Genomic DNA, 71,280 nt, shown 5'->3' with positions numbered 1-71,280 from the left:
GAGTGACACAGCCAGATATAGGGAGGTGATTGCCAACAGGTGAGTGGAGGGGTAACGAGGAAACAGGCATCAGGTGGAGTTGGCAGAGCTCCGGGTACGCTTACACTGCAGAGCGGGTGTGGAGCGGGGAGACGTTGAGCCTTGGCCAAGGTTACACTGCAGAGCGGGTGTGGAGCGGCGAGACGTAACAGTACCCCCCCCCCTCTACGGGAGCCACCTGGCGACTGACCTGGCGCCCCCGGGTGGGCACGGTAGAAGTCGGCGAGGAGAGAGGGATCCATAATGAGCTTCCGCGAAATCCAACTGCGCTCCTCAGGTCCATAACCTGCCCAGTCCGCGAGATACTGGAACCCGCGGCCGCAGCGCCGAACTTTAAGCAGCCGGCGGACCTTCCATTGAGGATGACCATCTACAAATTCCGGAGGCGGAGGCTCAGGAACCGGGGGCATAAGAGGACTGCTGGAGACGGGCTTAACTCGAGAGACGTGGAAGACAGGATGAATGTGCATGGAGGAAGGCAGCTTCAGCCGAACAGCTGCCGGGCTCAGGACTTTCTGGACTTCAAAAGGACCAATGAAGCGGGGCGAGAGTTTCTTGTCGGTTGTCTGGAGGGGAACGTCCTTCGTGGACAGCCAGACCCTCTGTCCCTTCTTGTACTCCGGCGCAGGGGTACGTCGCCGGTCAGCCCCTCTGCGAGCGCGCTCCCTAGCCTTGAGCAGTGCTGTCCGGATGGTCCTCCAGACACGCTGACAGCGTCGCAAGTGGAGCTGTACGGAGGGAACGGCCACTTCATCCTGCTGTGGGTCGAACAGGGGAGGTTGATACCCCAGGGATGCCTCGAATGGAGAAAGTCCAGATGCAGAGCTGACCAGGGAATTGGTGGCGTACTCTACCCACGGTAGGTAGTCACTCCAGGTGGAGGGCTTGCTGTTACATACACAACGCAACGCTGTCTCCATGCTCTGGTTTGCCCTCTCGGTCTGACCATTTGTTTGGGGGTGGTAGCCCGAAGACAGACTTACTGTGGCTCCGATGCCTTTACAAAATGCACGCCACACTTGTGAGGTGAACTGAGGACCTCTATCGGAGACTACATCTGATGGCAGGCCATGAAGCCGGAAGACATGTTGCATCAAGAGGTCCGCGGTCTCAGCAGCCGAAGGAAGTTTGGGAAGGGCTATCAGATGGACGCCCTTGCTGAAACGGTCTATGACGGTGAGAACCAGTGTTTCCCCGAGAAGGTGGTAGTCCGGAAACGAAATCCAAAGCCACGTGAGATCAGGGGCGGCTAGGAATAGGGAGTGGCTGCAACAGACCAGATGGCGCCTGGTGAGAGGCCTTGCTGCGGGCGCAAACAGTGCAGGCCGCTACAAAGCTCTTGACATCCTCCCGCATAGTTGGCCACCAGAAGCGCCGAGCGATGAACGACTGGGTACGACTAACTCCTGGGTGACAGGAGAAACGACTGCTATGACCCCACTGAAGAACTCGAGACCGAACAGCATCTGGGACGAAGAGGCGACGGGGTGGCACGTTACTCGGAGCGGGTTGAGCACGTTGGGCAGTGCGAACAGCCGACTCAAGACCAAAAGTGACCACACCGACCACTCTAGCCGCAGGGAGGATGGGTTCAGGCTCTTCAAACGCGCCTTCCTTCGGGTGTAGCCGAGACAGGATGTCAGCCTTTACGTTGCGTGTCCCAGGACGGTAAGTCAGAACATAGTTGAAACGACTAAGGAAGCCAGCCCACCGAGCCTGACGACTGTTGAGACGTTTGGCTGCCCTCAGGTGAGTCAAGTTCTTGTGGTCCGTCCAGATGAGAAACGGGTGCTCAGCGCCCTCGAGCCAGTGGCGCCATTCCTCCAGAGCAGCCACTACAGCCAGTAACTCCCGGTTTCCAACGTCATAATTCTGCTCGGCCGGCAGAAATCGGCGGGAGAAAAAGGCGCAAGGATGGAGTTTCTGGTCCTCAGCCGACCGCTGGGAGAGCACCCCCCCTACGCCTGAATCCGAGGCATCAACCTCTACCACGAATTGTCTCTTGGGGTCAGGATGGAGCAGCACTGGGGCCGAGGTGAACCTTGTCTTGAGGACTTGGAAAGCAGAGCTGGCAGCAGGAGACCAGATGAAGGGTTTGGCTGGGGAGGTCAACGCAGTAAGCGGTTCTGCCAGCTGGCTGTAGTTGCGAATGAATCTCCGGTAGAAATTTGCGAACCCTAGAAAACTCTGCAGCTCCTTACGGTTGGTAGGTTCCGGCCAGTCCACCACTGTCTGGACCTTGCGGGGATCTGCTCTGGTCCGTCCCTTCTCTACGATGAATCCCAAGTAATCCACAGAGGGGGAGTGAAACAGGCACTTCTCCGCCTTGACGTAGAGTTGGTTCTGGAGGAGGCGCTCCAGTACCCTGCGAACATGCTGGACGTGTTCCTCAAGAGACTGGGAGAAAATGAGGATGTCGTCCAGGTAAACTACGACAAACACATCCAACATGTCACGGAGTACGTCGTTCATAAACGCCTGAAACACTGCTGGTGCGTTTGTGAGTCCGAACGGCATCACCAAGTACTCATAGTGGCCTCGGGGTGTTTTGAAGGCGGTCTTCCACTCATCGCCTTCCCTGATTCGCACGAGGTGGTAAGCGCTCCTCAGGTCTAGCTTGGTGAAGATGGTCGCCTGTGAGAGAGGCTCAAAAGTCGAACTCATAAGTGGAAGCGGGTACTTGTTCTTAATGGTGATTGCGTTCAGTTGCCGGTAGTCAATACAAGGTCGAAGTCCCCCGTCCTTCTTCTTCACAAAAAAGAACCCTGCAGCAACAGAGGAAGACGAGGGCTTGATGAGACCTGCAGCAAGGGACTCGGTGATGTACTCATCCATGGCCGCCTTCTCAGGGAGTGACAAGTTGTAGAGGCGGCTACTGGGAAGAGTAGCCCCAGGACGGAGATCAATGGCGCAATCATACGGGCGGTGAGGCAGGAGTGACTTAGCACGGGTCTTGCTAAATACCTCACCAAGGTCATGATACACAGGGGGCACGGAGGAGAGATCAGGAGGCAGGGGAGTAGGCGAGCTCAAAGGCGTAGCACTAGGAGCTGCACGAAGGCATTGGGCATGGCAAGTAGAGCCCCATCCAAGGACTGTGCCTGTGGATCAAGAGATGTGGGGTTCATGGTGTCTGAGCCAGGGGCGTCCCAAGATAACTGGATTAAGCGGGGAACGTATGATGTAAAATTGCATTGTCTCTGTGTGGTTACCTGCAACGGTGAGAGTAACGGGGACGGTCCGCTGTGTGATACAGGCTAATCTCCGGTCATCCAAGGCAAACGCATCAATGGGGGTCCCAAGAGACTCAAGGGGAATGTCTGCCTGCGAGGCAAAGTCAAGGTCCATAAAACTATCATCTGCTCCGGAATCAATCAGGGCTCCAAGGGAAAGTCTCTGGCCCGCCCAGACTAAAGCAATAGGAACAAGATGGCCGCGAGATTCGGACCCACGGGAGAAGGAAAGGCGGCTTACTAGGATCTCCCTTGGTCCTGGTAAGCCTAATCTTTTGGCCGTGAGGGACAGTCGCGGAGTCGGTGCCCCTTAAGACCACAGTACAGGCAAAGACCTGCCTTGAATCGGCTCTCCCGTTCAGCAGGAGTAAGTCTAGCACGTCCTACCTCCATCCGCTCTTCTACATCCCCAGGTGACGTTGTCGCGAAAGAGTCAGAGGAGGGATTGGCCGGGGAAACGGGAACAGCGGTTCGGTCTGACGCAGAGGTAGTTCTGGGATTGAAGGAAGTTCCACGCAAGGCCTTCTCACGCTTTCTCTCCCGGATACGTCCATCAATGCGGATAGCGAGAGCAATGAGGTCATCCAGAGATGAGGGTTCTTCTCGGGTAGCAAGTTGATCCTTCACCGCCTCGCTCAATCCTCTACGAAAAGTGGCACGCAGGGCCTGGTCATTCCATCCGCTCTCAGCGGCAGCCAGGCGGAAGTCGACGGAGTAATCTGTGACGCTGGCGCCGCCCTGCTGGATGTTATTCAGTCGTGAGTCAGAATCCCGACCGCTTACCGGATGGTGGAAAACCTTACGTAGCTCTGCGACAAAGTCTCTATAAGAGTTACAGTAGCTGGCCCCCATGGACCAAGAAGACGTAGCCCACTGCGCTGCTCGACCACTGAGCAGGTTGGTCACGTAAGCGATCTTAACAGCATCACTGGAGAACACGGTGGGCTGGTGTGTGAAAACAAGCTCACACTGCATAATGAAGGTAGAGCAAGTTTCAAAGTTACCGTCAAATGGGCGTGGACTGGTAATGATGGTTCCACGGGGTAAATAAACAGGAACCGGAGGATCTACTGGAGCGGCGGCCACAGGGGGCGCACTTGCTGGCGGTACAGGCTGGTTCAGCTGCTGGTTGGCAAGAGCTGCTGAAATGGTCTGCAGTTGTTGCATGATCTCTGCCTGCTGACTCGCCATCGCCGCCTGCTGGACAGCTAAAGCTTCCACAGAAGCTTGCAGGGGTTGAACTTGAGACTGGAGACCCTGCACAGCAACCGAAGCCTCTTGTAATTGCTGGGAATGGGCGTTGGTAATCTGAATTTGTTTTACTAGGGCTGCTTGCACCGGATTGGCTGTGGGTGTGCCGTCTGTGCTGGCTGGGGTCGTCATGGCCAGTTCGTACTGTTAGGGTTTGCACCCGACCCCAAGAGCACAAACACAGAAGGCACAATATAGCGGGACCAACAGGCTAATTTATTGAAGAGAAAACTCAGGAAGTCCACTCTCACCAGGAAACGCGAAGTCCACCTTTAAGCTGGGAACCGTGGAGTCGCCCTTTAATCCGGGAACAGTGGAGTCGGCCCTTAATCCAGGCAGGAGGGGGGGGGGGGTAAACAGGAGGATACCAAAGGAGAACGGAAAATCACAGCAACGCTGGAGTGAAGAAATCCTCTTCGTAAACGGAAAGCAGCGCACAGGGGAAGGGGAGCAACGAGGAAGGTCCAACAGAGAAATCTCCAGGGAAGATCCAGGTAAGTAAACAAACTTCGATGAGCAGGACAAGCACAAGCACTCTCCCAGGGAACGGCACGAACTGGCAACAAGCTGAGAGTGACACAGCCAGATATAGGGAGGTGATTGCCAACAGGTGAGTGGAGGGGTAACGAGGAAACAGGCATCAGGTGGAGTTGACAGAGCTCCGGGTACGCTTACACTGCAGAGCGGGTGTGGAGCGGGGAGACGTTGAGCCTTGGCCAAGGTTACACTGCAGAGCGGGTGTGGAGCGGCGAGACGTAACACTTCCTCCTCTGTTGAGGGATGGTTTTTCCAGTTTCACATAGATGGCTTCCTTCACCCCTCTTTCAAATCATCTATCTTCTCTGTCCAAAATGTGTACCTTGCTGTCCTCGAAGGAGTGTTTCTTCTCCTTTAGGTGTAGATAGACTGCTGAGTCTTGTCCTGAGGAGTTTGGCCTTCTGTGTTGGGCCATCCGTTTGTGTAGTGGTTGCTTGGTTTCTCCTATGTATAGGTCAGTGCAATCCTCGCTGCATTGTACAGCATACACCAGATTGCTTTTTTGGGTGTGTGGTACACGGTCTTTGGGATGAACCAGTCTTTGTCGGAGTGTGTTGCTGGGTTTGAAGTATACCGGGATGCGGTGTTTGTTGAAAATTCTCCTGAGTTTCTCGGAGACCCCAGAAACATACGGGATGACTGTGTTATTTCTTCTGTTCCTTTTCTCCTCGTCACTCACCTGGTTGGTCTTTTTGGAACGTGTTGCAGTTTTCACAAAGGTCCAACTGGGGGAGCTGCAGGTTTTTAAAGCTCCCCTCCGGTGTTTGTGTTCTTCTCGTTGGGCCTGAGTGCTGCTGGGCACATTGTCAGCTCTGTGTTGCAGAGTTCTGATGACGCTCAGTTTGTGTTCCATTGACTTCGTGGACAAGGTTTCTTGAGTTTCCTGGGTCTCCTGGGTCATCTCTACCCAGGAGACTCAAGAAGCCTTGCCTCCAAGAACAACAGTCGGTCACTAACGGCTCCAATGACTCTCATGACCACTGAATAATGAAGTCGAAACCAACACCCCCAACGACCGTCGCTGCTAAACAAATGCAAATCAATAGCTCCGATGGCGATGGGCACGGCTGGACATCGGAGTACAGGAGAGCCACGCATATCAATAGCTCAGATAACGACGGGCGCGGCCAAACATTGGTACACAAAAGAGCCACTCATAACTATGGCTCTGTTAGCGACAGGCGTTGGTAAACATCGGAACACAAAGAGCCATGGACATCTATAGCTCTGAGTCTCATCACCAGCCAGTCAGACTAGCTTGGTCTAGTCAGAAAGGCACGAACTGAGGAAGCCTCTTGGATGAGAGGCGAAACGTCTTCACGGATATATACCAAGTCCAGCTGCACTTCCTTCAACTCCCTTGGATACCCTACAGATACAATTGGCCATTTCTGTGGGTGGGAAGCCGGATATGGGTATGTGTCCTGGTCACTGCACCAGCGCATCCTCTGGTCGGACAAGTTTGCCTCTGTTCGAGGCAAACATTTGACGTTGTAGGTTCAACTCAGCAAGCGAAGTCTGTGTTCTGCGTAGCAAGTCGATGGTTTCAGCATTGGTCCGCATAGAACAAAGGCCGTCATTGACATAGAAGTGACGCTCTACAAAGTTGACTATGTCGGCTCCATATTCTTGCACACTCTCTCTGATAACTCTTCTAAGCCCATGGAGAGCTATGGCAGAGACGGGCTGTTGCTAAAAACATGAACCTTCATCCTGTAGTCTATGATTTCTTTTGTCACATCAGTGTCCTTGTACCACAAGGATCTCAGGTAGTTCCTGTGGTATTCTTGCACTAAGAAACAATGAAACAAAATGAAGTATGGTCCCCCAGTGGCGGCCCTTCCGCCGCCTCCGAAGTCTGGTCCCCCAGCGGTGGCCCCTCCGCCACCTCCAAAGTTTGTTTCCCCAGCAGCGGCCGTCCCGCTGCCTCCAAAGTCTGTTTCCCCAGCGGCGGCCATCCCGCCACCTCCGAAGACTGTTTCCCCAGCGGTGGCCCCTCCGCCACCTCCAATGTCTGGTCCCCCAGGACGGCCCTTCCCCCTCCTCCGAAATCTGTTTCCCCAGTGGCGGCCCTTCCACCGCCTCCGAAGTCTGTTTCCCCAGCGGCGCCTCCGAAGTCTGTTTCCTGAGCGGCCGTCGAGCCACCTCCAATGTCTGTTTCCCGAGCGGCTGTCCCGCTGCCTCCGAAGTCCATTTTCCGAGCGGCAGTCCTGCCGTGGCGGTACTGTCGGCGTCGCCAGCCTCCGGGTCATCCATCTGCCCATCTGCCGGAGATGCTCTGTCCTTTGGTCCTGAGTCCTGGTCGCCCTCCCGATCGGTTCCAGCCCTCGGGCCGTCCGCCTGAGATCCCTGACCCCATTTGTCCTCCCCCTGGGCCCTCCGTCCGTCCGTCCTGCTGGGTACTCTTGGTCCTGTGGTTTTGGGACGTCTGGAATCCGCCCCTTGGGGGGGGGGTCCTGTCATGGGTGTGTGATCTGGGTCATTGGCGCTCTCCCATCCCCTGATTGGCGTTTTAATTCACCTGCGCCCGTGTGCCTGAATGACCCTGAGTGCCCAGCTTCACTCACCTCCTCTTTCTCCGATTGGCTGTCCGGTTTCTGCCCTGTCCTGCGCACCTGCGCCCAATCTCCCTCCCTTTTCTCCTATTGGCTGTCCGGTTCCTGCCCTGTCCTACGCACCCTCACCCAATCTTCCCGATTGGCCTCCCCTGGGTATATATGTCCCTTGGTTGCTCTGCTCTTTGTCGGTTTGTCTCACACTCTTCCTGAGAGACATACAGAGACTCTTGATCGCCAGAGTGCCTTGTCTGTCGTGAGCTTTCCCCGCTGTTTATACCTGCTGTGTTGAAGTTGCCATTCCGATTCCCATGTAGCTGAGGACCGCAGCCGAAGCTTCTGTTCCTGTCTACTCCTGCACCTGTTCCTGTGGTTAGACCTTCAGCCTCTGTTTGATCTGCCTTCCTCCCTTTTCCCTTTTTGGATTTAGTTTGCGTGTTTCTGACTCATTTTCCTCTGCCCAACTGTAAGCCTGTCATTTGTGTTTTGAGTATTAAAGCCCCTCATTTAACCTGTCTGTCTGCCGAGTCTGCATTTGGGTCCTCCACTTGTCTGCCCCATTCTCATTCGTGACAGAAAAATAAAGTCAGAGCGCACCTGGCAGATGGCCTTCCCTTCTCAGCCGCACTGCTCTGCACCCTGCTGCACTACCGGGCAACACCACACTCCACTATTGACAGGGTCTTGGTTCGCCAGCCCAGCTGGAACCACAAACTGTTTCCTTTTGATCCACGCCGATGCAGATCAGCTGGGGCCAACCACCTTCCGCCTGTCCGATGGATCAAGGTGGCACACACACCGGCTTCGGAAGGTGGGACCGCCCCCCATCACAGACCCAGGGACTGATGAGGACTTGGGCTCTGTGGTTGGGGACCTCGATTTCCCTGATGATTAGCTTCAGGCTCCAGCTGGGTGCCCACCTGAGCCAGCAGAACCTCTGGCTGAACCAGAAGTCTGTCTGGCCTGAGTCCGGGTCAGGCCAAGTTACCTCAAAGACTGTCACAGACTTTTTGACTTCCTTTACTAGTGTTTAGAGCATAGTCTGTCACGTGGCAGAATAATCCAAATGGCTGAGTTCAAGTACAAGCACAACCGTGTTGTTCCTGTGGTTTCTTATGGAGGGGAGGGGGGGAATGTTGTGTATGGGCCACACCAGTCGTAGCTGTAGTTGCCGCAGTAAGCGCGACAGTTTTACGACAGTCTGCCAAAAATAGTTTTGGTTGTAAAAGACGTAAAGAGAGTGGCTAAAGTTGTGATGAGCAGCGAACAATAAAGGTGGAATGTTCGAACTGAGGTTGTGCTCCGCAAGTTATAACACTGGCGACGACGATGGAGTTTCCGTTCCCACCTCTCTCCATTCCTTGCCCTGCCCGGTGAGCCGCCAGTTCCATGGACCCTCTGGCATGAATCGTTTGAAACATTTATAGCAACCATCGGATTAACGGATGTTAGCGACGAGCGGAAGAGAGCCATGCTCAGCCACAACCTGAGCAGCAAGGGACAGTGGATTTTTCGGACTCGGACCTGCCTCTACCATAGGTCCACCATTACGTAGCCGACCTGAGGGGCCTGGCCAGCCTGTGTAAGTTTGAGGCATTCGAGGATGAAGTGATAAGGAACCAGCTAGCTGAACACACTAATAACCCAACACTCAGGGAGAAACTTCTTATGTCCCCCTGATGATTTAACCCAGGCAAAGGCTGTGGAAATAGTTTTCCAACTTGAATCTGTGGCTGATTTAGTGTCACGACTAGCACCCTCCAGCACCTCCCTCTTCCAGCCCATGCTACTGTTTTTTAAGACAATTTTTTGGGCATCTCTGGAAGCTCCGTCTCGATCTTTGGTCGTTTCCTCTCCAATGATTCCAGCAGCAATATACTAACACCACAAGCCTACTCACAGCCTGCCTAATGGTCGATTATTCTGATTTGTCAGCCTTTTTACTTTTCTCTGCCTCCCTTCGTCTGAATGAGCAGAGGAGTTCAGACCCCCAGAGTCAAAGCGAATTCACTTTCGCAGCGGCCTCACCCAAATTCCGCTGTGGGAAGATGGCGGCGCGAATTCACATTTGCGGCGACCTCACCCAGTACCGTCGATGCAGTGTCTTTGTCCACGTCTGCGTCTAAATTTTTGTCTTCGTTTGTTGGCTGGGAGAGCTGGCGCTCGATCGGCTGCGAGCGCTTGGTCTGCTGCGCTGTGGGCCCAGGGACCGCAGCCTTGCCCGGAACTGCACCCGAGACACCGAGGGCAGTCTGAAAGGACGCGGAGGCGGGGCAGGCTGCCAGCCCATGCAGACCGGCAGTTCTGATAACACCAAGGGCGATCTGGCGGCGGCCTCACCTGGCGTTGACTGGTGTTTTTGATGTCGTCCTGTGGAGTGCGGGGAGGTGTGTCAAGTGTGTCTGGCTGGGAGAGCTGGCGCTGGATCGGCTGGGAGGGCTTGGTCTTCTTCGTCCGGTTGCCATAGGGATCACGGCCCCTGCGTGGAGCTTCGCCCGAGGAGGAAACACGGAGGGAGGTCTGACAGGAGGCGTAATCGGGGCAGGCTAGGCTAACTGCTAGCTCATGCAGACCGGCGGTTCCGACAGTCATCCTGGCTGGCGTGTGTTCCCTTGAACTGTGATTTTTATTTTTATTTTCTTTGGATATATGTTTTCATTTGATTATATGTGTTCTTGTAGTTCTTGAATGTGCTTTTGTCTGTATGTTGCGCTGCTGTGGGCAGGGGGAAACGGCATTTCGTTTCACATCATGTGCGCAAATACATGAGGTGAAATGACTGTTCCTCTGTTGGATGGATACATGAGGTGAAATGACAGCGTTCCTCTGTCCACCTCTGTTGGAGGCTACTACACGGCATGAACAAGGGGGCGGAGCGTAGCCTGCTGTCTCGGCGACAGCGGCGCCTTTCAAGGCGACTTTATGGGAGCAAAATTCCCAAGAGCTGATCAGCGTAAAGTCGTAGTTAGTAAATATGGCCACTGTAGTCCCAGTCAGACCGCTCTGCGATAGCAATCCTGCAACACCGGGAGAGCAATCTATAAAGGTTAGTTAACCACTTTGAACAGAAGCTCGATTAATTGCATCAGAATCTGGTTATTGGTCAATAATTTACTTGTTTTTTTGAGACTACACATGTTCGTTTTGCTAAGCAAACGGAGAGATGGCTAGCCAACGGCTATGCTAGCTCAATGAATGACAACTCGTGCTAACGGTAGCTTAACTCCATTGTTTCCAAGTGATGTGCTATACGGTTAGCCCTGTAAAGTTAGCTGTTTACCCCCACCGAGGTTTTACAGACGGTAATTTGCTGTGCTTCCCAAAATAAAATTCAAGAAACCGTAAAGAATAAATGCCATAAAAGCTTCTCCCTGGGCTAATCTGCCAAGTTAAACATGACAGCCAATGCCGATGCACATTGCTTGATTTTCATACAGTGGCTGTCTTTTTTTTTAACGACTCGCGCCTTTTCAGGAGTTTACCGATGTTTCATGTTTTTATTTTCTTGGTTGCACGGTATTAGCAAAAGTTATCCTTGCCAACGCGGCTGTAAACTATTTTTGCCTGCTGTTCACATTGTCGATGCCCCGTTGTCAGTGATTGCGAGCCACATGGTAACTCTGCTCTTTCACATTCATTACTTGATTGCATCTACTCCAGCTGATTTTTATGTTTTTATAAAAATGTCATTATAAATAGCCCTGTACATATTTGCTATACGGATGGACAAACGTGTATGAGTAGGAGATCCATCTATGTTAAGTTATTTCAGCCATAGAATTAATTTACTAGTGCTATGGAAAACATACTGGTACTTAAAATGTGTGGGTACCCACAAGACACGGGCCAAGCCCCTCGGCTCTTTTAACTGATATTTCAATAAGAACGTCAAGGTACTCCAATCTAAACTGCTGACAACCTCAGTTTTATGTCCGACTTTGCAGCCTTGCACAAGAGGTTACCATTTAGGAGGTATCTCTGCTGTCGCGTTTCATAACTATCTTTGCTGATTTGTGCATCTGATTTGTTCAATAGATTGCTGATATCACCGTTGTATGTCAGTTATGTACACTGTTTTTGACACAGGGTGTTCAAGGAGCCTAGGATAGAGTTATAGGCTTATTGCCTATGAGCCAGGATCTTGCTCAAATGCACCTATATTCTGAGGCGAGACAAAATGTTCTCGTGGTTTTTGAAAATTATGTACAAACTTTTAGTTTTATATTGGGTGGATGTTGATTCCAGAGACACTTCTGCAGGATTATATCAATGAGGAGGTGCAACGCATTGGGTTTCAAAATTTAAAAGATTGTGTAGAAGATAAGAAAACATTTTCCTGTGTTCTGCCAGAGGATGCAAGGGGGGTTGTTTTGTGTCAGTTGTACTCTGATGCTATTTCTTACTCTTACACATGCTCTTTGGGATTAATATTGTTGTATTTATTATTACTGTTACTGATTTGACTTCAACAGGAGGATGTAATAGAGGAGGTGTCCAATGATGGCAGCCAGCCTCCGAAGAGGAGGAGAATGGGTTCTGGAGACAGCTCTCGAAGCTGTGACACTTCCAGCCAGGAGCCTGGGTGGGTTGGCTTCGTGCCTTGTCATCCAGTGTTAAAATAATTTGAACATCGTGCTCCTGTGAATGATTAACTTTGCGATAGCTTTAATGATGGTGAATTCCAGAATTTGCCAAATCCCCAGCCAGCCTAATTGTGTTATAAGACAAATGCACTTAAATAATAGAATTTAACTATTAAAAGGTGTTTTCTCTTCTTACTTGGTTACCTCTAAAATGGGAACACATTAAGATTCAAGACTCAAAAGGTTTGTTTGTTACAGACTTCCAAGTATAAGTACAATGAGCAGCGAAATGCTTTTTGGCAAACTCCAAAACTGGAACAAAAAGTAGAACACCAATAAATAAAATTTAAAATGTATAAAAATCCATAGAGTATACAGAAAGTATACTCCAATAAGAAGACTTTTTAAAGATATGGGTGACTGGGGAAAATACTGTATCACACACTTAACGAATGACTTTAGATGATTGCAATCCTTGACAAGCACATTGCTTGTGACTGCAGACATAGAGACACATACATGCTTGCCAACAAGCCCCGATTTGTCCAGATTCCAGTGAAAAATCAATCCTGTTTGATTTAATAATTTGTGACCACTCCAACTGATCGAAGGCTCAATCAGTAGGCAAGTAATTTGAATCTTTAACCCCCACACTATGAAAAAACATGTGCCAACTGCCCATGGTGACCTGCTCCATTTTTTGCAGACCAGTGCAGGCTCTCCACAGTCCTGAAAATGAGTTGCTATGGCCAAAATAGGATTATAATCAGCCTTTAAATCATCTAGTGTGTTACTGCTTTAAGGGATTAAATGTTTCAGAATGCTCACACCAAGACGAGTACATCATTTTCTGGATCTATATTTTCATTTCTGTACACATAAGGGCCGCCACATATTGTAATTCTAGCTCATTTGACTTTGAATCACACCAGTAACTCTTGCAGCTTCCTGCTTTTCTTCTTCCAGTCCATGTGTCCTAGCAAGCAAAACACTTCAGGCTTTTGTCGTATTTTCTCTTAAAATAGAAAGTTAGCATAGGGCAAATGTGAACAGGATTCTCAGTTTTTGGTCCTGTCTCTCTAGTCTCACATATTTTCCAGCGGAGAACCTGACAGAGTACAAGTGGCCAGCTGATGATACAGGAGAGTACTATATGTTACAGGAACAGGTCAGCGAGTACCTGGGAGTCACCTCCTTTAAGAGGAAATACCCTGGTAAGACTAGAGTGAAAAGCTAAAATAATTTCTCCCTTACAGTGTTTTAAGAATACTGTTTCAGTTTGACTCCTGCTATTGGTGAGAGTTGTGAAGTTTAATGCTTTTAAAAAATGGCATTGAACTTCAGATCTTGACTTCACTTTTAACCATAGTGGACATATTGATGTTAAATTTTCATGTTGTATGATATAGCTTATAATGTACAAGTTTTGGTTTTACAAATTAAATCCTTGGCATACCCATAATGACTGTATTTATTTACAACCTTTAATGAAATATACACCTCAGTCTGTGTTTGCCACCAGCATGAATTGGGAATAAGATGAGCCCAAATCAAGTTTATGTTTTAGAATTATGTTTCTCAAGGTTCTTTTGATTTTCTTGACATAGTAGGGATATTTTGCAATGTCAGTCACTGTGTAGCCTTGATGTTGAAAGTGAAGATTATCTATTGGTTTTTTGTCCGTTTATTTTTTTGTTCATTAAGTGGTGACACTTGTGGCAAAAGGAGAAGCTGTGGCGTAAAGAGGATAACCTGTTGTACTGAGGACATGTTGACCTTGCTATTGTGGCACTGTGTAATACCAATATTTTTTCTCCATCTCTGTGAAGACTTGGAGAGGAGAGACCTGTCACACAAAGAGAAGCTCTACCTGCGAGAACAGAACGTCATCACTGAGACGCAATGCACTCTGGGTAGGAAGCAGTTGTAATTTTGTTGTCACATTCACACCATAGTGCACAGAACAACGCTGCGTGACACATAGTCACTTCCACTGTATTCAAAGCCTCAGTGCCTGGTCCGGCACCTTGTAGAATGAACTTGGTGGAGGAAATTTCTTGAGTCTCGAAGTCTTCATGTTACTTTGAAGTGTTTGTGTGTGATTTGAGTTTGTGTTTGTTTCCAGGTCTGACAGCCCTGCGGAGTGATGAGGTGATAGACTTAATGATAAAGGAGTATCCCACAAAACATTCCGAGTACTCGGTTATACTGCAGGAGAGAGAGAGACAGAGGATAGCTAAAGAATATTCTGTAAGTAAATAGACAAAAAAGAAGCATGTGTTGCACTGCTGTTACTTTGGGAAGGAGATAGTTATAGAATTTTCACATGCACACTGTACACATTCTTTAGTTATTTTCCAGCCTTAATAGTATCAGAGACAGAGGCACTCAAATGGATGCAAACATAAACCATGTCCTCCACAATTGTGCGCATATGCACAAGTAACACATCTATTTATTCTCACAAACTCTGAAACTTTACAAGAAATAATTTCTTTTGCTGATAGGATTTATGGTGAACTGATACCAGTGTAGCAGAAGATGAAATCCGACGTTTGAAATCTTTTCACAGGGCCTGTGGAACATTGTGTAGATAGCTGCTTTAGCATTTCCATTTGTTGTGGTGAGTTGGGAGAAAAGTGTATATTTTCCATCTTCAGTCTTTGTCTGTTTACCTTACTAGCAAATGCAGCAACAGAACCCTCAGAAGGTGGAGGCCAGTAAGGTTCCAGAGTACATTAAGAAGGCAGCCAAGAAGGCTGCAGAGTTCAACAGCAACTTCAACAGGGAGCGCATGGAAGAGAGGAGAGCTTACTTTGATCTTCAGACGCACGTAGGTCCATGTGGGGATGCTATACTGTATGAGATGAGTCAACACAGTGAAATTTTTTAAGCATTTTGTTAAGCGCTCAGAGCATCTTTGATGAGATTGAAGTGTATGATTGAGACTTGATGCCCAGCTTTCTTTAGTTTGGTGCTTTTCAAAATGTGGCATTGATCAGGACTCCCTAGCAACAGACGCATGAAGTCCACATTTGGGTGCCTATGGAGAACAGCTCCCTGGCCAGCATTGTGACGTGTCTTTTTTCATGTTTGTTAGCGCAGCAGTTATCGTACCATTTTGCAGACTACTAATGGCAGGGACAGCTAAATATGTTAGAGGTACAATAGCTACCCTTGCATCACGACAGGGCAACATTAGTAGAAGAGAAATATTTAGATTTTGTCTACCAGCCTGGTTTGGATTAAAATGGGCATGCAAAATCGGGTATGTACTCTGCATAGATCATTTTCTTTCACTTAGTTCAGCCTCTACAAGTCACTTATCAAGGAATCAAAGTCACATACAGAGATATTACGTTTTCTCGTGGTGCATTTGCTTTTATTGTTGTAGATCATCCAGGTGCCCCAGGGTCGTTTCAAGGTACTTGCTCCGGAGCTGACCAAAACTGGACCGTACCCAGTTGCCCTCATACCAGGACAATTCCAGGACTACTACAAGAGGTGTGTTATCTCAAACAATAATTCTAATACATTTAATGTGTGTGTGTTTTTTTTTTTAGTTGATTTTCAAATTTAACAAACACATAAACACTTCACAAACAGCAACAGAAAAATGCATAAAACAGAAAAATCCCACCCCAAAATCAACAACAGATGCTGCAATATGTAAAAGTTATACTGAAAGGAAAAAAAAGTAAAATAAATGAAAAATACCCACAACAGTAAGTATGAATAGACTTAACAAGAACACGACAGGAAGCAAGCAAAGACCACAAACAGAGTAATTAGCCACTGCCCTCCAGGGACAGACAAGTGGGTCAAAGTATCTGCAGGAAAGAGTGCAAAGGCCTCCAGAGTCTCCAGACTTTGTCTGATTCATGGTTGAAATCATGAGTCAATTTCTCCAGAGGGAGAAGGGCCGATATCCACATACTGACTGTAGGGACCTTCTGTGTGGACCACTGCTGCAAGATACATTTTTTAGCCAAAAATAAAATAATTATTAGCAGAGATTTGATGTCTGTATCAAAGAGATTGTCTGATGTGTGGTTCTACAAATAAAAAGAAGTCATTGTAAATTGTTTACCAGCAATCTCCTGGATCACAGAATGGACTTCCTTCCAAAATGTCTGAATGCGATTACAAGACAAGAACAGATGGATAAAAGTACGTTTGTGTGTTTTACATTTATAGCAGAGGTCTGAGCTGTTGGGGAACATTTTCTGGAGTCAAATAGATGTGAAATAAGTCCGATGGAAAAATTCAAAGTTTTGCTCATGAATAGAAATTGAAGTACATTTCGGGATCCCATTGCAAGTCTTGATCCAATCTGCGGAACTAAATGTTACCCCCAGTGTTACCCCATCTTCAGAGAATCATAAGCTGAAGAATCAGTACAGTAGTAGAGCATTAATCTCTGAAATCATGCCTTTGAGAGATTTGGCCAAGACTGTAGTATTTTCCAGTTTTGATTCCCCCACCCCCCTTTTTTTCCCCCAATTGTATCTGGCCAATTACCACACTCTTCTGAGCCATCCCAATCTCTGCTCCACCCCCTCTGCTGATCCGGGGAGGGCTGTAGACTACCACATGCCTCCTCCAATACATGTGGAGTTGCAGCCTCTTCTTTTCACCTGACGGTGAGGAGTTCCACCAGGGGGACGTAGCGTGTAGGAAGATAACCCTATTCCCCCCAGTTCCCCTTCCCCCCCTGAACAGTCGCCCCGACCGACCGACCAGAGGAGGCGCTAATGCAGTGACCAGGACACGGACACGGACACATACCCATACACCTGAACAAGCCGGAGGTAACATGGGGATTTGAACAGGCGATCCCAGTGTTGGTAGGCAATGGAATAGACCACCGCGACACCCAGTATTTTCCAATTTTGAGAGGTTCAAGCGGATCCCATTTTTTTCTTAAAAGAGACTCCGTATATTGACGAATTTGGAGAAATTTAAAACAAATCTTTATGGGGAATGTTAGTTAGTCCTAGTTTGCTCAAACGACTTTAAAGAGTAGGAGACCAATAGGTCTGGAAGATCTGATAGGCCCTTAGAAGTCCACTCCAACAGGGCAGGGTCAGGATTCAATGCCAGGGGAGACCAAACAAAGATTTAATGTGCTTTTTGAATAAAAACCTTGGCATTGTCAAGTCCACTGTTTCTAATAAGCACCGCGGATTTGTTTGAAATTGCTTATTAGCATATTGCCTACTACATGCTCATTGAATATGTACTGCATACCATATAATTCAAGTAGTAATTAAACATACTATAATTAAAAACAAACCTAATAGGGTTGTTTTGATTCAGGGTTAGTAGCATTGTTTTGATTTTATTAATTCTGATTCTGCTTATCAAACCCAGCTCTTATCAAATCCTGATTCTTAATCTTCTTATCATAAGAATCACAATAGTATCTAGGGATTATTATTATTATTGTGTTTCTTTACTACTTTATTAATCCCCATGGGGAAATTCTTCCTCTGCATTTAACCCATCCTAGCTGTGTAGCTAGGAGCAGTGGGCAGCCGCCGTGCAGTGCTCGGGAACCAACTCCAGTTCGTCTTGCCATGCCTCGGTCAGGGGCACAGACAGGAGTATTAACCCTTACTTGCATGTCTTTTTGATGGTGGGAGAAACCGGAGCACCCGGAGAAATACCACTGCCGACATGGGGAGAACATGCAAACTCCACACAGAGGACGACTTGGGATGACCCCCAAGGTTGGACAGCCCCGGGTTCGAACCTAGGACCTTCTGCTAACCACTGGGCCACCGTGCCGCCCGATCAAACAAATCATTTTTGAATGATTAGCACCGACTATGGTCATCTCCCTGCAATATTACACTCAAATTACCCCACTTAGATAATGTAATTGTTTTGAATTCTAATCAAATTTTACTATCAAGATATACTAGCTTAATGTACAGTCAAATTTTATATAATATTAGCAGGGTATAAATGTCCTGTAGATTGCTGGATATCAAATGTGTTTTCCCCATCTGAATTAAAGAGACTCGAAGAGAAAAAACGTTGAGAGGGAATATAAAATTTCATGATAAAACTTGTCACCAGTCATTCATTTCTTAATGCTCATCTTTGCCTTTATTACAATGGTCATTGGAGGTTCCTTTCAGAAGCTATGGCGATAAACTGGGGAAGGATCATGCTTCGTGAACGCCTGTTCAGTGGAAATATAGACTAAAGATGTCATTCCCCTTGTGTATCTTGCCATGTAAAAGTTGAATGTCCGTGGTTTGTTTGTTTGTTGTACCTGTGTGTGAGGTGCTAATGGTTTTAGTGCTAGCTGAATTTGGTTCATTATGATGACAGGGACTGGGAGAGACATCAAATAGTGCATTCTTTCAGGTTTAAACTGTGCTGCAGTAAATGCTTTGCTGGTTGGAGGTACTTCCTCCCCTGCATGAAATTGTCATATGGCAACAATTGCTGTTTTCTTTAGTGGAGCTTAGACACACTTTAGAATGTTGTTTATTAGTACTTGCTCTGGTCAGCCATGTAGCAAACAATCTACAAGTTTTGCGACTGCAATTGGAATAACGTTCTCAGTAAGTTATGAGACAAAAAGATAACGAGACAGCAAATAATACCAGTGAATTATGAGAATATTGTGCATTTTACAAACTTGAAAGATGAACTGAGGATAAATGTAGTCAATCACAGAAATCTTGTTAGCAGGAATTTTCGTTTTTCACAATCTAACAAAGATCTGTTTTGACTTTTAATTGATTATACTTAGTATTTGGGATACGCTGTGTAAAAATCTTTCTTACTACAGGTACTCTCCCAATGAGCTTCGCTACCTGCCATTGAACACGGCCCTGTTTGAGCCTCCTCTGGATCCAGAGCTTCCTGCGCTGGACTCCGAACCTGACTCAGATGATGCTGAGGATGGCAAGGAAGACAAAAAGAACAAAAACCCATCTGTAAGACATTTGGCTTTGCACACTCACAGTAGTATTCTTGTCATCATAAATCAATTATGCTACACTTGGTAGAATTGAAAACTAAAACTATCCTTTACTGGAAATTAGTGGGTTTTTTTTTTTCACATTATTAGTTTATCCTGAGAAATAGCTTGTGCCAGACCCCTCTCATGGTATGTGAATGGACTATGAAAAAAGAAACTCGACAGTTTCTCTTTCCATCAAGGAAATATTGAAATTTGGTGGAAATGCCAATATTGAAATAAAATTAAAAAAATCCTTAATATTGCAAAAAAAAAATTTCATTGCTCACTTGAAGTAGGAAATTTGAAATGCCAGGAAGGAGATAATGTGATGAAGTCAAGTAAAATTTATTTATAGAACATATTTTAAAAACAACCTACGTTGACCAGTGTTGTACAGACCAGAGCAGGTAGCTGAAATACAAATACAAGAAACACTGACATAGACAACGAGGCGCATAGCTTGTCGGCATGGACAAACACATGGACATAGGTACAAGCCAGAAATCAGCCACATCAGGAGGATTCAAATGCTAGAGAATAAAAGGGAGCAGATCTTCTAGGGAGAGGAATGCTCTGCAAAGGCGCGGTCACTTCTGAACTTAAGTTTAGAACGCAGGTCAGCCAGGAGTTCCAAGTCAGCTAACCTGAGGGACCTGGAGGTGGAATAGAGGGTTAAAAGGTGTGCGATATAGGAGGGGGCCGTCCCATTTAGGGTTTTATAAACAAAAAGGAGAAACTTGAAATCAATTCTGAACTGCACAGGCAGCCAGTGGAGAGAGGCCAGTATAGGGTTAATATGGTCTCTTCCAGGTACCTGTCAGGAGCCTGGCTGCAGCGTTCTGGAACAGTTGCAGGTGGGACAGGGACGACTGACTAATTTGAATATACATGGAGTTGTAGTAGTCCAAGCGGGAGAATATCAAAGTGTGGATGACTTTTTCAAGATATTTAAAGAGAAACAGCTTGATTTTGGCAATAGTACGAAGTTTGTAAAAACTGCATGTCACTGATGCATTAAGTTGCTTGTCAAACTTGAAGGTGGAATCAAATATCACACCAAGGTTTTTGATATGATGTTTGACAAGGGTGGACAGGTCGTCAAGACTGTTGGTAAACACTTTAACAGAGTCGGGGGACAAATAGGACAACTTCAGATTTGCCTTCATTCAGCTTTCTAAAGTTTTGTGCCATCAGCACTTTGTCCTCAAGGCAGGTCAAAAAGGCTGACTAGATTGGACTGGTTGCTTGGTTTCAGGGGGAGATAAAGCTGAGTGTCATCAGCATAACAGTGGAAGGAAATGTATTTTTGAATAATTTGACTGAGGGGAAGCATGTAAGTATAGAAAAGAATGGGATATTGGATAGAACCTTGTGGGGCCCCGCAGGAGAGCCTAGCTGAGGTAGAGGAAAAATTGCTTATATTAATGGAGAAGGTTCTACTTTTGAGGTAGGATGTGAACCATTTCAAGGCAGGGCCATCAACACCAACCCCATATTAGAGACGTTCTGTTAAAATTTTGTGATCCACAGTATCAAATGCTGTGCTGAGGGCAAGAAGAATTGGAATGGCACAATCACTGGAGTTGGTAGAGAGGAGCAGGTCATTTGTACACTTTCAGCAAGTCAGACTCTGCTATGGTAAGCCTTAAAACCTGACTGAAATCTTTCCAAGTTGTTGTTTTGGTGTACGTAGGGCAGCAATTGACTGAGCATAACCTTTTTGAGAACCTTTGACAGGAATGGAAGTTTAGAAATAGGTCTGTAGTTACTAGGTATGGTAGGGTTTAAGTTGGGCTTTTTCAGAAGGGGCTGGACCACTGCATGCTTGAAACAGGTTGGAACAGTACCAGTTGCCAGGGAGCTGTTGATAATGGAGGGGATGCTGGGCCCGGCTATGTCAAAGACATCCTTCAGGAAGGCAGTAGGGACAATGTCAATGGGGGCAGGTTATAGGTTTCATAATAGAAAAATCTTTGTAAGGCTGGGTAGCATGATAAGTTGGAAGCAGTCCAATTTAGAAGAACTGACCAGTGAGACAGCTAGGTCATGGGTGGGTGTGGGGGAATGTTCATTCTAATATCGCCAACTTTGAAAATGAAAATGTTTACAAATTCTTTGCACTTAGCAGGGGGAAGCATCTAAGCTGGTACTGGGGGTGGGGGAGATGACAGAATTTATGGTACTGAATAAAATCTTGTGATTATGAGAGTTGTTGAAAATTAGGTCAGAAAAGAAATTTTGCTCTCACAGCCTTAACTGTTTATTGATATTTATGAAGACTTTTTTTTTTTTAATCAAAATTTCAAAGGACATTTTTAAGCTTATTACTGTGCCACTTTCGTTCAGATATTCTGCACTCCCTCCTCAGGGCTCTGGTGGTGTCATTAAGCCAGGGCAGGCATTTAGGCTTAGGTTTTTTCAATTTAACGGGAGCAACAGTATTCAGAATAGAAAACAATTGGTATTGAATAACAAAGTGAGTTCCTCAGTACTGAGATGGGGAGGCGAAGCCTCAGTAGTGCAGGTATTGGGAGCAGCTATGAGAGCCTCAGAGAACTTATCAGTGATCAAAGAGTTAATGTAGTGAGAGCAGCGTATAGCGAGATGAGATTTAGTAGTAGAGAAAGGAAGAGATGCATCAAATATTACAGCACTATGATCTGACAGAGAAGCATCAATTATATCCACATTGCAGATCGGAAACCAAATGATAAGACTAGATCGAGTATATGGCCTAGTTTGTGAGTGGGACCAGAGCAAGATGAAAAGACTCAATCAGATATATAAAATCATTTATGAGAGGCTTAGCTGGACAGCAAACATGAATATTATAATCACCAAGAATCAGAACTCGATCAAAGTTGGGCACAGTGTTTGAAAGGAAGTCCACAAATTGAGTGATAACGTCTTTATGTTTTTTAGCTGGACGATACACAAGAGCAATTAAGAGGGGATTGACCAGGTCCACTTTAATTGCCACTTCCAACATTAGGATGGAAATATTTTTGATGATGTCATCGGCTTACCTGATTTTTATTGTACATGGAGTTCTGACTCAACTTTGGAAAGACCTTGGTTTAACCTAACTCTTTTTCTCATTATTTTTTTCCTCCTTTACTTTCCTTCTCTCTTCAGGACAGTTCTTCAGGCAATGTATCGGATGTTGAGAGCCAAGAAGGAGGAGGAGGAGGGCAAGGCCAAAAGTCTAAGACCAAGGACCGGACAAGCACACCAGGCAAGGACAGTACCCAGCGCCACCCCCCCCCTCACAAAGCAGCAGCCACCCCAGGGTACAAGGTAGAGGACAAAAGCACCTGAACTCTTCTGTCCTACAACAACAGCACTTTGTTACCCCCATTATTCCTCTCTCTATTCCTATTACCCCCTTCCCTCCATCCCCCTACCCCTACTTTAGCTTTCTTCACTGCGTACACCAGTTTCTACAGTTCAACAACTTTTTCAGCTGGAAGAACTTGGTCTACTTATACATCCACATTCACACAAATATACAAACACACACCATGGTTCCTTTCTCCAGGTATTATTTCCATGTTTTCAAACTGTTTTTTTTTCATATCAGACTGTGAGCAATAACAGCATTTGAAAGGAACAATTCATCTTTTCTCTCTTCGTCAGTGCACTTCTTCACTTTTTTCTGTTTTCCCTGAAGACAAGTTTGAAGTTCTAAATTTTTAACTTTTCTTCTGTGTGTCTAATATACCTCTTGTCTACCCTCACTTGTCAGAATAAATTACAAGGCAAGTAAGTGGATATTTTGGCTGCTAGTTTGATTATCTTTTTTATGTTACTGTAATACAGAAATTATAAGCTATATCCCTCTTATGGTAACTTTGAAAGCAGTAGTTATTAAAGGTGCTATATATGATATTTAGAACATTAATATAACAGCAAACAACTATTTGCTATGTAAAGAGATGGCGGAGTGATGGCTTCCTGAGCAGAGAATGAAGTCACACTCCCTCAGTGTGTGTTGTAATCTGAGCTTCTCTGTTATTTGTTTTGGAAGCCGGTTCGCCCGCGTGTGCATGTTAGTGTCTATGAGGTAGCTAGCGGTGGCAGGATAGCCAGCAAGCTAATTACATTACATGGATTTAGGTTACTCGGCAGACAGAAGAAGTAGCTCCTTACCAAGATGGAAACGTTACTAGTGTTAATAAAATAACTCAATATTTCAACCAATGAAACAATAGCCAAGAATGTGAGGGGGGAGGAACATGAAGGGAGGGGGGCAGTTTGTTTTGTTTTTGTCTGAGATGCTGGTGCTGAATTTCGTATATAGCACCTTTAACACTAGAGAGTTTTAACATTTTAAGTTAGTCTAAGTGTAGAATGCACCTAATTTTGATCTTTTGACTGTATGTTGGTGTGGTGTAAGCATAATTTACGCTGTTTTTACACCAGTAATGCACTGTTATTCTGTTTATCATTATCAAATATCTGTTTGATATGAACCTTTATTGGTTTCTATCTGCTAAATAGGAGAGATTAGGGCATGATGACCATAATCCCACTGGCGCTCAGCTGAGTTGAATTTAACTAAGGTGAACTGAGCTAGAACAAGCTCACACATGTCCAGTAACCACACACCCAAAAAATTAAGGTACTGGAAATGAAAAATGCGATAGTAACAAAATGAAAAGCCACCCACACACTTCTGTCAAATGCAAAATTTTTTAGTAGAAAAGCTACTAAGCCTTTGGTCAATTATATAGACCTTCATCAGCACATGTCTACACAACCAAACAAGCTTGGTTGGTTAGACGTGCTCTGATGAAGGTATATTGACTGAAATCCAGTGATATATACCAAGTCCAGTTGCACTTGATTCAACTCCTTTGGATAACCATGACCTGGATGAATGAGAACATTCACAGACATATTGACTGAAAGCTTAGTAGCTTTTCCATTTAATCATTTTGCATTTGACAGAAGTGTGCGGATGGCTTCTCGTTTTCTTATCATTACTTTTTTCATTACCATCAACTTTTCTCAACATAGCTCTTGTAATTGCTTTGTTAAAATCCAGTTGTATCACCAGCAGATTTTTTGAGCAAATGCAGGTAAATTGTAAGGAAGAAAAATGGCCAACATTATTTTTGGTATGTTGTGCTATCCATTATGATTTGCGTTTAATAGGACTTTGTTTTTTGTTTGTTTGTTCTTAACCACTGTCTCAGCTGAAACAAATAATTATATTCTCCAATACTTAAAATGTCACCCTAGCATTTCCGTATTAGTATCATATAATGATATAAAATGGCACATCATGGAGCCAGGTAAGTCCGGTTGAGTTCAGCTCAGCTTTGTGGTGTGGACAGTATTCTCTTCCAGTATGTGTTTGAAAGATTCTCTGACTAAATTTTTTTAAAAGTTTTGCTTCCCCTCAGAGTCTGTTCTCTACAGAGCAGGGCAAATATGTGACCAGCATATCCTATATCTTAAGACACCAACACTAATCTGATGTCGGGCACTAGGCCGATACAGTGTTAACCTTGGAACCAAGGTTTACTTTGGGAGTCACACTCACCAGAATTGGGTAGTAATAAACTAACAGCACATTTAGCACTTAACACCAATGGACCTATAGGGATTGTGATCTTCAAACAAGCCTATATTCAACAACTGTACTCTATTTTTGGAAAAGTAACAAGGTGTGGCAGGTATGATTGGTGTGGATTTTTAAAGCCCCTATTGTATCTGCCAAAGTAAACTTGCCAAAGTATAGTGCCCATAGCCTATCTGTAGCATATCTGTAGATAAAACATTCTGAGGCCTAAATCATTTATTTGTATGTCGGGGCATAGAACAACTTAAATGAACAATTTTACTGTCAGTTTGGAAAGAAATAGGTAATTATTTTAACAAGCTGTTATAAACCTTCTTTCCCCTCCCATTTTTGTCAGTATGACTGAAATTATTTGATGCTGGTTTGAGTCCCAAATTGTTTTATTTTGATTTTTGGGGGTGGTGATTTGTATCTCATGTTGTACATGTTGGTTTTGAGGGTGAATGTTACCATCATTTGTCAAATGGTTGGGACAGTTCAATTTCAGTTGATACACAAAGATCATCTGGTTATTTGGGAGTGCAGCAAGTTACGTGTTCTTTATAATCTTACAACTTTATAATCTTTGCACCAGACACAGCCAAATATAGACTTTTAGTCATCATTATGAGCATCATGACAGGTTAAGAAGAATGTATAAGTAAATTATCTTTGGTTTTGGTTCTTGATTATCTAGATTATGTGGTTTGGTTTGAGGTCTGGATTTATCATTATGCACCCTAGATGGCATTCCTAATGCTGAATGCCAAAAGGTCATCACATAATGTGAGGGCAAATGGTACAGGAAATGGGTTTACATTTTAACTGAATTATTCAAAAACTTCTAAAAGTTCATCTCGTAATAAATGTTTATTGCATTGCCAAAGTTAATGATCAAAAGAAAATATATTTCACAGAATGCAATAGGACCCCTTTTCCTTACACCCAACCCCATGAATTGCTTGTTTTGTCTGTCACCAGTTTGAAGGCTGGATGCAATTATTATGTCCATTGGACCATATAAGTAAATTATTCTATTTCTGTGAAAAGTCAAGCTTTTAGGCCTAAAAAAAGTAATTGGACAAAGAAACAATTGTTAATACATCCAGATAAGCAGCTGAACTAGAATTCCAAGTGGCTCAATTCAAAATGCATGCTAGACAACTGAAGATGAGTGATTCAGGGGGTTGTATGCGGGAGAGAGTCGGCCTCAGGCGTTCCCTGCTAATATTTTCCTCTTTTGCTCCTCTCCTTCCCTCTATCTCATAGTCCCCTGTCTTCTTTCTTGTTGTCCGTTTTGACTTTTGACTAAACCTTGTGCTTCATTAATCCAAATCCTTGTATCTTTGGTGTTATGTCTAATCTACTTCCTCCCTGTCAGAGGACATTTAATGAAGGATGTCACATCTGTCACAGATTCTTTCCAGTTCACTTAAAAAACAGGGGCTGATATAAACACTTCTGCATTTGTTGGCATGAAAGCAATCTATCAACAGTTTTTGAGTGTATATGAACTTGCAAAATCAGTTTTGAGGGGCAACAGTTTTTTTTTCTGTCAGTTTTGTTTCAGTAGTGTGACCTGACAAATGTATATCATCAATGTTTCCTTTAAATCATAATTTTTTATTTTCCTTGAATGAATACTGTTTCAAATGTTTTCATTTCATGGCTCCTTCAGTATTTCACTTATTTCAGTTGTACAGTATGAGTCATGGAACACAGGGGTTGTTGGAATCAAGGGGTTTAAAGCTGGCGTAGGCAACTTTCAATGTCATTTGTGAAAAATTTCATATCATTCTGTTGGCTATGAGTAATTCAAATGGTCTGAGATAAAATCAAGCCTCTGTGTTTAACCCTGCATCTGTATTCAGGCTCTCTCAATCTCACGGCCACAGCAGGGGAACTCTGTGATGGGACAGTCTTATTGCCTGTCAACCATTCGCCATCACAGCCTTTCTGCCATGCTTCTTGTCAGTTTTCCTGTCGTCACTATACATCTTGTAGAGATGGATTGACTAAATAGCATTCCTCTTATGAAATACTTTACTTTTAGGTACAAAAGCGCTTCACAACATGAATGTAGGGGTAATTAACATAGACTGTGTAAAAAAGATGGACATGGTGCCTGTGACATCACCCATTGGTTTCTGAAGGGCATTTTGAAGCCTAAAGTTTGCCTTTGTGTTTGGTGCCATCTTGTCAGTTTTTGTAGCCAGAAAATCCAATTTAAGGCAATGGGATGGACCATGGGTGGAGCTGGGGTAGGACCTCAGTGGCAGACAGGTTGGTAGACCTGTCAATCAAGTCAGATGCCCTCAACATGCCACTTTTTTAATCCTTAGTATTTGCTTAACGGAACACAAATTTTGAAAATAACCACCCTCACATTGTGTGCCAGACTCAAAATTAGTGATTGATACCCCAGCTCCTTGGAGAAAACATTTACTGACTTTGTATTTGAAAGTAGAAGATGGGAATTCTCTTATTAACTTACATTGGACCACAAGTTTATTTGGAGCCAGCCACCTAGTGGCCCAGTTGGAGCTGCAACTTATGGCACTTCTGCATAGGCTTCAACTTCCAGCCCTTCTGTTTGGTAACCAAGTATGGATCTGTATTGGGGACATGGGGAGAAAAACAATTAGGGGGTAGTTTTGTGTTCCCTCGTGGTACTTTGGGTTCCCTCGCAATATTTTTGCATTCTCTTGCAATACTTTTGTGTACAGTCACCAGTGTCTTTTAAGTCAAAACACCCGCTATGGAGCCATTCATTGAGTTTCATTTTCAGCTTGGACTCAAATATAAAGAGATCACGACAGTGCTTGATTATAGCCATGGTTATCACATTAGTGAAAGACAACTGAAGAGAATTCTTTGTGCAAGAAGATGTTCTCAATGGAGACTATACACAGGCTTGGTGGGTCTAGTTGATCTTATTTGTGACCAAATGCAGTGCTCCAGACAACATGTATGCCAAATGTAGAGCAAATGGCCTGCGTGTACGAATGGAGGATGTGCGCTTGGCTCTGCGGGAGTTCCTACAGGTGTGTCGATCAGGAGAGCAAGGTGTCTCTCACAGTGCAACTACTTCTCGAAAGGGCCCAACTTTATCTGGCACATTGATTCCTGTGATAAACCATCCGGAACAATTTCTTTGTCATTTCATCTTATGTACTACGTACACAAAAGAAATGAAATTCTGTTTTCCACAGCAATGCAACACAAAGGACAAAAACACATATCCAAAAACATCACCACCAAAAACAGAGAGAAAAAAAAAAACACACGAACAGTCAAAAACACAGTCCATCCAGTGCAATACAGTCCAAAAACTCCACCGTCCAGAGAACGAATGCCATAATGACTGTTGGAACTGCCGGTCTGCATGGGCTAGCACAGGGGTCGGGAACCTTTTTGACTGGGAGAGCCATAAAAGCCAAATATTTCTAAATATATTTCATTGAGAGCCATATAGTATTTTTAACGTATAATAAATTAAATATGTCTTACTTTTAATGCGACTTCTGGTGCTGCATGGTTTTGCTGATGGCCTTGTAGTCTGGTTCATACGTGGTGAGGTTGAGCTTCATGCAGGCGTTGAGGCTTCCATCAGTTAAACGTGAGCGTAGGTTGGTCTTAATGTTCCTCATATGCGAGAAAGACTGTTCACATGCATATGTAGAGCCAAACATGGTCAATACGGCAATACTCACACGCTGCATTGTGTGGTATGTCACAGGAAGCTCGTTCCAAGTTTTAAGAATCAGCTGGTCTTCAGGTTGAAGATTTTTAATTTCTGTCCACTTGTGTTCCCTCGCCAGCTCTGCTCGCTGTCGCGCAAGACTTTCCAACTCTCCATTAAGTGACTTGAACTTACTCATCCACATGTCTGATGCCTTCAGGTCAGCAACTTCCAGCTCAAAGTCTCCGATAGAGACCCCGGGGATGCATGTCAGGTCGATTTTGTCCACTGCACACTCATGTGGATGAGTGATGAACTTGAAAAGACCAGTGCGCGCACGAAATTCTCCAAAACGTGCTTTGAATGACTGCAGGAGATTGAACGTAAAGCCAGCTAGCTGCTGGAGATCCAGATGTTGAGTGGAGTCACTTGCTAAGCATGCATCTCTAAATTGTTGCAGTCTTTCAAAGTGCAGAAGACGACCTGTTTCAATGTCCCTGAGAAAGACTTCCAGCTTGCTTTCAAATGCAAACACTGCTTGTTGAAGGGATGAGATTGTATTTCCAATACCTTGCATTTTCACATTGAGCTGGTTCAGATGGCCAGTTATGTCCACGAGATAGTGAAACTGCAGGAGCCAGTCAGTGTTGTCTAGCTCAGGATGCTTGACGCCTTTCATTTCAAGAAAAGTCCGGATTTCACTCAGGCAAGCTGCAAAACGGCTGAGCACCTTCCCCCTTGACAACCAACGCACGTTGCTGTGTAAAAGCAGACCGGGATAATGATTCCCAACTTCTTCTAACAGAGCTTTAAACTGGCGATCATTTAAAGCTCGGGCAACAATAAAGTTGACCACTCGAATGACCAGAGACATCACCTCGCCAAGCTCCTGGCCACACGTCTGAGCGCAAAGCGCCTCCTGGTGCAGGATGCAATGAAAACTTAGGATGGCTCTCTTTTCATGTTCACGGAGAAGCGCTACAAATCCTTTGTTCTTCCCCAACATACAGGGTGCACCATCAGTACAGACAGAAATAAGTTTATCCATCGGTAGTTTTTTTTCTTTAGCAAACTCCATGAAAGACATGAATAAATCCTCTCCTCTTGTTGTCCCTTTCATTGGCAAAACAGCCAAGCTTTCCTCATGCAGTGTGTCACCTGCAGCATACCTGGCAATGATACTGCACTGAGATAGATGGCTAACGTCTGTTGACTCATCTAACGCGAGAGAAAAGTATGTCCCGGCGTTTATGTCCTTAATTTGTGTTTCCTCTACTTGATTTGCCATCATGATGCTACGATCGTGCACAGTTCTTGCTGACGGGCATGTCTTTTATTCGTTTGATTATCTTGTCTTTATTTGGGAAGTCATCAAACAGTTCATTGGCCACATCAAGCATGAATGTTTTGGCATACTCGCCATCTGTGAATGACTTTCCATTCCTTACTATTGCCAAAGCCCCCGCAAAGCTAGCGGAATTCCCGTCACCTTGCTTGGTCCACACACGTAGTTGCTGCTGACTCGTCTGCACTCTCCGCTGTAGCTCCTCGCATGCCCTTTTCCTGCTGTCCCCCGCTGGATATTTCGATGCAAATGAAGCATGGTGCGTATCGAAGTGCCGCTTTATATTTGACCGTTTCATCGATGCAATTTTATCATTGCATATTAGACATACCGCAGATCCTGCTCTCTCCACAAATGCAAATTCCTCTGTCCACGCAGCCTGGAATGCACGGTAATCATCGTCTTTTTTTCTTTTCGCCATCTTTTCCGTTACAAGGGTTGAAGCGGATAAACTAGTTGGCTATCTGATAAAATTGATTTCTTCACCTTTACAATGACCCGGACATGCTCGCGAGCCATTGGTTCCCGACCCGACCCACGGGTGACCCGTGACCCGTGAAATTTATCTTCAAAACTAATTTCTGTTTACTTTAAAATGACACAGTATTATTAAGAAATATCACAAGTATTTTAAAATCAGTTCCAAACTGATTTTTTTGAAAAAAAAATAATTTTCAACTCAAAATTGTCTGGGAGCCATATGCCGTCACCGGAAGAGCCATATATGGCTCGCGAGCCATAGGTTCCCGACCGCTGGGCTAGCAGTTAGCCTAGCTTGCCCCGCTTCCTTGTCCCGTCAGACTGCCCTCGGTGTTTACCCCTCAGGTGCAGCTCCAGGCAGGGCCGTGGTCCCTGGGCCCATCAGATGCAGCAGACCAGGCTCTCCCAGCCGATCCAACATTAGCTCTCCAGCCAGACACCCTCGACACACCTCCCCCTCACTCCACGCGACACAGACGCAGACGCAGACACAGACAAACATTGCACAGTCGACGCTAGGTGAGGCTGCTGCCAGACCATCTTGTTGTTTCCTCTCGAGCAGGGCCATGGGCTAGCAGTTAGCTTAGCCTGCCCCACTTCCACGTTCTGTCAGACTGCCCTCGGCATTTCCTCTTTGGGCCCACAGGACGCAGCAGACCAAGTAATCTCAGCCGATCCAGGGCCAGCTCTCCCAGCCAAGCAAAATCAATGATCAAAATAAAAACTTCACACAATGACACAAACTTAGACGCAGATGTAGACGTGGACAAAGACATTGCATAATCGGCACTGGGTGAGGCCACTGCAAACGCGAGTCCACGCCGCCATCTTCCCAGTGATATTTATCGGTATGGTATTTGTATTAAAGGTTCCATTGACTACAACCAGTGGTGATCCAAAATGGATTGGAGGTAGGGCTGGGCAATATGGCAAAAATATGATCGTGATAATTTTTTTTCATATTGATCGATGTCAATATTTGTCACGATATATAGTTTGATAATGCTGCTAGTTTGAAGAGTATCCTGATAATGACTGAAGCCTGAAGAAACCAGAGGTTTCATTAGTTAAACTTTAGAATATAGTTTATTAACATAAAAATAGATTAACATTACAATAGAATAACATAATGTAAACATTTAACTGTGCAAACATGTCTTGGTTCAGAATATATTTTTTGATAAAATAATATATTGTAACGTGCATGGATAAGTAGACACATTGGCCGTTGGCTAACGGGTCGGACCCTTTATTCGAGCGGTTAGCGATGTCTCCTGCGATGCGGGCGATACGGGTTCGTTCCCGGCCACGGCAGTTCCTGTGGTTGCCCCTCGAATTCGCTACACTATATTGAATGTGTTCATTAACTTACCAATGGCTAGATGCAGCCGGTGACCGAAACACTGCAGGCGAGTCCAGTCTTTAAGTGAAACAGCCTTGACAATGTTTGTCCCATTGTCTGTTGTGATACACACCTGTCGGTCTTCGCTAAGGCCCCAAGTTGCGAGTGCTTCCTCCAGCCCTTGGCAGATTATCTCGGCAGTATGGTCCTCTGGAAAATATGCTGTCTGCAAGCATCTGGTTTGAAGAGCCCACTCCTCGTCTATGTAATGAATGGCTCAGATGTACGGCTGGACCACTGGTCGGTGGTAGTGGCAAAGTAACTCACATCCCTTAGCTGAATTTCCAGCTTTGCATGGCACTCTTCGTAAAGATGAGGCAGCAGTTTGGGTATTTTCTGCCTTGGAGTTTCGTACCTGGAGTCCAGCACTGTAATCAATTTCCTGAACCTGTCTTTCTCCACTGTGCTCAGGGGCATCATGTCTTTGGCAATGAAGTAAGAAACTGCACTTGTTATATCCATGCTCCTTTTTGATCACTTTTCATATGGGGCAATAGCTGCAAAAGACAACACCATTGATTGTTGTTTTGGTACAACCCCAAAGACTGACATGCTCTTTCTGAACAATTTTTTTAACATTTGGAGTTTGAATCATAACCGAAAATAGGCGTGGTTTTGTGAATTCAGAGCTATTGGCTACTGTCTTCCTGGATATGTCAGATGTCACAGCGATACAGCTCATGTCCGCCGACATGATAACTGACCGATAAACGTCGATTAATATCACAATTCGCTGGGATGAAACCTTTTAACACTAGAATGACTGGGATTTCACTTCTACCTAAAACGACAATGAGCAGTCAAAATGATTGCCCGTTTTTAAACTCTATATTCTGTCAAGATAAATACCCAATTGAGATATTAATGCATTGCATATGTTAGTATGTCTGTTAGGAAACGAATGATGCCAAAATTAACATTTTAACAACTCATATTTTTTAAACCATTTAAACTTCAGAGAGACTTGGTCAAAGTCAAATAGCAAAACAATTGAAAAGGTAAAAATATTACCTGAAAAACAAAACAGAAAACACACATTGCTAATATAACAAACGTAACAAGGCCTATAAAACGTGAAATGTAATAATAAAAAGAATGTAAACAAATATTGTACTGTGCACGGATAAGTACACACATTAGCCCTTTCTAACAGGTCGGACCCTTTAGTCGAGCGGTTAGCGATGTCGCCCGCGGTGCGGGAGATAGGGGTGCGCGTCCCGGCTGTGGCGGTTCCTACGGTTGCCCCCCTGAATTCGCTACATTGGTGTCAGAAATGGGATGGTGAGGCCATCGGAAGCGTTTGCCCAGAGGCGTAAGGGCATAGGGAGCTGATACGCCGAAGCGCGGGGACGTGTAACGTGCACGGATAAGTAGACACGTTAGCCTTTGGCTAACGGTTGGGCCCTTTAGTCGAGCGGTTAGCGATGTTGCCCGTAGAGCAAGGGGATACGGGTTCGTGTCCCGGCTGGGTCGGTTCCTGCGGTTGCCCCCCGAATTCGCTACAATATTGAAACAGTTCCAAACAACGACCAGAATGTAAAAACTACTAGAACAACCATGGGCGGTCATTTTGACCGCCACGGTTTTTAAACTATTCTGTCAAGATAAATACCCAATTGAGATATCAATGCATTACATATGTTAGACCGTCTGTTAAGAAATTAAATGACACCAAAATTAACATTTTAACAACTTTTAATACTATTTTTCAAACAATGTAAAATGGCCACTGTCCAACACCTGTACTGCAATGTGTTTCTTGGTGGTAGTCATGGTGTGTCTGAAACTGCGTCTGTAACCAGACATGTTGGCAATAATAAAAAATCTAGACTATTTCTCTGCACTAGAGAACGCTAGTTTTTTTAGGACAGAGCAATGAACTTCGCGAAGGAAATAATGTGACTAAAACATATTATAAATAGTGACATGACGTGCACGATCATGCGCAAATTACGAGACGGTCAAGTTGACCGCTCATTTTCATTTTTGGTAGATCTTATAACTTTTATTTGTGTGCAATTGATCTAAAACTAATTTTAAATGCAAATATATGCAATTTTTTGAGAATTAAGGGAGCGGCAGGTCTGTATCCCCCCCCCCCAACAAAGTTATTAAACTTTGAAAATCCAAAACGGTCGTAATGACCACCGATTGGTTGCTTTTCCCATCTTGGTTGGCACCAACCGACGGCATATTTTGCAGACTATCTTAACCTGCACTTCGTCACTTTTGAGATATCCAGACCACTTCCATATAATTGACATCGTGTTGAGTTTTTTGTCAACAATTTCATCAGCTTTGGAGGATAACACGATTTAATTTTCACCGTCGCTTTAGTTCCCCTCGGTTCCACTAATTTTTTTCCTCTACCACTCTCACGTCCACTTTTTTCACGGGTAGCTCAAACAATGCTTTGCAGTAGGAAACGGGCGTGTATTTTGACCTGCAGCCCAAAAACTGCAGACTGGCGGCTGTTGTCGCGTTTATTTCTGATGTGTGACGGGCCGTTAGATCCATATCGAGTAAAAATGTCGAAAGTTTATCATCGTTATCGACATAAATTTTATCATGATAGCATATCGAGATCGTTTTATCGCCCAGCCCTAATTGGAGGTTATTACATTGATGCAGTGAAGCGTTTTGGGGGGCTACCCAAGAGTTGTCAGGGTGGACCTTGGAACTGAAAATGACACGGTCAGAGACTTATGGCGTTTCTTCTACACCAATCATAAGGATGAACCCCTTGACAGCTACTTAGAAGGGGCCAGCACCGCCAGTCAAAGGATCGAATACTGGTGGCGGTTTCTGCGCAAGGAAGCGTGGAATTCTGGATTTAATTGTTTGCAGATCTGAAAGAAAATGGGTTCTACGATGGAGGGTTTTTAAACAAAAGCCTGCTTCAGTTTTGCTTTATGGGACTCATTCAAGTGAGTTAATTTGAAGTGATAATGTGCGTGTTAATTTGCTGTGATGTAATATAATAACAATAACAGTAATGACAGTATCATAATATGATACTACTTTTGTATGGAGTTTTGTTAAACTATTTATTAGACAGTATCTAGTATCATATTAAGATATTAAACATTTTACATTATTTCAATTTTATATTCATGTATTACTTAACTCTCCACAAACTAGTTTATAGTTTTGCCTCAATTAATTTGTAACATGTTTTCACAGGATGAACTGGACGACACTGCATATGTTTGGAATACACACACCGCCAGGCCATCCAAAAATGTCAACATCCCCAGTGGCCTGCCCAGTGTGATGTATGCACTCCCTTCCCTGAACTTTGCAGAACCCAAGACTTCCTCAATCCCGTTGACCATGAAGCTCTTCAGTTGTGCAAGACATAATGTGCTTTTCGCATTACTGTTCCTTGCGACCGAGATGTATTTGATCTATGTAATATCATCATGGAAGAGAGTCATCTGAATCTTCTCAGAGACCCATATCAAGCCGTGAACTTGTTCATGTGGTTTAGAAATGTTATCATTGAAAGATCACTTGCACCACATGGAAGGAGGAGTTCAAACTTCCAGACTTGATTCCACATTTTACTGGGCTTCTTAAAACACGTTTTATTGCCTTTCTCTGTCTGAGGGTCTTTCGTGTAATTCTATCTGTATTTTATCTTCTTACATGCAATTTTTAGCCTGTATTTTATCTTCTTGTATGCACTTTTATGCTGTATTTTATGGTCTTTTTATTGTAAACCACAAGAAGAAATCTGGGTGCGTTCCAACTGCCAGGAACAATTTATCTCCTCCACAACACAATGGAAAAATAGTGCATGGGACAGTAAAAGCTTCCATCAATCCACATATCATATTTTCCAAAATATTGTCTTCTCAAAAATGTTAGCAAAGCAGAAAATGTGAATTGGTTATAAACAATCAACTTGGAAAAAGTGAGGCAAATTTTACAATAGGTAAAACAATCTGGATGTAAAAAAAAATTGAGCTGTACACAAACATTCCATGTTCAAGTTTGTGCAAACAAAGGACTTCTAAACATTTTTGCTAGTGGATAACATTTTTAATTGAAAAACATTTTAATAAAATGAGAGACCCCTAAATGGAAGACTCCAAGTGCGAAGTGCAACAACTGTTAGAAGGCAAGGCAAATTTATAGCACATTTCAGTAACAAGGCAATTCAAAGTGCTTTACATAAAACATAAAAGGCATTAAGAGAAGCAACATAAGGCAATTAAAAAAAATGTAAAAACATAAAACGAGAGTAAAAGTTTCAGTGCAGTGTAAGATGAAAATCAAAAGCTCAGATTAAAGTTTTATTTAATAAAAGGCAATGGCAAAGAGGAAAGTCTTAAGCCTAGATTTAAAAGAACAGAGTTGTAGCAGACCTGCAGTTTTCAGGGAGTTTGTTCCAGATATGTGGTGCATCAAAACTGAAAGCTTCCTCTCCATGTTTAGTTTTGACTTTGGGGACAGAAAGCAGACCTGTCCCAGATGATCTGAGAGGTCTGCACGGTTCATAATAGTGCTGTATGATTAATCTGATCGCAATCGCGATATCAACCTGTGCATTTCTATAACCGCAAAAGGCTGCAATTTAATTAAATAATAAAATGTGCATGTGTGAACATCTGTTTGTTTGCAGTCTGCATATCTGTGCCCATAATTAAGAGATGACCAATTAGTCTCTTTTTAGGCAGTGAAGCGTGTGCAGTCTACGGTCACATGACTATCCGGTGTGCTGTGTGCAGACCAGAAAGAAGGAAAAAATTGATACCGATGACAACAAGCAGGTTAACGCTGATGAACTGGTGGCAACAAAAAACAAAACAAAAAACGCAGCCTCTGTTATATGGCAATATTTTGGATTCAAGCTCAGCGATATTGAGCAGAAAGAGGTACTGTGTAAAACATGCAAAATGAAAGTCACTCCATGTCGCGGCAACTTGACAAATTTGTATTACTTGTATATGTATACATTTGTTTATTATATCGCAAATCGCAATATTGTCCACAATAATTGCAATATGACTTTTTCACCAAATTGTACAGCTCTAGTTCATAGTGTAGCTGTAGATCAGAAATGTATTTTGGCCCTAAACCATTCGGTGCTTTATAAACCAAGAGCAGATTTTTAAAATCAATTCTTTGGTGAACAGGGAGCCAATACAGCGATCTCAGGACTGGAGTGATGTGATCCAGTCTTGGTCTTAGTAAGGACTTGAGCAGCAGCGTTCTGAATCAGCTGCAGCTGTTTGATCGATTTTTTTTTTAATTTATAGAAAGACCTACAAGGATACCGTTACAGTAGTTGAGTCAACTGAAGATAAATGCATAGACAAGTTTTTTCAAGTCCTGCTGAGACATAAATCCTTTAATTCTTGATATATTCTTCAGGTGATAGTAGGCAGACTTCGTAATTGTCTTAATGTGGCTATCTAAATCCAGGTCTGAGTCCGTGACTATACTAAGATTTTTGGCTTGGTTCATTGTTTTTAACTTTACTGATTGTAGCTGAGGGCTGACTTTTAATCATTCTTCCTTGGCCCCAAAGACAGTTATTTTAGTTTTATCTTTGTTTAGTTGATGGAAATTCTGAGACATCCAATCATTGATTGGTTCAATGCACTTACTCAGTGCTTGTATGGGATTATAGTCTCCTGGTGATATGGTTATGTAAGTCTGCATGTCATCTGCATAATTATGGTAAGATATTTTGTTATTTTCCATAATCTGGACTAGTGGGAGCATATAAATGTTAAACGGAAGCAGCCCCAGAATGGAGCCTTGGGGAACTCCACAGGTCATTTTTGTACGCTCAGATTTGTAATTACCTATAGACACAAAGTATTCCCTGTCCTTTAAGTAGGATTCAAACCAGTTGAGTGTTGAGTGCTGTGCCAGAAAGTCCCACCCAGTTTTCCAATTGGTCCAGTAATATGTTGTGGTCAACTGTGTCAAATGCAGCACTGAGATCCAATAATACCGGGACTGAAATTCTGCCACTGTCTATGTTAAAGCTGACTGAAAGACATTGAAACTGTTGTTTAGTGCCAAAAAGTTGTTGAGCTGCTGGAAAATGGCTTTATCAATTATTTTACTCAGAAACGTGGGGTTCGATATAGGCCTATAACTATTCGTTGATTATCTCGATTATTCTTTAAGAGTGGCTTGATGACTGCAGTTTTCAGGGCCTGTGGGAAGAGACCTGACTGAAGAGATTTTGACAATTTGTAGAAGATCTGATGACATGCTTTTTTTTTTGTGAAAAAGCCTGTTGGCAGAATATCAAGGCAGCAGGAGGAAGGATTTCAGATGTTGTATAATTTCCCCCACGTTTTTTGGTTGATTGGATCAAATTGTGACTTGCTATTTGAATCGATTTTAGGTGGACTTAGGGACAACACATGCCCTATACCTAGTATGGAGGCACTGGCTGCCTGTCTAATTTTCTGAATTTTGTCATTAAATAAGGAGGCAAATTCATTGCAGGCCCTGGTAGATAGACAACTTTTAGAACAGCCAAAACAAACTTAAATAAAGTAACATTCAGGATTAGTATATAAAAATCCTATATATCCTTTGTACACTGATGTCTGAAGCTTTAAAGAGCAAATACTTCTGTTACCAGAAGTAATGCTGGCCAAAGTGACTATGGATTTAAAAATGGATAACAGAACATTAACATTAATAACATTAATAATTACCTTAGCAAGTACTGTCAAGTTCACAGGATGTCCATCTCAAAATAGTAGCAGGACAGGATGTTGTCAAACTCAGTGTGAAACTTTGGGCAAGATATATAGTATGTGTAAGTCACATCAAGGACTGCACCACATGTATGACCAACATGTCTTCCGGGGCCAGAGTCACCATTGAAGGTTACTCTGATTTTTGTTAACACATATTACAGAAGAGCCAGTGCAAAACCACAGGAATTTTTCAGCTTTGATTTGGTCAGAATTTTTCACATACTGTTTTAAGTGACTGAAGGTGGTCTGCTCCCTCTGAGTGAGGATCTCCTGTATTGTCTCGAGCAATTGTGACACTTTTTTGCCAGTGGCTTTTTTTGATTCATAGAGAGACAGAACACCTTCCTTGTCAGATATTTTCAGCTGAACATTTAAACTGGTTTTTAACAAGCTATTATAAATTTCGGCTCTTGAAGAGTGGCTTTATGAGCCATTGCTTTGATGGCAGCTTTCATGTCGTCTTTTCAAGGAAGTCCATGGGAACCCATTCTAGTCAAACTATCAATCAAGTCTTTTTCGTCACTTTCATCTATTATGCCCTGAAGAGTCTTGCTGAGGACTGATCACTCGGCAGAAGACACATAGCTGAGGAATGATGACATACGCACATTTTCACCTTCATGCCATTGATGGAGGCAAACATGAAAGCACTTAAGAGCCTCACTGCAAATACACTATGATCGACTAAACCTTTTATGCAGATCCTTCCATGTACATTCCATTTGAACTGAGAAAAGTCTAGCCTCAGTCTCAGAACACGTTCATCTTCACCTTCACACTGTTCCAGGAACTGCTTCCAGAATGCAGTGTAGACCTCCCTTGACACCCCAGAACCGTCTATGGCCTTTTCATTAAAAACTTAGATTTTCGGAGGAGAAGTCGCAAAGGTGTCATCCATAAAAAATATCCAGGAGGTCCTCCATAACCTTCACCCTATGAATGTACACACGAAGCCCATCTTTTGGATTTGCAGTTGATGTTGAAGGTGAAGCTGTCTTCTGACAAGGAACACATTTTGCTAACCAGCAGCAGGGAAATATAAAACTAAAGAACCCATTTAGCCCTGTTAATCCTCTTAACATGTGTGGTGATTGACCATTGGTGGTATCTTTAAGCAGAATTGTAGTTAAAAGGCAAATAATAGCGTGGTTATATGTTCTACTCTGTTCCCCTCATAAAGGCTGAATTATACTTCACGTAAGGGATGCATACACCATGGCTGAGGTGAATTAAGTTTACACAACCCTGTAGCTCCATTATGACAAGATTGCAAGGATTGTGAAAACAAAACAACCAATGCAATTAAGTTTGTTCAGTCAGGGCAGGTAAGTATATTTTCACCCTACCAGAGCAATATTTGTACGTACATATGTACGTACGTACATACATACATAAATACATACATTATATTATGCAGAAATAGATGGTTTTATGTGTCAAAAGCGTTTTTAAACAGTGCTCTTGTAATTGAATTTTGGCCTTGTAATAAACCAATATGTAGTACGAGGATACCAGTACCCACTATATCAGTTTGTGACTCCCTACTCAGGTTTGAATCATAGTTTCAGGGATATTACCTGTGTGCAATCCTCAAAGTTTGAATCCCATTCAATCACAATTTTCTCATCTGATCCACTGCTCTCTGCCATGACAACCTCTGGATTCCACTTGATTGTGTCATCGTCATCACCAGCTGTTTCATCAAGCTTGGTTTCAAGTCCAGGTTGGCTGTTGTGACTAGGGAACTGATGTGAGGTGCTTGGCATCGGGCTTCATCACGTCAAATGTCGGTTGTAGGTGTAGATTCTACATAAAATTTAAAACAAAACAAATGTTTTACATTTAGACCATCAAACTACATAGTGCGTTGTCTGAAGAAGGTATGTGATTGACTACCTAATGCTGAATGATGAGTAACTGAATAGTGATGAATAATGATGAATACATTCTAACCTGATGAGCTGCTCCAGCAATATGATGCAGAAACCAGCCGAAAGTTGTCTTCTTCTTCACTGGCGAAACCAACTGAAAGTTGTCTTCTTCTTCTTCACTGGCGAATCTAACCGGAAGTTATCTTCTTCTTCTTTACTGGCAATTAGTGCATGTATTGCGAGAGAACGCAAAAGTATTGCGAGGGATCCCAAATGTGTTGTGAGAGAATGCAAAAGTATTGCGAGGGAATGCAAAAATGCCCCCAATTTTTTTTCTCACCATGTTCCTAATAAGGCACTGTAACCAAGAGATTCACTGAGAATTTTTGGGTCTTTTAATTTACTTGAATAGATTAAGATCTGTATTCCATTGTACCATCTTTTTGGCACTGATAAAAATGTTGGACAGAGGACGTCATAGACCGTGCTGGTGCTTTGGACATGGTGAACTAAATAAATACTTCACCTATGAGTAAGATGATGCTTCACAAGAACAATGTTGGTATTACTAAGAGATTTGCTTGAAAATATTTTTCACATGCATGGATAATTAACAATACGAATTTTACCAGTTACGACAGGCAAACGCATGAAGCTGGTTTGGAGGGAGGGTTTATGGAAAGGAAGGAGGATGCAGAGTGAGGAGGGGAGTGGTTTTTGAGGGGTGTTGTCAAAAATTCTTGCTTCTCCAAAGTTGCCTACCCCAGCTTTAATTTTGCCGTTTTTAGCTTTAAAAACAAGATCAACAACTATCTGTAGTCTTTGTTGGTGGTAGTAAAGTATTTATCTAACATTTGCTGAATGTTCCACCTGTTGATGTGTGACTTCCTGATTTAAATCTCCCTGAACCCCGTTTCTGCTCTCTTTGGTTCTTTCCTCTGTCCCCTGTTGAATTTTTGCATGATGGTGTGTTCCATAGGAAGAAACCTTTTGAGATGTTCATATTTCAGTACTACAAAAATAAAAGTTTAAAACCCATAGAATGGACAGAGAAGTGGTGATTGTGACCAAGAATGTATTAATTAATTAATGAATCAATACATTTCCATTCACCTCTTAAATCATTCATTTGTGTTGGAACAGATGAAACGGAAGACTAGGATATGTTTTTGAATTGGCATGCCTTACAAAAAAAGTGTGTTTACTCTCAACTGGACTGTTTGTAAATAACCATTGCAATTATAGTTTGCTGCTATACAGAGAAGTGACTTCTTATTGTTCAAAGTGTATTTGTGATAGTCTCTACATGCAGATGAGGCAGTTTACTACCTTAAAGAGCTAACTGACAATCAGTCACTTTGCATTGCCCCTAATTGTCCTAATTGACACATAAATCCATTGTTATGCTCTCTGCCAATTTTAAGCTTGGTTCCATTTTTCAATCCTAAATGGAGTGGCTGCCTTTTATGAACAAACACATGGTCTGTTACCCCATTGTCCAGTAACCTGGGCTGTCCATATCTGTTTTTGCACTTTGCTTTGGCTCTATTAAAGATGGCCGCATACTGTATATTAGACCCACTTTGTCTGGATCAAAGTGAGCCAACTTCTAGTATGCCATAGAGCTAAAGCTCCTTGGCGTGCACCGAATTCTGTTGTTTCATAGTATTGTAATTTAACAGCATCTCAAAATTTACTCCCAGCTGTGCACAGTTCTAAACTTGGTGAGAAATATGTATCAGTATTGTTTAATTCATTTGAACATGTCATTTTTTTTTATCTTGGCAGATGTTTCAACAGCTCTAAATGTGGGCTCATCCTTTGCGAGATTCAAAAGTAAACAAACGTAAACTAGAATTTTATTCCTGACTACACAATACCTAGTTTTGATTGGTTTTCATAGCATTATTCTACCTTGCAGCCTAAGGTCATTCCCAATGCTATATGTGGCATTTGCCAGAAGGGTAAAGAAGCCAACAAGAAAGGCAAACCAGAGGCTCTTATTCACTGCTCCCAATGTGAGAACAGCGGTAAGTTCAAGCATTTTTTTTTTTAAGGGTTGGTACCTGGTTTCATGAGAAATTCAGATGTCTCTAGCGTATTTGTAGTCTTAAACAAAAGCTGAAGCCATTCATTTATTGTACTGACTGTATAAACAATTATAACATTAAATTACAGCTAATGTTGAGTGAAATCTTTGAAGCAGCCACAAATTTAGGATAAAGATATATCTACATACAGCATACAATAAGAATTGCTCATCATTTTGATTGTAATATTAAAATAGCAGTATTGTCCCTACCAAAAGGATAAAACTAGATTTCAGTGTCTGCATATTCCTGATTCTTAAATTATTATCACTCCAGAAAAACATTTGAATTTAATACATTTAAAGTGGGAATTGCCCCTTCTGCTACTATAGAACAGTCAAATTAACTTCACATGGATTGGAAAATCTGAATTCCTTAGATGAAGAGCCATACAAGTTTGTTTTGTGTTTTCAGAATAATGAAGAGTTTAATTCAAAGATGAACTGAATGTTCAAGATTTCATTCAAAATAGATTGTCTCAATTCAGGCACACTTCTGATGATCTGGATTTAGTACACCAGTACAAGAACAATTCTTGTAACACCAATATGAAGTACTACACTCAAGTTTCATGTACCAGTCTACCACATTTGTCATTGGACAAAACTAATTTAAATACGACTATAATCAATTCTCTACATTGGCGCAATCTAACATCTTTCATGTTGAGCATGGCTCTTTGCATCAGATTTCAGTATTGGGGGAAATTCTCTGATAATGAAATCCCATGGCACCCTCCAAGGATACTGATCGCTCAAAAAGGCTAGTACACCAGTACAACCATTCACCATAATGGTGTCTCAAAAGCATACCAAGGCATTTTGAATTTTAGTCCATTACTTTTGTTCATCCAGCACTAGTTGCAGTATAGTAAAGTGTAAATGTTTTGATTTAATATCGTACCTAAAAGGACTTAGTGAGACATTCATTTCTTTCTCAACAAAACCAATGCGTACTAGCTTTTTAGTTCACAGGTAGCAGAATCATTATCATTATCATGATTCCTAACCATAGTACCAAGCTATTCTGAAGGTTGTTTGTGTAAATTTAAGTTTAGGGTTGATGAAAGTTTAAGTGCCTGCTGAAGGAAAACAGAGACTATAGTTCTGAATGTAGTTACCTCTAATGGTGCATGAAGGATAATTGCAGAAGACAGTGATTTGTTTGGTAATGTCAGCAGGTAATGTTATTCCTATGGTAGGGTTATTAAGACCTTTGTTTCCAAGTACGAGCTCAAGTTCTGAAATTAAGAGATGTCTCCTTTTTTATGATTGGAGTTGTTTGTGTGGATGGGCCTATGTACATAATGTATCTGTATTTGTGTCCCTTCATTTTCTTATCTACTGGTTTGTTTCCCTTTCTGCTGCTACATCAACCTGTATGTGTCTGGTTTTGTGTGTATTTGTGTTAGTTTTTTTGCATGCCTGTTTGTGTATGCTTGCATTTTAGTGAATGTAGGAATTACCTGTTTGTATCTCTACATCTCACTGCTTGTGTGTGTGTGTGTGTGTGTGTGTGTGCGTGCGTGCGTGCGTGCGTGCGTGTGCTTATTTTCTTCTCAACATGTGTTGCCATACATACATACATGCATGCATGTGTACATTGTGTCTATTCCTCCCCCAGGCCATCCATCTTGCTTGGACATGAGTGAAGAGTTGGTTTGTGTGATCCAGACATACCACTGGCAGTGTATGGAGTGTAAGACATGCACCGTGTGCCAGCAGCCACACCATGAAGATGAGATGATGTTCTGTGACAAATGTGACAGAGGATACCACACATTCTGCGTCGGCATGGATTCTATACCCATGGGTGAGTGGATAGACCAACAGAGAAACTCTGATGCATGGGACAGCAGCAAATCAACACTTTCTTTATTAGGGTGGGCTCTATACTGATGAGACTTGATGGACAGGTAGACAGGTACACTTAAGTGGGTCTGCTATTTCCTCCTGATTAGAATTGCACTGGGTAAGAGAAAATGAGCAGAGGCCTAAAGGCAGACTTGCAATAACACTTTATTTTCTGTGGTTACTTATGCTTATGCATATCTATTCCACAGGTCTCTGGGTGTGTGAGCTGTGTGAGAAAGATTTCACACCCAAAAAGAAAAGAGGAGCCAAAACACCCAAGAAGTCCAAATCGGCTCAGAAATAACAGGCATCTGAAGCATGGGTTCCTTCAAGACTGCACATACCACAAGATATTGGCCAGATTTTCCTCAGTTTGGTGTCCAGTTAAATTTAGAGGATTCTTATAAAAATTGAATGTTTCTTCTCTCAGGTTCTCAGAGTATAACCACTTTCATGATTTGAAAAAATTGTAGGAATATATTTATTCTATTTTCTCACTGCCAAAACAATCAAAACCTTTTCCTTAACCTTATAGAGTTAAATGTCGATTTTTGCTCTTTTGGCAAATTTTATTGCGATATGAATATAATCCATTTTCACAGTTAGATATATCTAATACCTTTGTGGGAAGAAGAAGAAGAAAAAAGAAAATTGAAACATTTTGCTCTTGGTATATGATATTAGTTGGAAAATTTTCTGATAATGACACTGATTGGCTTGGTATCTTCTAACCAGTTCTGGTGTTAGTGCATCCCTACTGCTCTTTATTTTTTATAGTATGTAATTTCATTTCTATTCGGTGGACATTTCTGTAGTTTTTAATTTATTTTTGTGACACCATGTGAACTGTTAGCTGGGCAGTTGTTTCACTTAATATAATGGTGCTTTTGATTCTGTGTTAACCACAATGTGAGCTTGTTCTGACTTGTACTTGTTCTCGCTCTTGAATTGTGTCTTAGCAATTACCACTGTATCAAATAGGATTACTGAGAGCCTACAAACTATTCATGTCTCATGGTTTATTCAGAAATGAACACATTCCTGGGATTTTTTTAAAAATATTTTGTAATAAACATCCAATGATATGTTGGATGTTTTTGGATGTATTTTTGTTATTTAACAAAGCAGGTCAGTTAGGGACATTTGGACGAAAACAAAATCTTGTTTGAAAAGAATGTGTTTTTACTGTGTAACTGTATTTGGTCGCAGCCTTGGCAGGCATTGCTGTTTAGAAGTGTCTAGTGATAAACCAAGATCCCGCCTGCTTAGTGTGTGTCTGTGTGTGTGTGTGTGTGTCTGTGTGTGTCTGTGTGTGTCTGTGTGTGTCTGTGTGTGTCTATACGCACACATGTATTTGGGGGGTACATCGTTTCAGCCCAAAATCATCTTGAATGACGAAATGTTTCACTTTGCTGATGCGGGTTTTGATCATTGATCAAAAACCATCCATTATTCAGCTCATCATTCTACTTAAAATATATGCACATGGTGCTGTAAGGCATTCAATTTAAATGGTAAATGGACTGCATTTATATAGCCCTTTTCTAGTCTACTGACCACTCAAAGCGCTTTTTAATTTGCCCCAATCAGTCAGCTATTATTCCCTCAACTGGTTTCATTAATGTTTGGCTATTTTCTGACGTTTGAATTTTTTTTCAGACTACATTGTCCAGCAATAAGAGGATTTAATTGTGCACTGTGTATTTGGAATATTTGTAATGTAAAAATGTTTTTTTCCATAAAAACTTATTTAAATGACTTAAAATTCACCCATATCACAAGTATCAATATGACAAATTTGTATTTTGCAATTTATAGTATAACCACATACAGCAGTGTTATTTATTTGTCTATTCCAATTGTTTGAATTGATTAGGACTGCTCGGGTTAATACTCCTGCCTGTGTCCCTGACCAAAGCAATGTAAAGAGCTGGAGTTGGTCTCCGGGTGCTGCAGCTGCCCATTGCTCCTCTCCAATAGGGTGGGTTAAATGCAGAGAACAAATTTCCTTGTAAGAATACAATGACAAAATAAAGTGGCTTTCTTCTAATGACAAGATGCAGCATAGCCTCTTAAAATGATTTATGAGTATTCACAGATGTATTCTGTCTTAAACATGAGTTAACATGAGTTATACTTTATTGTCCATGTTTTTTTTGTTCAATAACAGATACCTATTTCCCATTTTGCTACCTCACTGCCAGCTCATCATCAGCTGTGGAGCAGGGATGAAGTGCTTTTATCCAAGGGCACAACAGCTGCATGATGTATGCAACGCTTTGGTTGTCTGTCTAGGGCCAAAACAAGATATACCCAGCCAGTCCAGGGATTCCCTTCTCTGACTGCCAGAGAAAAGCAGATAATTGTTAACATTCACTAGTTTTGGTTTGACTATCCTACACTGCGAAGATACATGATAGACAGATGGGTTCAAGGTGGAGGTGGGATTACATCAAGGATCGGCTCTGAGCCCTTTCTTGATTGCAGTGGTGATGGACAGGTTGACGGACGAGATCAGGTCGGGGGCTGCGTGGACTATGATGTTTGCGGATGACATTGTGATCTGTAGTGAGAGTAGGGTTTAGGTTGAGGAGAGCCTGGAGGGGTGGAGGTATGCACTGGAGAGAAGAGGAAAGTCAGTAGCAGCAAGACGGAATACATATGTGTGAATGAGAGGGAGGACAGTGGAATGGTGACGCAGGGAGGAGAGGTGACGAAGGCGTATGAGTTTAAATACTTGGGGTCAACTATCCAAAGTAACAGAAAGTGGAGAAACAAGGTGAAGAAGAGAGTACAGGCAGGGTGGATTGAGGTGGAGAAGAGTGTCAGGAGTGATTTGCGACAGAAGGGTACCAGCAAGAGTTAAAGGGAAGGTTTACAAGATGGTTGCGAGACCAGCTATGTTATATGGTTTGGAGACCGTGGCACTGACGAAAAGACAGGAGGCAGAGCTGGGGGTGGCAGAGTTGAAGATGCTAAGATTTTCATTGGGAGTGATGAAGAAGGACAGGATTAGGAACGAGTATATTAGAGGGACAGCTCAAGTTGGATGGTTTGGAGACAAAAGCAAGAGAGGTAAGACTGAGATGGCTTGGACCTGTGTGGAGGGGAGATGCTGGGTATATTGGGAGAAGGATGCTGAATATGGAGCTGCCAGGGAAGAGGAAAAGAGGAAGGCCAAAGAGGAGATTTGTGGTGAGAGAGGACATGCAGGTGGCTGGTGTGACAGGAAGCTGCAGAGGACAGGCAAAAATGGAAACGGATGATCCGCTGTGGCGACCGCTAACGGGAGCAGCGGAAAGTAGTATTAGGGGACTCGAGATATACAATTTCCTCATTACTCCTATTCGTCTCTATAGATGTGTCCTGTGGAGGGCGCTCGCTTATGGAAGCTACTTGACAGCTACGTGAATAACTACAAAATTGAAGCAAGAGTCGCTTGCCATATTGCGGTGATTCAGCGACTTAGCTTAGCCAAACCTTGAACGTCATTGTTGGGTTTTTTCATGTTTATGCTTGAAGAAGCCATGCTTTCTACACAAGCTTTTGGAGATAGCGGGAAGATGAAAGATTACCATTATACTGGGCCAGTAGAGCAGCGTTTTTCGCCATACGCTTTCAATGGAGGGTAATCATGAATTGCGATTGTTGGCTAGCTAGCTAGCGGGCGTTAATTTCTGTTACATTGTGATCGCTAGCCAGTTAGCTTAGCGAATCGAAGGGATGGTTTAGCTATCGAGAATCGGGTTTTTTTGACAGCTAAACGTTATGCCACTCTAAACACAAACCCATTTATTCTTGAGATACTGCGTAATACCCCCACGTTGTCCGAAGCTCACAAAACAACGCAGCAGTTAACCTCTTTCGCTTTCAAATCTGTAATGTAATGCTACTCAAATTAGCAAATGTCATAGCTTAACTGGTGAGCAAGTCAGCAAGAAATTTGTGGCAAACGAGAAAATCTGTTCTTTTCCAGGACTGTACTTGCTGTTGCCGGGGAAGACTTTGCCATTGTTGCCTCAGACACCCGTCTTAGTGAAGGATATTCAATTCACAGTCGTGACTCCCCTAAATGCTACAAGTTGTAAGTAGGCATCATCACCGTCGCTGTGACTGGATAGTGGCAAGTTGTCAATCATGCAGAAGTACCAAGGCATTTTCTTTTATATTCGATCATTTTTCTTTCCTCATCTAAAGTACATTCTTGTCCAGATTGTAAAAATGTCATACGTTGGGTCCAGATGAACTGATTCAACTTCATGTGATTTCCTTACCTGGATTATTGAGCATGCATACAGACATGTCCTACCTTGGTATTCTGGACAATGACGTCATATCTAAGACGCGCTTATTCAAGTTACTTTCTACTACATTAGGAACTACAGCGTGAATACTTAAATATCATTAATATTAACCGAAAATTGATGTCCATGTAAAATATATCTGTTGTAGGCTATGCCCTGCCCAGCTGCAGCCATGCTCAAATATGTCAAGTGTCACTGACCACTGTTTGAGTCCACAGTTCTGCTTTCACCTTCTTTGTTTCCGCCTTGGGTTCTTAATGATGAACATTACTGTTTTTACTAGTGTTCCTCTATTTAGTACCAAATGATAGCCAATATCAAAAGAAATGTCATCAAGACACATTGTTCATTATTGAAGAGTTTGCTGCTCTGACCATCCCTGACTTTGTCTTTGGGCTTCTCCTTCCTGTTACAGGACAGATACCACAGTCATTGGCTGCAGTGGTTTCCATGGTGACTGTCTGACCCTGACTAAAATCATTGATGCTAGACTAAAGGTGAACTTGTGTAAATATTGCTTTCTTTCTCTTTTAACAAGGTCATCATGATTAAATAGGAGGTTAGTCTCTCCCTGCCATAGACTGCTACCTCTGCTCTTAATCACCCTCACATGCTTCAGCACGTCTGTAATAAAGAGTGGCTGCAAAGCTGGGCATAAACTCAAATGTGTAATGGCCACAATTTGTATTAAAAATATTAAAATGTGTTAATTTAACTCTCTACTACAGCATATTAGTTAGGAACAACATACACAAGTAGCATATTTTCGGTTGTCCTCATTCACTTGCTCATCTTCACTATTCATCCATATAAGCGTTCTAATGACAGTACCACAATTCTTTTACCAGTGATTTATTAACCTAAAACTTCAACTGATAGCATTTTTATACCTGCTAGAGGTTTTTAGTCATTAACACACAAACTTTTTCTGGTAGATGTACAAGCATTCTAACAACAAAACAATGACCAGTGGAGCCATAGCAGCCATGCTGTCCACCATCTTGTATGGCAGACGGTTCTTCCCCTACTATGTTTACAACATCATCGGCGGTTTGGATGAGGAAGGTGGGTCCTTTAACATTTAGATTGCAGGTGTTAAAACTGTTAATGAATTTTGTTTTTATAGTGTTTCCCAAGGTATTCAGACACCTTTCAGAAGTGGGGAAACAGACCACCATAGTTACGTAGTGTTTGCTGCAATAAGGTTTTGATTTTTATTCGTCAAATTATTTTGTCATTATTCAGGCAAGGGAGCAGTGTATAGTTTTGACCCAGTGGGCTCCTACCAGAGAGACACCTACAAAGCTGGAGGGTCAGCCAGTGCCATGTTACAGCCACTACTAGACAACCAGGTAAATTATGCTGTACACTCCAATGCGCAACTTCTGTTGCTGTGTTGCAGCAACTATATGGCAGCGGGTACACATACATACTTCCATACATACTCACACAATACTCAACGCACAAACACTAAACAAACAGGAATGTGTTCTTATCTGGCTTAGAGCCTGTGTCCTTAACAGTGAAAAATCTTTCTTTGCACACTTTTTCTACCATATAGGTGTATATTTCTAACACCAGGTGTTATGTATTCATTAACAACAGATGGTGGCAAAGTCTTACTTACCATGGGAGCATAAAACTGCTTTCATGGTAAGCCTCTGTAACTCCAGTTTGGTTATCTATTTTTTTTTCTTCTGTTCCTTAAATTGTTACTTAAATACGTGGTTCACATGCTCCCTTTAATCAAGTTTTATTACCCACAGGACATTTAAACCTATTTCAAAGTACAAAAGGGGCAGTAAATTAACATTTTAGAGAAATTTATATAAAAAAGGCTTTCAGACCTTACATTTACCGTAGTCTTTCTGTACAGTGTCTTTGAGTTTTGAGATCTTTTCTGTTCCCAATTAATGAGGTACATTTTACTAAGTAGCTTTCAGACACACCACAGATTAGAGCTGGGCAATATATCAGTATTATATCAACATAATGTCAATATTGTGATATGAGACAAGATATCATATATAACGTAGATGTTGTCATTCCCTGGTCTTAAAAGTCTGTATTACAGTAAAGTGATAGAGTTTTCTGAACTTATAAGATTGTTTTAGCTGACTTAAATGAACACTGAATGCCTTTATTTCTGCTTGGTCATCATATCTACAACACTAATGGCCATTAATGATTTTTCAATGTTTTGTATGTAAATATTTTGTGAAAACACCAATAGTCCTCCCCAAAATATTACATTATCGATGTCAAAGTGTTCAGTCAAATTTGTGCCATTTGATTTCATCAGTATCACCCAGCCTTACCGCGAATTGGAATCTTGTTCATTTTTGTCTTCTCTTCAGCAGCGAACACCTGATGATTTTTTTGTCTTTTTAAACCCATCTTGTTAATATTCACATGTCTTTGTCTCACTCCCTCGCTCCCTGCCTTCAGATTGGTTTTAAGAACATGGAAGGTGTGGAGCATGTTCCTCTTACTCGGGAAAAGGCTGTCCAGCTGGTCAAAGATGTTTTCATCTCGGCTGCAGAAAGAGATGTCTACACTGGAGATGCTCTGCGGATCTGTGTCGTCACGAAAGAGGGGATCAAGGAGGAAACTCTCCCACTTAGGAAGGACTAAGGGGGGGGAAAGTCCCTTATTCTCTCCCTTCCACTTCCCCCCTTTCCCCCATTCTCCATTTTGATTCTGATTTTAAACAAAGTATCTTAGGAGTACTAATCTGAGAGCAGTTTTCAGTTACTAAAAGCTTCCGTCAGAGATGTGTTTTCTATTTTTTATTGATTCATAATAAAGATTCTTATTTTCCTGCTTTCCCCCATTATTTCATGCCTTTGGTTGTCATTCTGATTGCACCAGTATTTCCAGTGATCCTTGAGCACTAACCTTAACTATACTCATAGAAGGAAAACATTGAAGAAAAGAGTTTCTTCTCAAGCAAGGCTGAAAAGGGGATATCTTTATTTCCTTTAGAAGGACAAACGAGGAAGAGACAGTGTCGTCCTGGCCTCTCATTACAGAGACAGTGGGAGTTGTACTCGTGCTTACTGTCTGGGCAAGACGAAAGATGGGACATGAGGGAGTCAACAAGAACTATAAACCTTGATGTTTGTAATTTGACACCTCAATTTGACATTGAATTTCATCTATGAGCCAAAAATCTAAACCCTTGCCATCAAGGGAAGACCTAAAATTGCACTAAATATGCTAAGCACCCAATTCTGTCTTCATATGATGATATTGCTTTTCCTCCATGTTCAAGTTCTACATTCACTCCACCAGTGGTCACCAAATGTGTGCCATCCAGCCAAACTCCAAAGACGGTTTCACTGATTAGTTGCTCATTTTCTAAATTAAGCTGTGCCGATCAGCGCATCTGCTGGTGTAGTGTTTCAAATGTAAAATCCTTGTTGGAACATGGTTGGAGGTCACGTATCCCTGTGGTCCTCCAAGACCAGGGTCAAGCATTAAGTCTTGTAATATGATTTAGTACCCATTTGTCTCGGTACTGTCCACCCTCCATGGTCCACACCTGTGGTCCTTTGTCAACACCTACTCTTACAATCTTCATGAATATGAATCCAGGGCTGAAAGTAATCAAAAGGCTACAAACATTTGGACTGTGTTTTTGTAAAAGGAGTTGGTGGTTGATGCTACCTTGCAAATGTTTCCCTTTCAGAAATTTTATTTGACCCACAAAAATCAAATTTGCCTTGCCTTACCTCGTCTGAATTCTGCCTTGGTTTGGATTTTTCATTGTTTTTGGAAGGAGCAGAAATCTCCAACTATTCTTCTTGAATTCTTATTAAAAACAACAAAAAAAAATCCCAAAAAATCTTGTTTTGAGTTTTATTTTCTGTTCCTTTTGATTTCTCTGATCTCTGCAAAGCCACCTCTTACATTATAGTCACTGCAGGCCAAACTATTGCACAACAGGCCAACTCACATAACTCCTGTATTGGCTGGTGAAATGTGTTACAGACCCAAAAGAGATCAAGTATAAAAACAATTGTGAATGAGCTTACAGAAGCTCACTATAGCGCTTGAAATGCTAGTTTTCCCCCAGAATTTTGCAATTAAGTGTCACTTTTGGTCTTTTGACAGTATAATGAGATGCTGAATTTCAGTGCAAAGCTGAGACTCAGCGCAGCGCTGCTGAAAGAGAAAATGCATTTTAAGACATGCAGCTATGACTTGTGTCAACAGATCAAAAAAGTTTAAGATGCAGTGACCACACCCAATGGTTCGGGTGGGATTAAAATTTACATGGTATTCAATTCAGTTGCAAAAGTTGATTTAATTGCTTTTCAAAACTATCTAAACTTCCCATTTATTAAAATTATCACCCCTTCCCATCCAACCCTATATGCTTGTGTTATGTTTATGTTGTCTTGTTTCACCCCATTTATTGTAAAGCGACTTTGAGTGTTAGAAAAAACACTATATATGTTTAATTTATTATAAACTTTGGGGCTGTTATTGTTCTTGGTGTCGTTTCGTGTGTGATAAGGCACAAACATCTTGCACCCGAGTAGAATAAACTTCTACTGAGGTGCTATGTCTCAAACAAAGTGTAGCATGGCTCCAGATTTTATGGTCCCAGCTTAGTGACAGGGAGTAAATGAAGGTAACGTGATCACGTTAACTCCTGATTTAGCTCTTCTAAAGTCTGAGTTGATTTGAAGAGCTAATTGTCAATATTTGGGGGTCAGCTATATTTGGTGCCTTGCTACATCTCCAACATTTTAAATTCCATTAAATCATAAAACAACTGACAAACCTTCTGATGTTCTTAGTTTGGGAGAGTAATCTTCATGTTTTCGAAGTAGTTGGTGAGATTGTATCAGCAGTTGACTGATATAATGCAGATGACAAGGCACTCTGAATGTTTCTGAATATTGAAGTCTGTTTGGATAATGGATGGATAGATGAAGAGCAAATACTTTAAGTAACGTCATGTTATATATAGCAGGATGAACTTAAAACCTTTTCAAAATACAGGACTCTACATTGTACAGTGCATCACAATGAACTGAATACATTGTGTTCTGTATATAAAGCTCAGTTCATATTAAAGCTATCTGATCACAGAGTCCAACCTTCCAGCTATCTGACCATGTCTGCTCTCACATCTGAAACGTCTCCATCCTTGTAAAAACTCATCACAGCCCTGGCTGGTGTTTCTCGATGCACTCTTTCCAGAGCTGGCCCATCCAAGCAACACCAGCCTGAGATCTGAAAGAAGACAAAACATCGCAAAAAACCCCCCAAAACAAACAAACAAACATTTGGACACAATACACTGAGTAGAAGGTTTTTTTCCCCCAACACAGACTGATTTACACACCCTCATATACAGAGTGCACTCCCTTTGAACTTTCTCATTGGTTAAAAAAATCCAGTAAGTGAAGTTATATTTTATCAAATTTGTTTTATGACCTATTGGGGGGAAGGGGGGGATTAACTTCCAAAGGTTGTTGCATAGCCACATGAATAGTTTTACTCTGCATGGGATCATTTGAAAATTGAATTACCAAAGCCATATACTGCAGCTGAAAAACAGACTCCATTCTCTTCACTTGTGAGAGAAATACAACGTGACAAGTATATGCCAATTAACTTCTTTTTATTAACAGCTATTTAATTCGAATAACAAAGGCTTCAAAAACGAATCATGAACATTCAGAGAAGTGTCCTCAGGCATAGTATTGTAGGTTTGCCTTCTTTTTCGCTTGGACTTCAAGGATTCCCTCCATGTAATCCTCGTGGTTCAACTCTGTGGCCCCACGGCGCAGGGCTATCATTCCGGCCTCAACACACACAGCCTTGCACTGGGCTCCATTGAAGTCATCAGAGCAGCGGGCAAGCTCCTCATAGTTGACATCGGGACTGACGTTCATCTTCCGTGAGTGAATCTGCATGATCCGAGCTCTTGCCTCTTCGTTTGGCATGGGAAATTCAATCTTTCTGTCTAGACGGCCTGAACGAAGCAGCGCAGGGTCCAGAATATCCACTCTATTGGTGGCAGCGATCACCTAGGGATACAAACCAAAACAATGTTCATGCAATTATATATGTTGCTAAGAAAGATCTTCTAGTTTCCATAACACAGATAGAATCCTAGTTATTAGCGGCATCTATCTACTTAGAAACTGTGCTATTGAACTTAGTAGCTATTATGACTGCTAATTATTAACTGGAAATATGGCTGACTCTGCCTCCAAACGGCCCACATGCAGAAGGTCCGAGGTACATCCATCAAGCACTTCTTGAACATTTTGCACTTATTTCTGCCTTCAACAAAGAACCACAACTGCACCATACTTTGCTGCCAAATAACACAGTACTAAGACCCATATTTGTAAATAAAATGTTAGGAAAATGTGCTTAGCTTTTGTGCACCTTTTGGCTGGAACAAACTCAAGAAAAATATAAAATCATAATCCCTCATTTGACTTTATGTATGGTTAGTATATGCTGAGAGGGAAATACCCACAAAGTCACCATAGTACAGAGTAACATGCAGATGCATCATAACGAGTGTTGTTAAAATATTATTGTATGTTTGGAAAACGTATTTATTGTGAAGCATTCTGATATTTATTTATTGTGAGATATTCTGATGAACCTCAAGTTTGAAAAAATTATTGGTGGCAGCAATTACCTTGACCTGTATGTTGGGCTGAAATCCATCCAGTTGGTTAAGAAGCTCCAACATGGTTCTCTGGACCTCTCTGTCACCTGCCTTCTCACTGTCAAACCGTTTGGTTCCAATAGCGTCTAGCTCATCGATGAAGATAATAGACGGGGCTTTCTCTTTGGCCAGGGCAAAGGCATCTCTCACCAGCTTGGCTCCATCACCAATAAACATCTGGACCAGTTGCGGGCCTGCCAATTTAAGGAACGTTGCCTTGGTTTGAGCAGCACAAGCCCTGGCTAGGAGAGTTTTTCCAGTTCCCGGTGGTCCATACATCAGGACCCCTTTAGGAGGCTGGATCCCCAAGTTCTCGAACTTTTCTTTGTGGTTCATGGGCAGGACAATGGCCTCTACCAGCTCTTGAATCTGTTTGTCTAGCCCTCCAATGTCACCGTACTGCTCCGTAGGACGTTCGTCCACCTCCATTGCCTTCACTCTGGAGTCATACTCAGTAGGCAATGTCTCCAAAATCAAATATGAGTCTTTATTCACACCCACTAGGTCTCCAGGCTTCAGCTTCTCGGCGTCCACCAAGCCAATTACGGGCAGAAAGTAGGTTTGTCTGGTAGAGGTCTTGATGACAGCGCATTTTCCTTTCCTTTGGGAGTCCAGGTCAATGTTGGCTCCGTCTTCCTCTTGGTCATTTGGATCTACGTCAAGGAGTTCTATGACATTAGACACCAGGTAAGGCAGGGTCTTGTTCACTTTGATTTTCTCGGTGTTTTCTTTTATCTTGTCCTTCATGGCCTGGAGTTCATGAGTCACTCTCTGAACCTCGCTCTTCATGATCTTTATTTCACTGTCCAAAAGCCGGGTTCGCTGGACTATCTCATCGGTGGACATTTTTAACACCTCTTCGCCGATTCCATCCTCCACTTCATCCCAAACCGACTTATCGCTCAGCGACGCCATCTTTGCATTACTAAGCAACAAAATTTGACACGCCGGAAACGCAACGTCTTCTTCCGGATATAGTTTTGGTAGGCGCACAGCGCCTGAGATAAACGTAAAGGTGTTTTCAATTTGACTTTTGCACGTTTTAATCGGCATTAGCGGGTGAGTTGATTTAAACTACGACCTGCTACACACACAACCCTATAACATTTCTTAAAAATTTATTGAAACACGCCTTCGTGCAGAAGAAATATTCACTGTTTTTGCAATTGTAACAAGGGTTTTGATTTAACTGTCGGTAGCTAACGACTGCCTCTAGTGCTAACGTTAGCTTCTGGGTCATAGAACGTTGAATCAGTTCATCTGGGCCGTTGGACCCAGATGAACTGATTTAACTTTTTGTGATTTTCTTACCTGGATTATTGGGCATGCACAAAGACGTTAGATTTTGGGCTATCTTTAGCTAGTCAATTTGCTGTGTTATCTTTTGGAGGCTAGGCTATCCAGCCATTCGTGCAAGCAACCTGATAATCACATTATTATCATCTGCTCTAATTACACAGAACTTTATGCCATGACCCAAAAGAAATTTGTGTGGCAAAGCAACAGTGTTAACTTTTATTGGTAGACTGAAACGATGTCATTTTCGCGCCACAACACTTAAGCTACAAAAAAAAGAGGCGTCTTATTATTTGCAAATTGTTTGTTTGTCTTTATCACTGTACAGCGGTGTATCATCACTACTTGCATAACCCAAGCGGCTCATTGAAATGGCGTGTTTCTTTGCAGGGCTTGACTGACACTGACTTGGGACTTGGGAAGAATTATTCTGCAAAATCCAGTACGTTCCTGTTGGTTTTTCTGCAGTGTTGACCCTGGCCTACTACATTTCACCTACTGTGCTGCCAGCCTCTCCTGTTGGCGGATACTTGAAGAGCGGAGAGGAGAGCTAAGTCAAAAGGAAGTATGGACCAGAATAACAGTCTGCCACCCTTCCAGGGCCTGGCCTCCCCCCAGGTAACACAGCAAATTTAAAGTGACATTTTGCTCATTATAAAAATTTTTTACCTTTTGAAAACACTGTAAAAATCATCATCATCATTTTGCTTCATATCCGATAGTCACCCTCACACTGCAGTCATATACTGTATACGCTGAGCAATTCCACTGAAGCAACACACGATTATGTACCTTTTCCAATGGCTGCTCCCTGGTAAATCTTGAGACCGATGAGCCTGTTTCTTGTTTGTTTCCCTCAGATTTTCCTAGCCAGTTGGGATATTAAACTAGCATCTTAACTGTTTCAAGGCATTTTGACTTATATTCTTAAATCTCTACATACATGACTGAAACAGTAGACTTAATTCTTTAGAAGCCTGACTTATAGTTAAAATTAAATCAGTGTGTTTTGTTTACTTTACATTTTAAAGAAAGTGTCTATGAGAAGGGAATCGGTCAGAAATTCAGGATGCTTCATGACGCTGATGCCATCAGTCTTCAATTTATCTCAAATGTCCCCCTCTGAAAAATGTGATTCATGCTTCTAAATGAAGGGTCTTAAAAAGTAAGAAAAACTATTAACACTCCATACTTTTCAATTCAGTGAGTTTATGCAAGATTTTCTCTACCTACCTATCATCCCAGAAATTTGAATCAGTTCATCTGGACACAATGTTTATTGGAATAAACATTTCATCCCTCATCTAAGTGACTTTTTCAGTCTCAAATGACTGCAGGTATCCCCACCCTTATAAACAGCACAGTTGTGTAACGACCGCGGCTAGCGATCAGTTTCATATGCAGATTGTCATGACCATTAACTAGAGTTACAGTGGCCATGTGTACTATTCACAGAGGTTTAGGGAATAGTTGCAATCACAGCATTGTCCGATGTTGACTGATATACTCGTCGGCATACTGTTACTCAGATGTACCCCCCTCCGGTTCAGAGATGGTAGTTCTCTCTTCACATTGATGACATCTTTGACTCCCCATTCAAATCAGTGTTCCTCCTTATCAAGGATGTGTACATCCTCATCCTTGAAAGAGTGGCCACTGGCCTGTAGACACTGGGTGTGGACTGCGGAGTGCTGGCTTAACACGTTAGCTCTTGTGTTGTGCCATCCTCTTCGCAAGCGTCTGTTTGGTTTCCCTGATGTACAAGCCACGGCAATCCTCTTGGCACTTAACAGCATATACTATATTGCTCTGTTTATGCCGGGGGACCTGATCCTTGGGGTGGAACAATTTCTGGCGCTGCTTGTTTTGGAGTTTGCAAACAACTGAGATGTGGTGTTTGGAAAGTACATGTGTCAGCTGTTCTGACAGTCCTGTTACATACAGAGTCACCACTGGTTTATGCTTGGACAGTGGTTGTCCTTCTCCTCACTTTGATTGGCTGGTGCACTGTTTGGGCATCTTCCTGGCTTTGACAAATTCCCAGTTAGGATAACCTCACTTAACCAGGGCCTGTTTAATGTAGGATTTCTCCCTTTCCCTGGCTGCTGCGTCGGTGGGGACGTTGTCAACTCAGTGGTACAGTGTCCCAGTGACTCCTAGTTTGTGCTCCAGTGGATGACAAGACTCAAACCTTTTTTTTTTTACTACTTTATTAATCCCTGTGGGATAATTCTTTCTCTGCATTTAACCTATCCCAGCTGTGTAGCTCGGAGCAGTGGGCAGCCGCCATGCAGTGCCCAAACCAGTCTGAGCCAATGGCTAGGTGGTGTCCCTGGATAGGACATCAGAGCCCTCTTTTCCACTTCCTCCATATACAAGTTGGCCATTATAGGTGGAACTGGGGAACCCATAGCACACACATGTCTCTGCCTATAGTACTGCCCCCTGTATGTGAAGTATATGGACTGAAGACAACTTCAGGAGCAGACACACTTGTCAGTGTTAACGGTGGTCCTATTGCTAAGGGTGGGGTCATCCTGTAATTTCATACAGACCACCTCCACTGCTTCTTCAACAGGAACGCATGTGAAGAGAGACGTAACATCATAAGAGACCATTGTTTCATCTGCCTCCATAATGATGTTCCTCACCTTATCCACAAAATCCATAGTGGTCTGAATGTGATTTTCATTACTGCCTACCAACGGGTTAAGAAATAGATGCCAGAACGTGGAGCTGTTATATGTCACTGAGTTATGTTCATTACTGCCTACCAACGGGGTAAGAATGGATGCCGAGTCTTAAGAGAAAACAAGTCTGTAGCGTCTTTTAAATCTCATCTTAAAACTTTTCTTTTTGTGAAAGCTTTTACAAATGTTTGATATGCTTTTATTTATTTATTCATACTGTTTTTTATTTTTACTCTTACTTATTCTTATTTTTGTCTTGTCTGGTTTTATGTCTTTGTAAAGCACTTTTTAACATTCTTTTTGAAAATTACTATATAAATAGTTATTATTATTATTCTTATTGTTATTATTATGTCACTGAGTTAATCATACTCACAATAGGCTGTAATGGCACATCCTGCCCAACTGATCCATCTTTACATCTGTCGCCATCTTACAATGCTGTGATTGCAGCTATTCCCCAATCCTCTGTGAATAGTACAAATGGCTATTGTAACTAGTTAATGGTCACAGCAATGTGCACATGAAACTGATGGGTAGCAACTGTGCTGTTCATAAGCATGGGGATACCTGCTGTCAGTTGAGACTGAAGAAATCACTTAGATGAGTGATGAAACGTTTCTCCCAATAAACGTGCCCAGATGAACTGATTCAGTTTTCTGGAATTTCCTTACCTTGATTATTGAGCATGCGTCAAGATACCGACTTATCACTTTGCCACTCAGCCTGGTATTGTTTGCCACTGCTGATTGTGAAAATAGTGAAAACACACCTTTGGCATCATTGAAATTAACTTTCATGTCAGTCATATTTAGTGCAGCGCAGTTTTCTTTTGGGTTGTCCAATTCAGGCACACTCGTTAACATAATTTTACCAGTTCAGATTTGCACTTGGTTACATTTAACAAGCTCTACAACCTGAGAGTTTGAGCTTGTAAACAGTTTGCTGGTGAGGCAACATTAGAGTATAACAAAAATGACAACACTGAATTATGAAGGAGATGTGCAGCATGTGTTTGAGAGCAAGCGAGGCAGTATTTTGTTCATGTGACGTAATCTACTGGCCTGATAGTTTGGAAATGGTTTGAAATTCAGACTTTTACTTGCAGATGTGAGGAAGAAGGGAGACATACTTCGGCAAATGATTAGGGAGAAGGAATAAGTAGAGATGTGGCAGCTAGAAACTTTACTAACAGAAGGTTAGTCTGTCTTGAAAAGATTACAAAAATAAGCACAGCTCAGCAAATATTCATCCATCCAAAAAGAGGGTTGTACTTTTTTGTTTCAACTAAATTTGAAGCTGTAGTCTTCTTATCAAAACAGTAGTTCTATGATATTTATCTAAGGAAATGCCGAATAACCAAGGCCAGTGCTGATACAAACACTGATGCAAAATACCAGTCACATTTTTAGCCTGTAAAAGAAATCTCACATTTTGGTGTTTACAGGTTTTCCCTTAGATTGTGGAAAATGTTAACAAATGTCATTGACATCTAACAACTAGAATTAAACCAATTAAATATCTTAAGTGTCAACACAGACATATCTGATAAATGCCTAGGGGTTATCCGCCTTCACTGCTTTGGTCTGCTTTTATTTTTTTATCATAGACGGATGAATATAGCTTTTTCTTTTGTTGCCATTTTGCTGCCTTTATTGGATAGTGATAGTAGAGAGAGAGCCAGGAAAGGTAGGAGAGAGAGAGGGGATGACATGCAGCAAAGCGCCCGGGCCAGATTTGAACCCAGGCCACTGCGGTAAGGACTCAGCCTTATGTGGTACGCACTTTACCAGGTGAGTCACTGGGGCGCCCCTATAGCATTAATCTTAATGGCTATGATGAACAGTTCCTGAAAACTGAAATTTTTGTAAGCATAATAAACCCCTGAATCATGTTTGTTGAGCTCTAGACATGTCTACATGCGTTCTACCTGATGATTACTGTTCATGCTGGACATAATTTCATTTTGCTTTCTTAAAAAAAAAGTAGTTGGATAATATTTCACCTGTGCTACATTGTCTATTCTACCCCAATCTGGGCAATATAGTACAGAAGATTTTGAGGTAGTCTGACATCAGTGAGCAGAAAATTTGAAAAATTACAAACTATCAGAGGCCGATGGCCTCACCCCTGGTTTTAAAGACACACACCCTTCTTCCACTTTGCTGCCTATCTCACAAATCCTCATCTTTCAAAATTAGAGAAAGTAGAGGGGATCACAAGCAACAGCGGTTATGTGATTCATACAAAAATGTGAAATCCTATTGTTTTTCTCCTGATGTAGGGTGCCATGACCCCAGGTATGCCTATATTCAGTCCAATGATGCCGTATGGCTCAGGCCTTACTCCTCAGCCGGTCCAAAATACCAACAGTCTCTCAATTTTGGAAGAACAGCAGAGACAACAACAGCAGCAACAACAGCAACAACAGGCCCAACAGGCCAATTCAGGTTTGTCTACGGGGGTAATATACTAATTTCCCAACCTCTTTGTCACAACCACACATGGGCGAGATTCTGATTTGAAAATTGGGTCTGCTGAATCAATCATAATTAAAGTAAATTGAAGATAATACCTTAACAGTGTTGAAATGAAAGATTGTATTTACACCATACATCAATATGAAATCATCTGAACAACACTAACACGAAACATTCATGTATTTACAGTCAAAATTCCGTTAGGTTACATTCATTTCCAAATCATAGTAGAGTCTCAATGTTCCTAAGGGTTTGAGATCTGTGTTGTAATCCTCAGCTGCAGCTGGGGGTCCCCAGCACAGAGACACAGACAGATGGTAGATGATGGCAAAACAACTCATTCATTAAAATCATGAAGACTAATTTAAAAAACACCAGAGTTTAAAAAAAAATACGACTAACATTAAAAATCTACTAAAAGCATTTTTTTGGGGAGAGACTTGTATACTGGTCGGTGTCCCTGCGGGCTTCAGCTCTCTCCCAGGCTCTGGTATGAGTCTTCTTGGGGGTGCAGCCACATTTAAAGGGTAACTAAACCCTTTCCGATTTTAGTGAGTTTGCTGAAATGTACAGGTTTAAAACATGCCTGGCTGGTCTGTGTACTCAGTGATGTAAGCTTGGCGAGATAAATACAGCTGCAACTAATAAAATTAATGATGATTGGATGAAGTAAGCCAAAGAACCAGCGTTAACGGTACTACTGACAATTTTTAGTACTGGCTCTGTGGTTGTGTCAGAACTCGCATATGTAGATGGAACACATACTACATATGTGTTCTATCTTCCAGCGTACTGTTTGTATGCGAGTAAAAAGTATACTGCTATTTGTACATACTACTCCGTTATAGAACCGCACTACTTCCTTTCAACTCTTTGTGGGTTAAAGACAACATAAACCTCTACTGGTGTGGTGATCCACATCTTCTTAAAATATAAAAATAAAAGATGATTTTAACTATGTTTTGCTTTGCATAGTGAAAAGTACTACTTACATTTATATGGTTCCACCATTCTGCAGTTGGGTTGCGGTTGCATTGTTGGCCGTTGTCATAAAGTATTGCAAAGCATTGTGGGATACTCATGCCACATGCCAGTGTAGTGTCCAGTGTTTGCATACTAGGATATTTTTCGGGAGGCAGTATGACATCTGTGTATTTTTCACTTACTATTTGATGCTTACTATGGTTTTGGACATCCTAAAAATACTTGCATACTATTTTGGTATGCTAAATAGTATGCTTTTTGGACACAGCTCCTCTGTCTGTCTGTCAGTGGGGATAGGGTTGCTGTCAATATTGTAATAAAACTGATTTCTATTGTCTTTATTATACATCAAACTGTCAAGCCTCTCTTTTCTAGGTCTGCCAGGTACATCAGGCCAAACCCCTCAACTTTTCCAATCCCAGACTGTAGGGGGATCCACCACCACAGCACTGCCAGGGAACACACCTCTCTACACAACCCCCCTGACCCCAATGACCCCTATCACACCAGCTACACCAGCATCAGAGAGCTCTGGAATAGTGCCACAGCTACAGTAAGTTTAACTCACTCTATAAATATTTGTGGGGGATAAAGGATTTTCCCTCTGTCATGGCACACGTTCTGTGACCTTCAAATTCATATTCTTTCCCCTAAATCTTGTTTGTTAGCTATCTGTCAATTGTTGCATAGATGAAACACACATCAGGGACAGAATACCTTCAATTGTTCTTGTTTCTCTTTGTCTTCCATTCACGCATATCTATCATTTTACCTTTTGTCTTTCTTCCCACCTCTACCAGGAACATAGTATCTACAGTGAATCTGGGCTGTAAACTTGATTTGAAGACCATTGCTCTGAGAGCCAGGAATGCTGAATACAACCCCAAAGTGAGACCAGCACAAATAGCATTTCTGCATGATACTCAGGAATATGATCAATCAGTTTGCTTAGAATTTAAGACATTTTTGGCCTAAAAGTTCCATAATTAATGTTGTTTTCTTTTCCTTTTTTTGCGCTCCAGCAATTATTTTGTTGATGTTTGACAATTCATCAGTTCATGGCAAAGTGGGAAGACATTTTCTGTAGTTAATGTCTTAGAATTTAGAACCTTGAGAAAAGAGGAGGTGGTGGTGGCTCAGGTGCAACCATAGCAAAAATAGCTAAAAAAAAAAAAAGCTGCTGCAGTGATGGAGGAAACACTTCTATCTTGTATGCTGTGTAATAATAAGCACTATATTAATTCCTCCTTTTGATTTGTACTAACTATGACCTCTTGTACCCTCCAAGCGTTTTGCTGCCGTTATCATGAGAATACGAGAACCCAGGACCACGGCTCTCATCTTCAGCTCTGGGAAGATGGTGTGTACTGGAGCCAAGAGGTCAGCATTCTGCCTATTTGATATGGATCAATTTTACTGTCATAAGGCATAGGCTGTTCGAGGAAACATTGGTTTAAACAGGGTTGTTACTTTTAAACCTACTAACCAACAATATTACGTTTAAAAAGGCCACTGGTAATGGGAATTTCCTTGCTCCATTTGAATGAACAAATGGAAAAAAATTGTGTTCCCCGCTCCCATACACTTTCCTTTCATCTATGTCTCTACCCATCATCAACCTCTCTTTCCTGTCCTGTCATAACTTCTCACTTGACCTCTTCAGTGAGGAGCAGTCTAGGCTAGCTGCTAGGAAGTATGCCCGTGTGGTGCAGAAGCTGGGTTTCCCTGCTAAATTCCTGGACTTTAAAATTCAGAACATGGTGGGCAGCTGCGATGTGAAGTTCCCCATACGGCTAGAGGGACTGGTCCTAACACACCAACAGTTCAGCAGGTAATTTTACCTTCATTTTATGTTTTCTGTGTGTTAGGTGTAATTTCCACTTTAATGCTCAGTGTTTCCTGTGGAACAAGAGGTTTGCTGTGGGGGCAGTGTTTCCTGTGGACGAGAGCGCCCCCCCCCCACACACCCACACCCACACACACACACACACACACACACAATCTCTTTGTAACATGCTATAATAATAATTAATAAGAATAATAGTAAACTATATCGCACCTTTCTGAACAGTGTTACAAGGTGCCTTACACAACAGGATAAAATAATGCACATAGTCAAGATAAAACAACAAAATACAATGAAAATATTGGACATAATACCAGATCCGCTCCACAGAACAAGGTAGAACACAGTCAGGATAAAGTCACAAGAGCATAATTAAAACAAAGAGAACTAGATCCAATGAAACAAGGATTATGATAAAAAAAACAATTAAAATGAGGTGATGAAAGAAAAATATAAAGAATTAAAAATGTAAAATTATAAAAGTATAAGATATAAAAAATAAATAAAAATTGGGCAACAATGGCTTTACTATAAAAAAGCCTTCCTGTAAAAGTAAGTTTTAAGAAGTGATTTAAAAGAAGACAGTGAGTTTGCTAGCCTAATTTCCTCAGGTAGGGAGTTCCATAGCTGTGCGGCTCTTACAGAAAACGCCCGGTCACCTTTAGCAACAAGGCTGGCTGAGGGAACGGTTAAAAAGGACCTGCCTGAGGAGCGCAGGCAGCGACCAGGCCCATGGGCTGTGAGTAAATCAGTGATATATGTAGGAGCAAGGTCATGTAGGGCTTTAAAAGTAATTATTAAAAGTTTAAACTCAATCCTATACCTAATAGCTAATGGACATTTTTAAGGCCATCTAGCATGCCAGTTCAGCATAATGTACATTTCCTCCTCTTTAATTGAATAAATGTAATAATCATGCTATTTTCAACATTTTGTTATTCTAGATTAGTCATCTAAAGTGTTATTGTCCTATTTCAGTCACTGCAGGTGTTCATAATATGTTAATTTTCCCAGACAAACTATTTTGCAGTAACATATAAGTGCCACAAGATGGCATTTACATATTATAGCTAAATTTGAAGTACCGTATGGAACCCAGCCAATGGGGATGCACGAGCCAGTGCGTTCTTCGTGCTGGTCCCAAACCCGGATTAATGGGGAGGGTTGCGTCAGGAAGGGCATCCGCCGTAAAACCTTGGCCAAATCAAATTTCTACTACTATTACTTTTGGCTGCTCCCATTAGGGGTCGCCACAGCGGATCATCTGTTTCCATCTCTTCCTGTCCTCTGCATCTTCCTTTGTCACACCAGCCACCTGCATGTGGTGCATGCGTTTAATCAAATATGCGGATCATAAATCAGATTTCCATATCTGATCGGTTGAGGCCCAGGCTACCAACAACCACTACCAGTACTGTTGGCCAGCAGGGTGCCGGTGTAAACTATGCTACTGTTGGACAAAGAAGGAGAGGGGGAAGGCATGTCCAGAGGCAACAGGAGAGGAGGAAGGGTAGGAGTGTGGAGGTTGGAGTCGGAATGTTGAATGTTGGAACTATGACTGGTTAAGGGAGAGAGCTAGCTGATAGATGGAGAGAAGGAAGGTATACCATACTGTGTGTGCAAGAGACCAGGTGGAAGGGGAGCAAGGCCAGGAGCATCAGAGGTGGGTTCAAACTCTTTTACCATGGTGCGGATAGGAGGAGAAATGGGGTAGGGGTAATTCTGAAGGAAGAAGATTTCCAAGACTGTGTTGGAGGTGAAGAGTGTCAGACAGAGTGATGAGTAGGAAGCTGGAAATCGAAGGAGTGATGATGAATGTTATCAGCGCATATACCGAACAAGTTGAGTGTGAGATGGAAGAGAAAGAATAATTCTGGAGTGAGTTGGATGAAGTCATGGAGAGTGTACCCAAGAAGGAGAGAGTGATGATTGGAGCAGACTGGCATGTTGGTGAAGGGAACAAAGGTGATGAGGAGGTGATAGGCAGGTATGGTGTCAAGGAGAGGAATGTGGAAGGACAGATGGTGGATTTTGTGGAAAGGATGGAAATGGCTGTGGTGAATACATAATTCAAGAAGAGGGACACAGGTTGACGTATGAAAGTGGAGGAAGGGGCACACAGGTAGACTATAACTTGTGCAGGAAGTGCAATCTGAAAGAGATTGGAGACTGCAAGGTGGTGATGGGAAAAGGTAGCTTGGCAGCATAGGATGATGGTCTGTCGGATGACTTTGGAGATCAAGCAGAGGAAGATAGTGAAGGCAGAGCCAAGGATCAAATGGTGGAAGTTGAAGTTTTGCATAAAAAAAATACATGCAGGGCAAAAGACAGCCTAGTGTCTTTATTGCGATAAGTTATTTCTTCTAATATATTGTATGAAAGTGACGGCATGATGGCCTCATAATTATCGACTTGATGCATTGTAACATCTGACTGCAGTGCAGTCAGAGATTAGCAGCTGCTGCTAACCTCCTACATACCACATTAACGTTAACCTCTAGCTAGGTTACCATGCAGCCTTGAGCTAATCTGAGACAGCTGCTAAGGGGAAAACCAGCATATGTATGGTGTATTACATTGTAGTTAACTTCTCAAAATCACTGGCATTTCAACACTCACAATGCTCAACATCCTGCTGCAATTGTTGAGCATCGGCTTCTTCAACCACTTTTGTGTTTTTTCTCTCTGTCCTCTTGACTTCTCTCGCCAGCAGTCGGACAGCCTTCACCATGTTTGTCCCATTGTTGGTGATGACAAGTAAAACCTTGTTCTCCAGAATACACCACTCTTCCAATGAATCGGCTATGCATTGCACAAGAGCCGCACCAGTGTGAGGATGTTCCTAGCTGCTTTAAGTTTAGCAAGGCATGGCGTGCCCTTCCCAAGGGAGGGTGGTAGAAACAGGCTGGGATGCCCAGGAAGGACATTCTTCCTGGCCGGCCGGAGTGTTTGGAATTTGGGATTTAATGTGTTTGTGAAGTTGCGAAATGCCGGCAACTCACATAGCCTGGTAGAGAACCCTGTCTGAATAAACATGTCTACCAGGGCATCCTCACATTTGAGGTATGCAGGGTAACTAGTGGGCCAGGTTTCGACTCATTTGAAACAGCTAGTTAAAGTTTGCTTTTGTGTCCGGGTAGCGTAGTGGTCTATTCTGTTGTTTACCAACATGGCGATCGCCAGTTCGAATCCCTGTGTTACCTCCGGCTTGGTCGGGTGTCCCTACAGGCACAATTGGCTGTGTCTGTGGGTGGGAAGCCAGATGTGGGTATGTGTCCTGGTTGCTGCACTAGTGCCTCCTCTGGTCAGTCGGGGCGCCTGTTCGGGGGAGAGGGGGAACTGGGGGGAATAGCGTGATCTTCCCATGCGCTACGTCCCCCTGGCAAAACTCCTCACTGTCAGGTGAAAAGAAGCGGCTGGCCACTCCACATGTATCGGGAGGAAGCATGTGGTAGTCTGCAGCCCTCCCCGGATCAGCAGAGGGGGTGGAGCGTGGAGCAGTGACTGGGATGGCTCAGAAAATAGGGTAATTGGCCAAGTACAATTGGGGGGGGGGGGGTTGCTTTCCAACCTGCGTCACTGACTGGCCCATGCTGTCTGTTTCAGAGCTGCATGGTCTGATGTTGCTTGCCTTCTCACTGTCCAATATTTCTAAGTAAACTTTCTTGTGTTTTGAGGAAAGGTGGACCTTGAGGTTTGTTGGGTTATTCGTTTTTATCAGCAGGCCAGAAACTTGAGATTCTTTGACTACAAGACACTTTGATTTGTCAGACACTGCTATATACACAAAAGAATCCCACACTTTGCTGGAACGCTTGCAGCCGGCGGTCGACATGCTTCCACGTTTTCACATCTGTGACTGCAAGAGTTCTGTAAGCAGGGATGTTTCTGGAATGTGTAGTTCCCTAGTCACAGCCTGTAGTAGGCAAACTCAATGCTCTTGCAAACTGAACTAAACAAAAAGTATTCATGATAGCTTAATTTAGATTTTTGTTACTTTTGAAACTTTATTGTTGTTTAGTTTCAGTTTTTTCAGCAAATTCAGTTTTTATTTTAATTTCAGTTTACGAATTCATTTTTTTGAATGTTTCTGTTTTAGTATCAGTTTCAGTTTACGATTATAACCTTGTACTGTGCTGACATATTGGCTTGTAAAATAATAAAGTTAAAGCTTCAATCCGAAACTTTTCATTCAGTCTTTTGAGGAATGGAATTTAAACAACATCCTAGCAGACAGCTACCAGAGCAATCATCTTCCATTTTATACTTATGCAATGATTATAGTTCAGTGACATTAACAGATGACCTGTTTTCCTGTTCCAGTTATGAGCCAGAGCTTTTTCCGGGACTAATCTACCGAATGATCAAACCTCGAATCGTCCTGCTCATCTTTGTCTCTGGGAAGGTTGTTCTGACAGGTAACTGAGGCTCCGCTCCACTGACCTCTGTAGTCAAGTCCATTTTATTTGTATAGCCCAATATCACAAATTACAAATTTGCCTCAAGGGGCTTTACAGCAACCCAACATCCTGTCCTTAGACCCTCACATCGGATGGGGGGGGGACCCCCTTTAACAGGGAGAAAAGGTAGGAAGAAACGTCAGGGAGAGCAACAAATGAGGGATCTCTCACCCAAGATGGACAAATGTGCAATGGATGTTGTGTTTACACAATTTACAGAATTGTAAAGTGTGTAGTGTAAACTGTGCAGTAGTGTAGTGAATTCAGTTTTTTTTATTTTTATAGAAGCCTCAATGTCTTTTGTATCTTCAAAAAGGAAATCTTTCAGAAAACTTAAGGTGAAACTGGTCATGTTTCTTATTTTTTTATGTGCTATTGACATTTTACAGTTCATCATCATTGGATGGATTTCACTGATAATACGATAATGGCTGGTGAATGCCAGTCTTTTTGGTGTCCATAGGAAATAATGTATTAGTGGCAACCAATTCTTAATTTATTTTGTGGCGGTGTTTATTTGTGCCAAGATCAGCATTACGGTCAAATTTAGCAGCCTTTGGTTCCCATCTTTTTCTGTAGCCTGAAATGGAATATTTATAGTTGTTTCTCTCGAACAAAATGGTATAGAGTGTATACAGTTTAAAAATAAATTCATATGAATGTATCACATTCATAGAGAGGGTGTATCACAGATTTAGAGGTTCATCAGAAAGACATTAATGATATATTTTTCTGGTTTGTCGGTGTGTCATGCCTTCATCAGTACAATCCATTGTAGTCATTGTTATCCTGTGTGTGTGTGTGTGTCTGCTTGTCTGTGTGTTTGTATTTCTATCAAGGTGCTAAGGTGAGAGCAGAGATCTACGAGGCATTTGAGAACATCTACCCCATCCTGAAAGGCTTTCGAAAGACGACGTAGGCCCCCCACCCCACCCCCTTTCCAGCTTTCCTCGCCTATTTTTTTTATTATTTTTTTTTACTTATTTTTCTAAGTCATGTCAGACACTGATATAAATGTTGATCTATAAATGTGGACTGTACTGGGATGTGATTGGTGCTTTTTATGCCCCGCTGCCCCAAAACAATATTTCAGTTGTCTGGGAGATAAACCATCTTGACAGGCTTTTGTTGTGGTGTTCCGATCCCATCTGACTGTATTCTCGGGCGATGACAACTTTTTTAAGCCATGTTTTTTCAAGCTTTTTTTTTTTTTTTTTTTGCTCCAGTCCAATCCCCGCTTGTATATAAAAGACTGGAAGTATATGGGTACATAAAGCTCCAAGTCACGACGCCATTGTGTGATTAGGAGGAACAATGCTGTAGCTTTGTTCATCGGTTCATCTTTATTGTTAAAGAATTGCTCGCCTACTGGAAAGGCGAGCTGACTTGGAATGACTGTTATTGTCTCATTTATTGCGATTTTAGTGCTTTTTTTTTTGTAAATTAGGTTTTTTTTTGTCAACCCTCCGCAAGCTGTCTCTAGATGCATCTCTATGCCCTTGCATTCTTTTAATCTGTGAAGAGTTCAAAACTTACTGCTTTATTGAGTTTAGAAAAAAATGGTCAGTTTGTTCTGTTTATGAAGTCTATGAAGGAGTATCCATGTTCTTTTCAGGAAGACTGGGTTTATGTCACCTTTATTTCTATTGATGCAGGAAGTGGATATTTTTCCAAATTTGGATTAGGGTGGGGGGGGGTACAAAAAGTTTTTCCTCTGGTGTATGAATAAATAGGAATGATCTTAAAGTTAAATATGAATGACGGAATTAGGTGTACACTGAACCCAGTACTGGTGTTAGATGATTTCTATATTCCTGTTAAATTGGTTGCCAAATAAGTCTCCAAGGTCTGTCATAATGGTTCATTTCACTGGTCGGTGTCTTTTTTTTATTTTATTTTTTTTTACTATCGGCGCGATGAGGTCAATTTAAAGTCCCGGTGGTGCCAAACCACATGCTATCAAGAGCAGTGTGTATGCAGGTTTTAATCATCTATTGGTGAACTCATCTGGTGTGGTGTTTGGTAGAATGAAAAACTGTAAACATGGCTTTTAACACACGGTTGGGCACACTGCTGATCCAAACATCCAGTAGTTTTTATAAATGGAAATGCTATGTATTCAGTTATTGTTATGATTCAGAAATGCAAATGTTTTATAAGATTTTTTTTAAATTCTAAAACTGGCTTCAACTTGGATGTCCGTGTATGGCATATTTTAGAACCAGAGGGATGAAGATAAACAATTGGGAACTAAATTCTGAAGTAAAGCTGTTCTTGCTCCTGAATGTAGAGGTCCCACCTACTTTACACA

General features: G+C 42.4%; 4 protein-coding genes across 4 annotated transcripts; 3 read left to right on the top strand and 1 right to left on the bottom strand.

Annotated features, from left to right (window-relative positions):
• The first annotated feature begins 10,589 nt into the window (after positions 1-10,589).
• phf10 (PHD finger protein 10) lies at positions 10,590-45,391 on the top strand. Its single transcript, XM_056278982.1, has 12 exons — positions 10,590-10,661; positions 12,088-12,197; positions 13,282-13,412; positions 14,028-14,111; positions 14,324-14,448; positions 14,882-15,031; positions 15,593-15,702; positions 19,007-19,154; positions 22,316-22,477; positions 42,182-42,290; positions 43,974-44,162; positions 44,413-45,391. The coding sequence occupies exons 1-12, from the start codon at positions 10,590-10,592 to the stop codon at positions 44,505-44,507; spliced, it is 1,485 nt and encodes a 494-aa protein (XP_056134957.1). The 3' UTR covers positions 44,508-45,391.
• Positions 45,392-47,634: 2,243 nt separating this feature from the next.
• Positions 47,635-51,327, top strand: psmb1 (proteasome 20S subunit beta 1). The gene is made up of 6 exons (XM_056279218.1): positions 47,635-47,831; positions 48,180-48,287; positions 48,923-49,004; positions 49,443-49,572; positions 49,753-49,859; positions 50,956-51,327. The coding sequence occupies exons 1-6, from the start codon at positions 47,710-47,712 to the stop codon at positions 51,139-51,141; spliced, it is 735 nt and encodes a 244-aa protein (XP_056135193.1). The 5' UTR covers positions 47,635-47,709; the 3' UTR covers positions 51,142-51,327.
• A 155-nt stretch (positions 51,328-51,482) lies between these two features.
• LOC130111916 (26S proteasome regulatory subunit 6A-B-like) lies at positions 51,483-56,128 on the bottom strand. The gene is made up of 2 exons (XM_056279217.1): positions 55,184-56,128; positions 51,483-54,554 (listed from the first exon to the last, which is right to left on the bottom strand). The coding sequence occupies exons 1-2, from the start codon at positions 56,126-56,128 to the stop codon at positions 54,216-54,218; spliced, it is 1,284 nt and encodes a 427-aa protein (XP_056135192.1). The 3' UTR covers positions 51,483-54,215.
• Positions 56,129-56,216: 88 nt separating this feature from the next.
• tbp (TATA box binding protein) lies at positions 56,217-70,507 on the top strand. The gene is made up of 9 exons (XM_056279219.1): positions 56,217-56,272; positions 56,900-57,127; positions 61,484-61,649; positions 63,039-63,216; positions 63,464-63,551; positions 63,952-64,043; positions 64,327-64,494; positions 68,833-68,927; positions 69,809-70,507. The coding sequence occupies exons 2-9, from the start codon at positions 57,077-57,079 to the stop codon at positions 69,886-69,888; spliced, it is 918 nt and encodes a 305-aa protein (XP_056135194.1). The 5' UTR covers positions 56,217-56,272; positions 56,900-57,076; the 3' UTR covers positions 69,889-70,507.
• Positions 70,508-71,280: the final 773 nt, after the last annotated feature.

This window comes from Lampris incognitus, chromosome 4, assembly GCF_029633865.1.
Source record: "Lampris incognitus isolate fLamInc1 chromosome 4, fLamInc1.hap2, whole genome shotgun sequence".
Classification (NCBI taxonomy): Eukaryota; Metazoa; Chordata; class Actinopteri; order Lampriformes; family Lampridae; genus Lampris; species Lampris incognitus.
Note: the sequence above shows the minus strand (reverse complement) of the source record. Positions and strands in the feature narration are given on the sequence as shown.

Excerpts from the sequence above, each read along its gene's own strand:
- psmb1 (XM_056279218.1), top strand. The coding sequence starts at position 47,710 with ATGTTTATGCTTGAAGAAGCCATGCTTTCTACACAAGCTTTTGGAGAT. Across the intron at positions 49,573-49,752 it reads CGGCGGTTTGGATGAGGAAG|GCAAGGGAGCAGTGTATAGT; the intron begins GTGGGTCCTTTA and ends GTCATTATTCAG. Across the intron at positions 49,860-50,955 it reads AGCCACTACTAGACAACCAG|ATTGGTTTTAAGAACATGGA; the intron begins GTAAATTATGCT and ends CCCTGCCTTCAG.
- LOC130111916 (XM_056279217.1), bottom strand. The coding sequence starts at position 56,128 with ATGGCGTCGCTGAGCGATAAGTCGGTTTGGGATGAAGTGGAGGATGGA. Across the intron at positions 54,555-55,183 it reads AGCCCAACATACAGGTCAAG|GTGATCGCTGCCACCAATAG; the intron begins GTAATTGCTGCC and ends TTGTATCCCTAG.
- tbp (XM_056279219.1), top strand. The coding sequence starts at position 57,077 with ATGGACCAGAATAACAGTCTGCCACCCTTCCAGGGCCTGGCCTCCCCC. Across the intron at positions 64,044-64,326 it reads GTGTGTACTGGAGCCAAGAG|TGAGGAGCAGTCTAGGCTAG; the intron begins GTCAGCATTCTG and ends TGACCTCTTCAG. Across the intron at positions 68,928-69,808 it reads TGGGAAGGTTGTTCTGACAG|GTGCTAAGGTGAGAGCAGAG; the intron begins GTAACTGAGGCT and ends ATTTCTATCAAG.
- phf10 (XM_056278982.1), top strand. The coding sequence starts at position 10,590 with ATGGCCACTGTAGTCCCAGTCAGACCGCTCTGCGATAGCAATCCTGCA. Across the intron at positions 12,198-13,281 it reads ACTTCCAGCCAGGAGCCTGG|TCTCACATATTTTCCAGCGG; the intron begins GTGGGTTGGCTT and ends CTGTCTCTCTAG. Across the intron at positions 44,163-44,412 it reads CATGGATTCTATACCCATGG|GTCTCTGGGTGTGTGAGCTG; the intron begins GTGAGTGGATAG and ends TCTATTCCACAG.